General features: G+C 55.1%; 2 protein-coding genes across 8 annotated transcripts; one reads left to right on the top strand and one right to left on the bottom strand.

The window, feature by feature from the left end:
• Nucleotides 1-466: 466 nt before the first annotated feature.
• Nucleotides 467-25,224, bottom strand: LOC102103986 (actin-binding protein WASF3-like). 7 transcript variants are annotated; one of them, XM_088062655.1, is made up of 11 exons: nucleotides 25,112-25,192; nucleotides 17,884-18,081; nucleotides 15,079-15,231; nucleotides 13,498-13,632; nucleotides 13,246-13,399; nucleotides 12,873-12,990; nucleotides 12,496-12,671; nucleotides 11,844-12,104; nucleotides 10,287-10,663; nucleotides 9,380-9,581; nucleotides 467-5,012 (listed from the first exon to the last, which is right to left on the bottom strand). In XM_088062655.1, the coding sequence occupies exons 3-10, from the start codon at nucleotides 15,209-15,211 to the stop codon at nucleotides 9,424-9,426; spliced, it is 1,512 nt and encodes a 503-aa protein (XP_087918781.1). In that variant the 5' UTR covers nucleotides 15,212-15,231; nucleotides 17,884-18,081; nucleotides 25,112-25,192; the 3' UTR covers nucleotides 467-5,012; nucleotides 9,380-9,423. The 7 variants fall into 7 exon arrangements, with proteins under 7 accessions (XP_087918781.1, XP_087918782.1, XP_087918777.1 ...); XM_088062656.1 differs by having other exon boundaries at nucleotides 467-663; XM_088062651.1 differs by having other exon boundaries at nucleotides 467-9,581.
• Nucleotides 25,225-32,985: 7,761 nt separating this feature from the next.
• SLC16A2 (solute carrier family 16 member 2) lies at nucleotides 32,986-68,655 on the top strand. Its single transcript, XM_005527394.3, has 6 exons — nucleotides 32,986-33,349; nucleotides 59,509-59,653; nucleotides 63,451-63,913; nucleotides 64,320-64,463; nucleotides 64,955-65,183; nucleotides 66,435-68,655. The coding sequence occupies exons 1-6, from the start codon at nucleotides 32,986-32,988 to the stop codon at nucleotides 66,653-66,655; spliced, it is 1,566 nt and encodes a 521-aa protein (XP_005527451.3). The 3' UTR covers nucleotides 66,656-68,655.
• Nucleotides 68,656-68,924: the final 269 nt, after the last annotated feature.

Here is a 68,924-nt window from a genome sequence, read left to right as displayed (position 1 = left end):
ATATTATATTCACTTACATGTATAACATTTGTATATGTAGAATGTTATATTTATTTCTGCTTTCCCTCGCTGGGGGTCTGTGTTTCCCCTGGGATCAGGAGGAGCTGGATGAGGACAAGAACTGCTGGAGACAGGGAGGGGTTGGGAAGGAGCTGCTCCTGCTGCTCGGAGCCTCCATGCACAGACAGAGCTTTCCCTGATAACCCAGGCAGTCAGGGATTAAATACCCTGGGAAATTAATTGATCTTTGAGGGTTTGATTCTCCAAATGAAGGCTTTTAGAGAGATCACAGCTTTCTTCTGCTCCTTCTGTGCCCCAGCCTCTAACAGAGGAGGGAGCATCACAGGGCTGATTAACTCACAGCAAAGGACAAGCCGACAAAAAGCCAAACCCCGATCTACCGTAACCTCTTAAAATCTTTATTAATTTTTTTATTAATCCCTTCTTCTTTTTTTTTTTTTTTTTTTTTTTTTTCTTTTAAATTCAATTAGCACATGCATAAAGTGTCAACAGTTTGGGGTTAAGATGACATTTCTTGAACAAATGTAGTTACAAGCGGTGCCTCGGATCGATCCGGGTTTCCTCTCTACCCTGTACAGGAGGAAGCTCGAGGTCATCCCTGCCTTTTCCATCCTCGTGTCACCACAGGCAGAACCCACAACACTGGGGAGAAATACACTTGTTCACACGTAGCAACTGGGTAGGGGAGATAGATACGGGCAGCAACATCTACTCACCTACTGACTAAGTGCACATGGCTAAAGACCCCACCAGACAGCGAACGTCTCCTTCCTTGGTAATCGTGGGAATCTCCTTCCTTGATAATCATGGGAGCCTGGCATGGCCTGGAATGGGTGGCCCTCCCTTGGGAAGGTGCCTGGCTCCCACCAGCTCCTTCTACCAGCAAATTTAAGGAGATGGAGTCATTCTTCTGCTGTGATCGAAAAAGGAGCCTTTTGCAGGAGCGTTGGGGTGTTCCTGTCCCCTCTGTGCCACCCCTGCCTGCAGAGCTGGGGCCAAGCTCCACAAAGAGCAGCCCAAGCCCTGCTCCGGGCTCTGGGTGTGATCACTCGGTGCCAAAAGGGGAGAAAATTGCTTTTAAAACACCCATGTGGAGCTGGATGCTCTGGTTTGGGAGGATTGGTGCCCCCCTGCTCCAGGAGGTCTCCCGAGCTCAGAGTTTGGGTTTGGGGGGGGTCTGAGGTGCCTTGATCCACAGGGCACAGGGGATGATCCTCACCTGCCTGCAATTCCCTCCAAAATAACTCCCCTACAGCACCTGGCCTCACCCAGAGGTGTCAGTGCTCCTGCTGGCTGGAAAGAGGATGGAAAACTGGAAGGAGATGGCTCCTGCCCTGCTGCAGCAGCTGGCATTGTCCCAGCAGCAGCAGGAGGAGGAGGAGGAGGAAGGCTCTCCTGAATGCTTGCCCCATGGCAGCAGCACGTGCATGTCCCACAGCCAAGTGGTGACAGGGTTTGTGTCCTCCCCACACCTCCCACATCCTCTGGGAACTGCTCCCGTGCCTCTGGAGCAGCTTTCCTTGGGCTGGCCAGGACTGGAGTGAAAACTGCTCCCCGAGCCACTCCTGTGGAAGGAGGGATCCCAGAGGATCCCCTGGGATCTGGGCAGCTCCAGGTTTGGGGTCTGGGCAGCTCCAGGTTTGCAGCCCAGGTGAGCTCTGCCCGTTCCCAGCACAGCAACACCACCCACCCCAGGAGGCTCCCTGGCCGTGCCAGAGGGAGCTCCAGGAAAGGCACTTTGTGTCATAAGGAGCTGCCCTGGCCCCGTGGTGCTCCCAGCAGGAATTCTGGATCCAAGCCCTCCGTGTGGCAGGGCACAGCTGAAAGCAGAGGGGAGGAAGGTGCCAGCACAGCTCAGCATCACCCCAAACTCACACCCCGCTTCAGATCCCCCCAACCTGTCAGGCAGCCCCAAAACCAAGGGAGTCCATTAAGGTGAGGAGCCACCAACCCCAAAAGGTCCTGAAAACACATTTTGAATAAAAGGTTTTTTTAAAATTGGTGGGGATTTGAGCAGGTTGGGTGGGACTCAGGGTGAGCTGGTCTCATGGAAAGTGTCCCTGCCCGTGGCAGGGGGTGGAAACCAGACTGGGATCCAAACAATTCTGGGCTTCCATGATCTGCTTTCTTTACCTGATCTGCTCTGACCCGAGACAAAAATCACCAGAAAGAGCAGCCCTGCTTGTGGAGAACTGGCCAGAACTGCAGACAGAGCCAAAACATCCCAGAGGAAAATGAAATTTGGAGGGGGAGCAGCGCGGGGGGAGCTGATGCTCGTGGCTGTGATTTTTGGAGAGCTGGCAGGGCTCTGCTCCTGCTGCCAGCAGGAAATCACCAGCTCCCCACGGGCATCACAGGATTGTCCCTCACCTCAAGTCCTCTTCCTTTTTAACACAGGAATTCTGTGGTTTTTCCATGGCGAGAAGTGATTTTCCACGGAGTCAGCGATGCCAGCTGAGGCATCAGGATTGCACCAGCACCAGAAAGGGGTGGAAATCGATGGGATTTGAAACCCTTGAGCTGGGGAGGGACCCCCAGGGATAAAAACACCTCCTACAGTGGCAGGAGACCCTCTCCTTGCTGCATTGAGGGGGGTGTGATTATTGCTTTTCCTTAAACCCAGCTTTCCTGGGATTTTTGGAAGTGGTTCTGGTGGCACCTGCTTCGTTCTGTTGCTGATTGACTGGGAAGTGCTGCTGTGTCTGACCTTCCCTGGAGGTCTGAGGGAAGGAAAGGGAACAGTTTATCCTTCTGGAAATCACGTGTGAGTTGTTTGTTTGCTTTTTAGTTTTGTGGGTGTTTTTTTTAATTTTTTTTTGTTGTTGTTTGTTTATTTTTAGATTTTTTTTTTAAATTTTATTTTTAGATTTCTCAGCTGAGCTACCCCAAATCAAAGGGTAAATTTTTAAATTGTTCACCTTAATGGCTTACTCACTACAGTCTGTGGATCATGAATGGTCCAGAGGAGCTGCTGCCTTTTAAATATTGAAATAGAGCAGAAACAGCTGCAAGTTCACATCCTTCCCTCTCAGGTGCTTATTAGCACTTTTTGAAAGTGCTTATTAGCACTTTTTATCTTTATTTTATTGGAGGGTCAACACCAAAACCAAGGGGGAGCAGAAGCAGCTGCCCTGGCTGCTGGGGGATGTAACCCACCAGGACAAGGAGAGGATGAGGGAGAATTAGAAACGTGCCAGAAATGCCCTGTGGGCACCTCCACCACTCCCTGCCTCCACACAAGGTCACCAGCTTCTCTCTGGCTCCTCAAAGCCTCCTCAGAGCCTCTGTGACCTGAATTTCTCCATCCTCACCTCCAGAAAGCTTTCCCTGAGGCCTGACTCAGCTCCCTCCTGCCACAGCTCAACCCCACGGTGAGCTGGAGAACAGATTTATTCCCCTCACTGCCCTTTGTGGCTTTACACAGGGTTTGACCTGAGTGAGTTTCCCCTGTGCAGGGTGATGTGAACCTAAAATGCTGAGCTGATTTCTTCCTGCCTCACTTTCTCCTCTCAGAACCCTTCACCTTATACAGAACCCAGAGCTGGAATTACCACTGAGCTGAAAATCCCCCCCGGGGCCAGCCCTGTCCCCTGGCATCACCAGAGTGGGAAAAGGCTCCTTTCACACCCACCTGGGCTCACAACCACCAGCAGGATGCTGTTTAATGCTGTTCCTGGGAAGAGTGAGAGGCACCTGTGGGAAGATCCCTGCTGGGAGATGCCCAGGGGAGGGTGAAGCACGGCCTCAGGCTCCTGGCAGTCTGTGATTCAGACACCAATTTGGGTGATTTCACATCAACTCTGCCTTCTGGGGACCTTTTTTCCACTCAGCTCTTGCCTGGGGCTCTCCCTCAGCAGGAGCCCAGCCTTGGTGACACCAGCAGCACCAGGTGACATCTCCTGGGGACATCCCACCCTGCCTGTGGGCACAGCTCTGAGGGCTTTGGGGGCAAACAGCTCCTCCCTGAAGTTCTTAACTGTGGGGTTAGGTTTGTTTTTTGGGTTTTTTTCCCCCTCCACCAGCAAAATACAGGCACATTTTTTCACCCAGAGAAGGTGGAGCTTGGGAGAGTGAGCCTAGAAAACCTGGGGCTTGTCCAAGAAAAATCAGATTCACGCACACGAAAACAAACACCCCCTTTGATTCTCAGAAAGACTGAACTACTTCAAAGCCTAGCTTTGGGTTCTCAGTGTCTGCAGGTGTTTTCCAGAGGCTGTCACACGGGTTGGTGGCAGCCCTGAGGGTCACCAGGTGGCCCCAGTGATGCTCCCAGGACCATTCCCACCCCATTTGTGTCATCCCAGAGAGCACAGCTGTGTTGGGGCTGGGGAAGGGCACCCCTGGGGGCACAGGGAGCTGCTCAGGGACAAACCCAGCCTGGCTTGGCTCTCCTGGACTTGGCTCAGGCACTTCAGCGTGGGGGATGGAGGGGCAGGAGAGCCCCAGCGCTGTCACCAGCGGGGGGACGTGGTGGTGGTGCTGCTCAGGGGGCACCTAAGGAAGGGACAACAGTCCCCATTTGAGGGGAAATTTATGGGTGAGTGAGCATTTGAGGCTTCTAAAGTGCAGTGCAGGTTACATGGTCTTTGCTGTAGACTGTAAACTCCTCAGGACAGACTCCTTGCCCTTTTATTTTATTTTATTTTATTTCTTTTTTTATCTGTAAAGTGACATTCCAGCTGTGGAAACCTTACCCCTAAATAGCTACTACTACAGGAAAACACGGGGATCTCGGTGAAAGGAACAGCCTGGGCTCCCCTTGCCAGCATCCCACGGTGGGGAGTGCTTCCCATGGCCATCCCTGCTCCATCCACAAGGAATTGGCACGGAATTCCTGCCAGCTGGGGACCTCTGGGATGCACCCTCCGAAATGCCACCTCCAGTGCTACAGCCTGCCTCCCTCCAAGCAAAACTTCCACTTGTCATTAAAGCTGAGGTGTTAATTCGGGCTCAGGGGAGTCTGCAAAGCTTCTGTTGGGGCTGTTGGGTGTCTGGAAAGGGAGAGAGAGGTGGAAAAGTGGCTGGGAGGAAATCTGAGGGCTCTTCTGTGGAAAGAGCTCTCTGAAGAAGCCAAGCTCAGCCTAAAGTTTGTCACAGGAGTAAAACCTTCCCGAGATGAAACAGCTGCAAAAGCAGGAGCTCTCGTGGGGTGGGATGATTGCTCCTCTCTAAGTCTCTTCCCCAGGTGGGAAATTAGAAATGAGAACATTCCCAATGCATTCTTCCTTCAGGACACTTTTAGAGCCACCAGCAGCTCCAGCCAGCTGCAGTGGCCACCCTGAGTCAGGGGGACACGGAGAGCAGTGCCAGCAGTGCACTCTGCAGGGCTCCCACCAACCTCCAGAAACCTGAGCAGGACCAGCCTCACACCCCCTGCAGCACCACAGGTGCACTGTGGTCCCTCAAAAGTCCCTTCCCAGATCAACCTGGGATGTCCAAGAGGTTCCTGATGGTCCTCAAGGATGGCAGCCTTCCATTAATATCTCCAAGCAGAACCAAAATGGCTCAGAATTTACTGTTCCACTGCCTCCAGCCCATTTGCATGGACATGGGATATTTGATATTTCCCCCACCCCCTGTTGACAGCCATATTTATTATTTTCAATCTATGCCCATAAATTGGCAAGTAGAGGGAAGCAGAAGGAAAAAGGAACTCTCAGGAGATCAGTTGGACTCATTAAATGTTTGGCACTCTGTGATTATCCTTTGGCAATGAAATGCCACTGCTATATTTCAGCAGGGAACACGATACCTTAATGTGCAGGAGAATCTCCTCAGCCCAATTCTGGTACTCTTGAGAGGGGGGGAAATTCAATCATCTGTGACCTGGATTGCATTTTTTAATGTCTGCCAAGCTAGATAAAATATTTAAATATTCACTTTTATATCAGCCCACATGAGGATTTGAGCATTTCAGGTTGTGTAACACAGCATGGCCTACTTTGGGGAGAACGTCCAGAAATAGGCACAAATGTACAAAATTCTGAGTGTGCAGCATGTGGGGCAGACAGACAGTGTTAATTAGAGTGGCACAATCCCAGCAGCACCAGCCCAGAGCAGACAAGGAATTGGTGCCACTTCTGTCGGATTTCAAAGGTCACCTGAGCAAAAAACAGGTGAATCTGCCTCAAAAAAAGGTGGTCAAGAGTGGCTGAGTCCCTCAGGTGAAGGCACTGAGGATGGGATTGGGGCTCTCAGTGCCACCATGTGGCATTAATGCTCCAGCTTGGAGATCCTGGAGGTCTTTTCCCACTGGAATGACTCCTGGGGCTTGCCTGCCTCGTGGCGCTGTTGGGAGGGGTGGGGAGATGGGTTTTTGTTGGGAGGGGTGGGGAGAGCCATGGTCAGAGCAGAAATGGGTGTCCAAACCCACCCTGAGGTTCCTTCTCCACCAGCTCCCCCAGACACCTCTCTGGGATGAGGGTGGGGGATCCCACCACTGCTACCAAGACGGCTTTAGGGTTTCCACAGGGGTTCTGGTCCCTGGAAGAGGGGGATGCTGGTGTTCCTAGCAGGGCTGGGAGGTTCCTGGTGCTGCTGGCTGGCTTGGAGCTGAGAATGTGAGCTGGGTTTGTGTTGTCAGGGGATTTCCTCCAGCAGAACAGGAGGGGTGAGGATGTTCTGGGATGGCTGGGATGCCCCATGGGGATGCAGTGTGAGAACATAAAGATGTGAGGAAATGGGGGTGAGCCTTTCCTGCCCCCACAGCTGTGCAGATGTGGCCTGAGTGACCTAAATGACCTTTAGGGTCCCTTCCAACCTTCCTATGATCACAATGGCCCCAATCCTGGCAGCTGCCAGTCCCAGCACAGGAGCTGTGAGGGGACAGGGCAGTGGGAGGCCCCAGGGACAGCCCTGACCTGCCACACACCCTGCCCCAGTTACCACGGTCCCATGTGACACACACAGAGCAACTGCTGCATGACAAGAAGGGACCTGATCTTTTAGGGGCACTGGGCTCCTCTCCAGCTCCCACCAGGACTGGCTCAGCCCTGCAGAACTGGGACAGGGGCAGAGCCATGGGATCAGCCAGTCCTGTGTGTCCCTGAGCCCTTTCCTGGGGCCCGTGGGACTCCTCAGCTCCTCTGGGTCCCCACAGTGGCTCTGCAGCCCCTCGACCTCTGCAACAGATAAGAGCAGCTCCACCAGCCCCTGCTCTTTTCCCTCTCTCACAAAGGGCTGTTGCTCTCCCTAAATTACCCAAATAAAGCAAATTTCCCTTCACTTACAGTTTTGTGATTGTATCTATGTCAATAATGTTCCACCAGGAGCATCACCTCAAATACTGCCCTGAATTTTTACACTGCATCCTTCTGAACCTGCTCCAGGCCAAACCCCAGCTGCCTTCCCAAGGAAAGCAGGTCCTGGGCATTGCAGGGGCTCTCTGTAAAAAGCTCTTGCAGCTGTTTCCCTGAATCTCAGAGCGTCAACCTCAGAATCAAGAGCTCCCAGTGAGCACCAGGAATTTCCTGGCCGCCTGTAGGGCACGGTGTCTCCCTGCCTCCTCTGCTCACTCCTGCTCCTTGTGTTTTGCAGATGAGTTATTCCACGTATCCTGTTGCTCTGCTGCTTCTTGCCTTGCCCTCTCCCACATCCCAAATCCATTCTGCACTCCTGCTCAAGCTCACTTGGCACCACAGCCCCCAGCCCGGGTGTGGAGGTGTGCAAGGTGTCACATCCAAGGGACAAGAGAGCATTTTTGTGCCACTCGAGAGAAGGGAGAGCTCCTGGGGGCGTTTCCCAGCAGCTGGGCAGAGGATTCACCACATCTGGCCATGAGGGGTTTGTCACTGGGGGCAGATGAGCAGAAGTTTGGCACAACACCAACATCTCCCAGGAAATCAGCAACCTGGTCTAGTGGAAGGTGTCCCTGCCCTTGGCAGGGGGTTGGAATGAGGTGGTTTTTAAGGTCCCTTTTATCCCAAACCATTCTAGGATTCTGTGGAATTTAAGGATCAGCATTTGGCTCCCAGCCATATCCTCCCACCTCTATTAGAGGTCTGGCTGCTTCTCCATCATCAAAATCCTGCTGAAGTAGCCATCACCCACAGGGCTACTGGGAGAGGCAGGGAACTGGGCACAGAGCTTTCCCCATTCAGGGACTCGTGGAATAGGGGGACACAAGAGGGGGGTCTGGGGACATCACACTGGCCAATCCACAGCTGGTCCCAGCCCATTTTCCACAGGTGGGAAACCTCTCCCAGCTCTCTGCAGGTTTCCACACCTGCCTGTGATATTTCCAGTATTTCCCACCCCTTCTGCTCTGCCTTCCTCTGTGCCTCCTCCCTTTGTAGCTCTGTGAAAAGTCTGCCACGGATCACGCTCTGTTTTGGTGGGAAAACAGGGATTTTCAGTGCTGAAATAGGGGCCTGCTCACCCAGCTCCTCCATCAGCGTCCAAATGTGGGACAGGGGACGGAGCAGGATCGGGAAGGGGGAATCGGTGCCTGGGTCTGAGCTGATCTCAGCTGTACAGGCACAGCTTGTGGGGCTGCAAAGTGCAAGTTGAGAGTTTACCTGAAAGCAGCAGATTGTCTGATTCACTTTTTCCCAAATAACACTGAAACGGTGTCACGCTAAGGCCAAGGAGAGCTGGGCTTGGGGAAGCTCCCTGGACACCTCTACTCCTTTTCTGGAAAAGGCAGGACAAGCCTGGATGAGGCTGTGTCTCCCTGCCAGCCACACCAGCCTTGCCTTCCTGGAAAACCAGCTCTGAGCGTGGATACAGGGAAGGTCACCAAGGTCACCTCGGGCTGCTCACACAACCTGCTCTAGGGGAAGGTGTCCCAGCTCTAGCTGGACTAAATGGGCTTTAAAGGAGCCTTCCAACCCAAAGCATTCCATGATTTTCCAGGGAGGAACCACACAGTGGTGTAACTGTACGAAACGTGGTGTAGGGAGGGAGGCTCCTGCCCACACGCAGCTTTTGGAGCTGCCTGACCCCAAAACCACCACCACCAGCAGCAGAGTGTCCCCAAGGCCACACAGCCAGCCCTGCGCTCCCGTGGTGGCACCAGCTGTGCAAACAAGGCTTCTTCTCCAGGAGCTTCTCGTTAGCACAATTAACATTAAGCTGAAAAAAGCACTGCTGCCTCTGGGGCTCCCTTCTCTCGCAAAGCACACTCAGGGCCACTCTCCAGTCTTGCTCCAGGTGTAAACCTGGAGTAATCCTATTAACCTGCCTTCAGAGAATTTTGGAAGTCATTAACTATGAAGGTGCCGCTAATTTCTGGTCTCACTGCCTCCGAGGTGTATCCTACCAGTGCTGCTGCTGCTGCTGCCCGAAGGGTTTTGGACATAGTGTAAAAGCAAAGCTCCTGCCCGAGCGGGGCGACGTTGGGGAAGGTGCCTATACACACCTGGAACGGAGCCGGGAGCTCCGAGCCAGCCCAGCCCGGGGCCCTCAGTCCGACCACTCGTTATCGTCCAGCTCGGAGTCGTCATCGGACTCGCTGTACTCCACCGCGATCCGGCGCGACAGGATGGTCGCCACGTCATTGCCCACGGGCTCTTTTTTGGCCTCTTGCTCCCACTGCTCCTGGACTTTCCGGAGTTGGATTCCTGAGGGAAAGGGGGGAAGGCTTTAGGGGGAGTGCAGCCGATGTGGAGCACTCCCCCCAGTTATGAAGTACTGGCTGAGAGAAGGGGGCTGCTGCTCTGGTGGTTACAAGGTTGTGTGGGATAATAGGATAGGATTGGTGGGATGAGAGGAAATGGCTGTAAACTGAGAGAAAATAGGCTCAGATTGGATGTCAGGAAGAAACTGTTCCCTGGGAGGGGAAGCTGTGAAGCTGTGGCTGCCCCTGGATCCCTGGAAGCGTCCAAGGCCAGGGTAGACGAGGCTTGGAGCAGCCTGGGATAGTGGGAAGTGTTCCTGCTCATGGCAGGGCATGGAATGGGGTGAGCTTTATGTTCCCTTCCCACCCAAACCATTCTAGGATTTTATGAATACGTATGATTACAAAGCTGCATCATAGAATAAAGCTCCTCCTCTGCTTCCACTCAGCCTGAAGATATTGAACCTTCCAGAAGGTTAAATCTACCATTTGACCTGGAGATTTACAGGAAATTTACACGAGACACCCTGGAGCACATCAACCACTACAGCCCAGCAGGAAGCCCGAGAGCTGCCAGCAATCCGCGGGGCTTCACTCCACCTCCAACCACGCATCCCCCACCTCTACCCTGCATTTCATCCCCCCTCAGCCAGCACCGGGCCCACCCTGCCCTCGGTGCCCCCCGAATTGGCTCTGTCCCGGCTCTCACCCCTGCGGATGGCTGCCAGCAGGTCGCTGCGGGCGTCGCTCATGGGCATCAGCGGCACCTGCGGTTTGCGGGGCTCGGCTGCGGGCGGTGATGCGGAGTGCGCCGGGGAGGAGGACACGGCCGGCGGCCCGGGCGGAGGGGGCGGAGGGGCCACCGGGGGTCCCATGGGGCCGCTCTGCGGTGGGGACGCCGAGTAAGGGCCGGGGGGAGCGGGGGGCGGTGAAGGGGCGTAGGACGGGGCTGCGGCCGAGCCGGGGGCCAGCGCTGGGGGAGCCGAGATGGGGCTGTCGAAGGCGGTCTGTGCCGATGGGATGACGGGCGGCGGCGGCGGCGGGGCGGGCGGCACGAAGTACTCGGCCATGGGCACCGGCTGCGGGCTGCAACGGGGGGCAGAGGGGTCAGTGCCACGACAGTCACACACGGAGGGATGGGGCTGAGCTAGAACGGAGCCACAGGGATCATCCAGTCCGTCTCTGGGCCCTGCACGGCGCCATCCCTGCACCCTGCGCATCCCTGAGAGCTTCGTCCAAACGCTCCTGGAGCTTTGGTGCTGTCACACCGGCCCAGTGCCCCACGAGCCTCTGAGGGAAGAATCTTTTCCTGATATCCAACCTAAAGCTCCTCTGACACAGCTTCAGGCCATTCCCTCGGGTCCTGTCACTGGTATCACAAAGAAGAGATCAGCATCTGCCCCTCTGCTTCCCCCAAGAACTTGTGGACTGCAGTGATGTCTCCCCTCAGTCTCCTCTTCTCCAGCTGAACACTTCAAATGCCCTTAACCACTTCTCACACGGCTTCTCCTCAAAGCCTTTCGCCATCTTCACGGCCTCCTTTGGACACTCTCTAATGTCTTCTCTATATTGTGGTGCCCAGAACTGCCCCAAACATTTGAGGTGAGGCTGCCCCAGAGCGGGACAATCTACTGCCTTGCCTGGCTGGTACTGCTGGGCCTGATGCCCTCAGGCACACCTGGCCCTCCTGGCTGCCAGGGCACTGCTGACTGAAGGATGGCACCCATCACCCATCCCAGCACCCAGCACCCATCACCCATCCCAGAACTTATCACCCATCCCAGAATCCATCATCCATTCCAGCACCAATCCCATCACCCAGCACCCATCCCAGCTTCCATCACCCACCCCATCACCCATCCCATCACCCATCACCCATCCCAGCTTCCATCACCCATCCCATCACTCATCCCAGCACCCAACTGGCTCCACTCCCGCTTGATTTGCTCTGAACCCCAATAAAAGCTCTGTCCCAAGGTCAGAACAGTGGTGGAGGTCTTTGCTGGTGGGGTGGGCTACGGGCCACGCAGTGGTGCAAAGCAGGAAACACCCCAGGGGAAAACCCTCCATCCACCCTGCGCCTTTATCTGGGATGACGTTACCCCAAAAGCGCCCCTGATTTGGCCTTGAGTCCCACCAGCACTTTTGGACCATGAGAGCTGCAGAGGAGAGTTCTCCCTGCTCCACCAGCCCAGAAATGGGGGGGACTCACACCCCCACCACCAAGCCTCCCTTCCCTGGGACAGCGAGCAGGCTGAAGCTTTACCCGTAATCCTTGACTAGGTGGGGTCTGGGCCCGTTGAGGACGGCCTCGGGGGGCGGCGGCGCGTGGGGCTGCTGCAGGCGGGTCAGGCTGTTCTGCCGGCTGCCCGTGGCTGGCCGGAACACGTGCTCCGGGGGGTTGGTGGCCGCCAGCACCCCCTCCTTGTGCTCCACTGGGGCCAGGTGGGCCGCCGGGGCCAGCAGCTGCGCGGGGTGGTTGGGGCTGGCCGGGTACGAGTGGTCGGCAGCGTCCGACGCGTAGGATCTGCGGCACAGGAAAAGCCGGCTGTTGGACTCCTGAGGGGGCTCCGAAGGGTGTGGGGTTGGGAGGGTTTTGGGGTTGAGACAAGACAAGGCCACGAAAATATCGATGTGCAAGACAGCAGAGTGAGAGCAGAGGGGACGAGGACACAACAGAGCTGAGCCGCTCTCTTCCCTGAGCTACAAAACGGAAAGCGCTCCGGTTTTATCCCAATGCCAAGGCTCCTCCTGAGGTCCAGGATGACACCCTGGGGACACCAGCTGTCCGTGAAGTTACCACATGTCTGTGGCTGAGCACCCCGACCCTGCTGTGGGCAACACGACCCCGCGACGACGGAGAGGAAGAGCAAAGCAAAGGAGAGGCGTGAGCTGAAGGTGTAGGAGGTAGAACCTGCCTATTATCTGGGGACAGTGATCCTTCCGATGACGCCATGTGATAGGGGGATGGTGAGAACCTGTTATCCGGCCGGAACTCTTTATCATACGCCATCATGTTCCACTCCAGGCGCCGGTTGCGGGCTTTCCTCACTTTCTTCACCTCCCGGGTGGAGTCCTCCACCAGCCGCTGCTCCTGCAGGAACACAAAGTCACGGCTCCACCTCCAGCCTGGCTCCTCCGGGCCAGGAGTAGTCCCTGGGGAGCATCACCCAGCCCTGGGAGATGCACCCGATGCAGGGGAGGGGAGCACAAAGGATGCAGCAGGAGGTGGCCATCCCCAGGTCCCGAGCACCCCCAGCTCCAGCCCCCTGGTCCCCCACCTGCCCCCACCCACCTTCTGCCTGCGCTTCTCCTTCCTCTTGTCTTCTGTCGCCTGCAGCATCTTCTCCTTCCATAAGTTGAAGAAGTAGGAGGGGTCGGTGTAGAATTTGAGGCCGTCCTTCTTGTCATCCCTGGGGGTTGGGAAGGGGGGAGAGAGGGTTACCAGCCCCAGGAGAAGACCCCCTGTTCCCCTTCCCAAGGGCTTTGCTACGATCATGACCACGAGCTCTTGCCCCACCACAAACACATCCAACACCACCTGCAGGGTGTGGACACGCATTCCAAGCATCCAACAGCTGGAAATATCCAGCTGCAAATGGGGGACACATTTGATCCTTCTCATGGGAAGGACCCCTGGGAGCCCCGGGAAGCGCAGTGCCCCGTACCTGTAGGGCGTGAGGATGTTGAGCGGCGGGGGTTTGTCGCAGCGCTGGTACATCTCCATCACCGGGTTGGGGATGGAGTTGCGGGACACGACCTGCTGGTTCTGCACCGTGGAGCTCTTGAAGGCTTTCCTCATGTTGATGTCCTGCAGCGAAACTGGGGGGCACAGGAAGGACGAGGAGTGTGAGGGCGGCCTCAGCCCGCCGAGCAATCCCGAGAGCACGTCGGGACCCCACCCCAAAGCAGCCCCTCACCTTCCTCCACGGTGGAGTCCAGCTGCGTCACCTTGATGACCAGCAGGTCCACCCTCTCCTGCAGTGAGTTCATCCGCATGTAGAAGCTGTTGGCTTCGTTGAACAACTCTCCAAAGATGTCCTCGGCGTGCCTGCCTGGCAGGGGACAACGCAGGGGTCACCACGGCACGTGGCTCACCCAGCTCAGCTCATCCCCTGGACCACCCCACCTCCCCATGGGCTGCTCTCCCCACGAGCTCAGCCTCATCCTCTCCCAAAGGGGAGCCCAAATGATCACCCCTTTCCAGTGAGAGCAGCGCCCACAGGGACACAGAACATTCCCGGTGCCCCAAAGAGCCCTTGGATCCATCAGGATAGATCAACCCAAAAAAGTGACCATCACACAGCCTGGCCTGGGGAAATCCAGCCCAGGTAGAAAGCCAAGAGCAGGGCAGTGAGGACAGTGCCACAGCAGGGGGAATCTGCAATTTGTTTTATCAGTTCTTTTCCTGCATCTCTCATCTCTCATCCCTACAACAGCTCATTTATTTAGGGTTATTTATTAAGGATTAATTAGCTTTTTATTAGGGTTATTCCTATCATGGAGCTGAGCAAGGTGTCTGGCAGAGCATTGCTGATACCCGTAAGCTACAGCACCCATCCCATCCCATCCCATCCCATCCCATCCCATCCCATCCCATCCCATCCCATCCCATCCCATCCCATCCCATCCCATCCCATCCCATCCCCCCAGATCCTCAGGGTTTCCTCCAATCCCACCTCTTAAACAGTTCCCAAGATCAGGGAACTTTTGAAACCTCCTCAGAGCATTCACCAGCTTGGTCTTATTTCCCTTCCCATTTTCCCCTGAACTAGGAGGCCTGAGCAGACATTGGTGCTGCTCATGGGAGCCACTGCACTTCCAGCAGCTCCCAGAATCCCAGGTTTCTTTTTCTGGGAGTATTTTAGAGCAGAATCTACTTCTGGAGGTGTGCAAAAGACCCTGAGTAGCTTCTCTCTCTATTTTCAGTGGATATTCAGCATGAAATAGGTTGCCCCTGTTAAACCTTCACACTGCTGTGTGCAGTGCTCTCATCTGCCCCTTTTCTGAAGATCAGACCCAGGGCAGGAGGACAGCTGAGGATTGAGACCTTTGATAGAGACCTCTTTTCCTCAAAAAGCTCTAACTTGAAAAAGAATAGCTTGGAGTATTTTAAACCTTCACCTGACCTTTCTATTTCTGGCCAAGTGGAGAAGCAACAGGCTCCCGAAGGCTTTCTGTCCCCCACTGCACAGACCAGCTGTGGGAGGAAAAAGGGTCTCAAAACGCCACCAAGTCCCCATTTTGAACTTGGCCCTGAGCATCCTCTTATTCTCAACAAGCTGGATAATCCCCAGTGGATCAGGAGCGGCTGCAGCCCACAGGGCTCTCACACAACCCCTGTTTCTGTGTGTTTGGGACTGGTGGGAGTGACTGTGGCATCCCAGTGCCGTCCCAGTGCCATCCCAGTGCCATCCCAGTGCCGTCCCAGTGCCATCCCAGTGCCGTCCCAGTGCCATCCCAGTGCCGTCCCACCCCAGGGCTGCTGTGCCATGACTTACTGAGGCTGCCCAGCTGTTTGATGATGGCAGCCAGCGTGCTGTTGGTGACACACTCCAGCTCACTCGTCACCCCATCGGGAAGGGCCCCCCGGCACAGGTGCCGGGGCTCGATGTTCCTCTTCACCAGCGGCATGGCGAGCCCTCACGCCTCTCCTGGGAAAAGGACAAAGGAAAAATGGAAACACACAACTTTCACCATTTCCCTGTTTCCCCCACACTCCCCATTTCCTGCCCAGGAATGTTCTGCCTACCCACGCTGGGGTATGGCAGCTGCAGCAGGACTTTTCCAAGCAGGGGATGCTCTGGGAGTGCAAATTTTGGGGTGCTGGGGGGCACAGGGATGCCAGGGTGGAGGTGGGGGCTTTGTCCCTACCTTTGTGCCACCGTGTCCTGTCCCACTCACTTCCCAGGGCTGTGCTCAAATCAAACTCCCGTGTGCTGCAGCCCTTCAGCTGGCCCCGAAAAGCCTCATCCAGCCCAAACAGAAGCAAGGAAGCGCTTGTAATGCCATTATTTCCAGCTCACTGCAGGCTCTCCAGGGTTTGATTTGTGCACACACTACACTGAGACAAGCTGCCAGCTCATCCCAGCTCCCTGCACGGCCCCCACAGCATCCCTGGCTGTCCCCACAGCTCCTGTGTGTGCCCTACAGCATCTCTGGATGTCCCCCCAGCATTTCTGGGTGTCCCCATAGCTCCTGTGTGCTCCCACAGCATCTCTGGGTGACCCCACAGCATTTCTGGGTGTCCCCATAGCTCCTGTGTGTGTCCCCACTGCATCTTTGGATGCCCCCACAGCATTTCTGGGTGACCCCCAGCATCCCCGGGTACCCCCATAGCTCCTGTGTGTGCCCTACAACACCTTTGAGTGCCCCTCCCCAGCACTTTTGGGTGTCTCCCCAGCATTTTTGGGTGTCCCCTGCTCCACTGTCCCGCCCCCGAAGTGGGGATGGTTCATTTCCTACAGGGTTTGAGGAGATGTGGGGAGATACCCACACCCAAAACCTCATCCCCACTGAGGGCACCCCCGGGATGCAGGGAAGGATGAAGGATGTCCCCATGGGGTGTGGGGTGCTGGGGACAGGGCACCCCGCTGATGCAAAGGGGGAATGGTGGGAAACAGGCTGGGAAAAGGGGCGGAAAAGGAGAATTTCTTATCCAGGGTGGTGCCTCCTGGGGCTGGGACACGGCTCAGCCCAGCTCCCAAAGCAAAGACAAGCTGATGGCTGGGCTGGTAAGGACCAGAGAGCACCAGCAGCGTTCCCAGAGAGCAGAATCCCCCCGAGCACTCCCCGCCCGCCCCAAATTCCAACAGAACTTTGGCAGCGAAGGAAAAGCAGCTCCCATTGATGGCCGAGGTCGGAGCCAGCAATCTGCAGAGCTCACATTTCTTGGCCCCGGCAGCGTCAGACGGAACAGTTTCCCATTGATAGCACCCGGCCAGTGCTCCCAGCAGCAGCAGCAGCCGCTCCTCCGCTGTTTTCAAATGCAAATTCAAGCTCCCTCCTCCATGGAGGAGCCCGAAGCCTTTTCCTGAGGTTTGTGGGGTGGGGTGCAGTGGGAAGGACCCCGCTCCTGGACCCTCCGCAGGCTTTGTGAGATGCTCGGGGCTCAGAGCATCATCCTCCAGCGCCTCCCACAGCCACAGCTGATGGATGCGGTGGTGTCCCCGCCTCCCAAAATTCAAGATTTGTGCCGGCTGTTTGTTCCTGTGTGCCAGCGTTTGCAGGGGAGGCTCTGGATGTCTGCTCTGGCCATTCCAACCCCCCTTTTCTGGGCACCCCCGAGCTCTCCAGGCTGGGTAAAGCTTCACCCCGAGCTGGTTTTAGGTGTCACCCCAAAATCTGCTCTCCGAGGCTGAGCCCTGGCACGTCGCAGGGCTGCAGGGACTGGAGGGCACAGGGCACAGCCCTTAATGAGCTGCCTGGGGCCAGCAATTAGAAACAGGGAACAAAGAGCCATTCTCAGCATCCTTTGGGGCCACAGCCACGGGCACCCGGGATTTTTTGGCCCTGCACAGGGGGAATTTGGGCCACCTGAGCCCACAGCTCCCACGGAGATCCTGGGGCAGGATGAAGGAAAGAAAAAGGGATTTTTGGTTTGAAACTTCCCAGCAGGGACAGATTGGAAGAGAGGCAGAAAGCGGGCGAGGAGTGTGACGGCAGCATTTGAGATTGTGCCATGGGAGAGCATCCCTGGAGGAGGAAAATCCCTTTAATCTCACCCCAAAGAGGCTGGACAAGACTCAGAGCTTGCAGCAGAATAAACCAAGGAGGAGCTGGGTGCATTTTTATGCCTGTAAAGGTAATTTTGACCAAACCACAGAAGTTGCTTTCCAACCCCCCCCCCCCTCAATTAATGGAGCACAGTGATCAGGACCCCCAGACAGCCTCATCCCCTGACAAGTGCTCTCTCAACCTGCCACACCAACAGCACCAAACCTCTGACTTCTGCCTTGAAATCCCAACTTCTCAACTAAAACCTGTCATCTCTAGGCCTGTCCTGACTCGTGGGAGCACAGTTCTCCGGGTGGGGATGGGCTAAATGTGACTCCAGAGAGGCCAGCTCCATTTCTATCCTCACTGGCACATCCTGCTCACACCCACCAAGAGGCTGCACACAAATCCTGAGCACTGAAGGGGATGCTGAGCTGTGCCCAGCGCTGCTCCTGCTCTTGCTGGTACTTCAAGGCTTCCAGGGGGTGATTTTGGGTGGTAAAATCTTTTCCTCAGACCGTCAGGAAAAGGCTCCCAAGGGCAGGGATGGTCTGGGTGCAGGCTCTAGGATCATTTAGATGGACTAAAACCTGTGGGATTTCGCTGTGTCCTGAGTGGAAGCCAGGAGCCCTCAGCAGGAGGTGGTGTCAGAATGCAGGAGGTGGAAAATGGGAGCCACAAACTCAGCAGGAATTTCTTGGAGGGTGAAGGCAGGAGAAATGGGAGCAGCTGGTTCAGGTTTCAGGCACACTGTGGGGATTGTCCCACCACTCAGCTTTTCCCTGTAACTGGAAAGAGACAATAGCTTTAAATCTCATACTGGGAAATGCCACAGGTGAGGGGAGACACTCATCCCCTTCCCACCTGCTTCCCAAAGCCAGTGGTGGAGCTTGGAAAGGAATCCCATCCAGCTGAGGTGACCAGGCAGGGGAGGACATGAGGCAGAAAGGAGCTGTTTATTGTGCCCTAAGACGCTGATTTCCCCCAGGGACCAAACTGCCAGCAGCATCCCAAATCCAGAGGTGCTGGCAGCACTGAGGAGCAGCCCCTACTTGCCCAGAGCAGGGATTCTGGGCAATAAGGGCAGCCTCAATCCCTGCAGACCAGGCTGGGGGTGCGATCTGCAGCTGCTGGCCCACAGGTGACCCCTTCAGCTGGCTCCTTCCAGATGTTATCCCTCACCTCAGCAGCCACCAGCATCTGGCAGTTTAGATCCTTGGGGTCCATGGGGGCAGAAAAGCAGCTCTGGTTTTGTGACAGGGTCCAAAAAAAGGAGTTTTGTGTCCAGCCATTGCTCCTTACATCCTTTGCAACAACTTTTCACCCCTTCCCTGCCCCCAGACCCGCTCTCTCCCACTGGGCTGTGATTTACAACCCTGTGGGAAGATCCAAAATGCCCTGAAGGAGCAGGTGTGCTCTGGGGTGGTGAGCACAGATTTCTCAGGTGCTGGTTAATCCCTGTGACAGATTTTTTGGGTTGGTCAGTGCCCAACACCCGCAGCCCTGCTTGGTGTCACACGAGGGAGAAGTGTCCTAGGGTTAGTGTCCATCACCAGCTGTGAGCCGAGGCACCTCCAATATTTCTGATGGAATTGGGTGGTGCATGGAGCAGCAGGAATGAGGGAAAGCTCCTTCACTCTGTGTCAGCCAGCCAGGAAAAACCCCGAGCTTGGATTTGGGGACAATGTGGGTGTGTGGTGAAGCAAATGCCTCAAGACTGGGAGTTAAGGTCAGCCCTGCACTAAGCTCAGCTCTAGGCCAAGCTTTGGGGCTCTCTCTTTGCTCAGCCCTTGCAATCGAAGCTCTTTCCCAATTTGGGCTTCCCAGGGTCCTTCTGAGCCCTGAGGAGCAGACACTGCCAGGAACTGGAGGCTTTTGCAAGGCTGCAAATCTTTGGTTGGATGCCAGGAGCCAAAGTAGTGAAAAAAACAAGAGATATGTTGAAAAATCTCTTAATCTTGAACAAAAAAAGTTTGTAAGTGAATACTAAACAAACAAGAAGTGCCAAATCTCGTGGTGGCTGCTCAGGACCCCGTTTTGGTGCAGAACCCTTGGAATGGAGAGGTGAGGAAGGTCAGGAGGGAGGCACAAAGCAGTCCTGAAACAGTGAAAGGAGCAGCAGAACCCCTGAATCTGAAGTCAGGGAAAGCACAAGAGGCAGAGCTGACTCTCAGTGGGGCTTGTAGGTGCCTGAAGGAGCTCGTCCTGTGGAGTTTGGCAGGATGGATGTGGTACAGAAGAGGGCTGGGGAGGATCTGGGGGTGTGTGATGCTTCTGAGCAGACAGAAATAGGTGGTGGGTGTGAAAGCTGCAGGTTCTCGAGGTGGCAATTTGTGGAGCTCTGCCACAGCATGGGACGGTCCAAAGAGCAACAGGACAAACCAGCAGAGGACAGAGAGGCCACCAGCAGCCACCTCATGGCTCAGGTGACCCTAAACTGCTTTCCCACCAGCGTGGGCCACGGGGAGAGCAGAGCCTGGAGCCCACAGGGACCGAAGTTTCGTTGTCTCAGGAGAAATTCAGCCAGGAAAAACCGTGCAGGCAGCTCTTTGTGGTGCAGGGAAAAACCTGCCTGGGAGAGCTGGGCCAGATCTGCTGATTTACTTCCCACAAAATGGAGCGTGAGCTGCACCGCAAGGACTCGTTGCTCTCATTTACAAAATGCATCTGCCACCACTTCTTCATCTGCTGCCAGCCCAAAGGGCTGAGAACACCCCCAGCATGACAAATGTCACTGCTCCCTGGGAAGGTGATTGCTGCTCCAGAGCTGCTGTCCAAAGGTTCATTAAATATATTAAAACTGCCGGGTCCCAAGTGTTCCCCTCGCTCAGAATAAAGGAGAGGGCAGGGCTTCAGCGAGAGTAAATTCTCAGGTAAATCATTTCATTTGTGTCATTCTATTTGGGTGTGATTTTATTTATAAATGTTATCATTTTATTTGGGTGGCACTGAGGGCTGGTGGGCATGGGAGAAGCAATGCCACTGCCTGCCCCTTCCTTGAGACCTCTGCATCCCAAAGGAGCCCGGCTTTACAAACGCTCTGGGGCCATGGAAAGCATCCCAGCACCACCGAGAGGCAGCATCAGGTGGAAAAATGCCTCAGGGGCTGGAAATCCCAGGGTGTGGGATGGTGGTTTTGGCACCCAGGATATCAGGATCCCCAGGATACCATCAGGATCCCCAGGATATCAGGATCCCCAGGATACCATCAGGATCCCCAGGATACCATCAGGATCCCCAGGATATCAGGATCCCCAGGATATCCCCAGGGTACCATCAGGATCCCCAGGATATCAGGATCCCCAGGATATCCCCAGGATACCATCAGGATCCCCAGGATATCAGGATCCCCAGGATATCATATCAGGATCCCCAGGATACCATCAGGATCCCCAGGATATCAGGATCCCCAAGATATCATCAGGATCCCCAGGATACCATCAGGATCCCCAGGATACCATCAGGATCCCCAGGATATCAGGATCCCCAGGATATCCCCAGGATATCATCAGGATCCCCAGGATATCAGGATCCCCAGGATATCAGGATCCCCAGGATATCATCAGGATCCCCAGGATATCAGAATCCCCAGGATATCATCAGGATCCCCAGGATATCCCCAGGATACCATCAGGATCCCCAGGATATCATCAGGATCCCCAGGATACCATCAGGATCCCCAGGATATCATCAGGATCCCCAGGATATCATCAGGATCCCCAGGATACCATCAGGATCCCCAGGATATCATCAGGATCCCCAGGATATCAGGATCCCCAGGATACCATCAGGATCCCCAGGATATCAGGATCCCCAGGATATCAGGATCCACAGGATATCAGGATCCCCAGGATATCAGGATCCACAGGATATCAGGATCCCCAGGATATCAGCTCAGGGCTGTGAGCGGAGAGCTCTCAGCGCCGGGTTGGCACAGGGGGATTTTTTCAGGAACAGATTTGGGTGGAGCTGGGGAAGGGTCAGGCCCTCCTGCCAAAGCAGGGAGAGAGCTGGTCCCGTGCACAGCTCCAGGGCTGGAGCAGTGACCTGTGTCCCACCGGGAAGCGCTGCCCCCGCTCTCCTCCGGCCCATCTGCGGCTCCTCCTCTGCGAGCTCCGCCAAAGGCAACTGCCAGGAGGCTTCACAGCAAAGTGCAGCAACACAGCGTTAAATCATAGCTAAAAATATTCCTCAGGAGCTTTATTAGTAAATGCCACAGTTGGTGGTTTGGTTTGGGGGTTGGTTTGGTTTTTTTTCTTTTCCCCTCCCCTTTCTACTGTAAAATGTTTCAGCTCTAGGAACAGCGCTTGACTAAACTGTCCCTAAACCCCCACCAGCTCTGAGGGCTGGGCTCTGCAGCATCCTCAGGAGGATGCCAAAAAAGCCTCCTTACCCTGGGCTCAGCTCACAAACCTCATCCTGCTGTGAGTCTGGCTTAAAACAAACAGGCTCCTGGAGGGGTTTTATCTAAATGATGCCTCTTTTAGGGGAGGTGAGAGCAAATGCTGTAAATCACAGAATCACAGGAGGCTTTGGGGTTGGAAGGGATCTTTCAGATGATCTCGTTCCACCCCCTGCCATGGGCAGGGACACCTCCCACTATCCCAGGTTGCTCCAAGCCCCTCCAATTTGGCCCTAGACAGGGATTTGGGGGCAGCCACAGCTTCTCTGGGCAACCTGTGCCAGGGCCTCCCCACCCTCCCAGCCAAGAATTTCTTCCTAACTTTTGATCTAAATCTCTCCATTTTTGGTTCAAAACCATTCCCCATTGACCTATGACTATTTCCCCCTGTAAAAAGCCTTTCCTTTTGATAAATCCCCTTTAGGTACTGGAAGGGGCCCTTAGGTGTCTCCAGAGCCTTGTCCAGGCTGAACAACCCCATCTCTGGCCAGTGGATTTGCAGGCAGAAGCTTTCCTTGGGGTTTAGTTAACGTGGAGTTTGGGTTCTGTTGTTTGATTTCTCAGAAATGGGAGCCCTCAGTGTCACCTGGCACTGGTCATGGAGCTGAGGGCCACTTCTCCAGGTCCTTCCCATTCACCTTTTGGCTCTATCTCTGCTGTGGCTACAGATCAGAGCATCCGTATCCATGCAAAATCCATGCAAAAAGAGACATCCAACCCGATACCCTGATGCTGAAGGGAAAAAAGAGGGGGAAAGCTGTGGATGAAACCATGCATGACCCTCCTCCATCATCCCCTGGCTGCTCCATGCCCGGTTCCTGTGCGAGGAATGCCCAGGAGCAGCAGCACTGCCTTGATCTTCAGAGGAGTCATCAGGGGCTGTGGGAACGCAGCAGATCTCGGCTCTGTTTTGGCTGCAAAAGATCCCTGCTGGCCCAGGAATCATGTGTTGTTTTTAATGACTCTATCACCAAAGGAAAAATCTTCAATGACAGCTTTTTTTTTTTCCCCCCCTTTTGTGGCCAGCTCATTACCAGAAGGATCTCCCTCGCTCGCTGCCGGGTTGTGCGAGCAGGACGCCGCTGAACAAACCGGCCTTTTTCTCCCCAATATAGAAGGCGCTTTGATAAAGCGGGGAAACCCTCGGCCAGCAGCGAGGGGTTTTCTGGAAAGCCTCTGCTGCTGCCTTTGGGAACAGCCGCAGGACTGGCACCTCCAGCAGAGCTCTCCAAGCTGCTCCCTGCGGGGCTGGGCTTTGCCTGCTGCTCCCCAGCGCATCCCCGGGGGTTTTCCGTAGCAGGAGCCCTACAAAACTCCGGGTGGATGTGGGGAAGAAGGGGCAGATCCCAGCCTGGAGCTGGCTGCAGCCTCGCTGCTCAGAGACACGGGGAATTCAGCTCAGAGGGTGTCTTTTTTGGATGAGCAGCTCTGCAGGAAAAAAAAAGAAAAAAAAAAAAAAGCAAAAGAAAAGCGTTCTTGCTTTTCTTTTTTTATTTCTTAACACTTCTGGCTCGAGGGCTGTTGTTCGTAACTTGTCAAGATCTTGGCATCAGCGGCTGATTTGTCATCCGCCATAAAATGGAGGATGAGCATCTTTGGTTCAGAACTGGGCCAAGGGAGATGACAGCTCAAAGCAAAATATGCTTCATCTCCAGTTTTCTCCGTGGGCTTCAGCTCCCGGGAGAAGGAGCGGACATTTGGGGTCTGAGTTGCATCACAGCGTTGTGGGTAAGAGCCCTTCTCCTGCTCTGCGTTTGCGACAGCACAGCCCGGTGCACTTTAACCCTCTGCCTGCCAGAGCAGGCTGTGCTGGGCTGATGCTGCCATCTCACCGAGCGCTGCAACCTGTCACCCTGAGAGCTACCGAGACACTCAAATACCACCGAAATACCATTTTTAAAAGCAAAACGATACCAGCAATCTCTTTAAAACCCAGGCAACGAGCCGCAGCGTGAGGGGTGTGCCTTGGCACGCTGAAGTTTGGAAGATGAATTATTAATGCTGCCGTTCCCGAGCTGCCCGCACATCCCGGGGATGCGCTCCCCTCCTCCGGCTCTTTCCGGCAGCGTGTCCGGCCCTTGGCTCCGCTGTGCCGGCCACACAGAGCCACAAACTCCGCTAAAAAGCATCTCAACCCGCAGGTATTCCATCGCGCTGACAGCACCCTCAGGCAGCAAGAACTCGAGTTTGAAGCCATAAAATTCAAGCTCCCTGCAAGTAGCTGAATCACTCAGCGTGGAGGCCCAGGCTCGGCACCTTGGAGGGGCTCTGGGCCCACCTGCTCTGCCCTTTGGGGTGCCCCGGGATTGGGGGGTCACCAAGGGGGCTCTGAACCCTCCCAAATCCCTGGGATGGCACCAGGATGGGGACGGGGGGGTGGCATTCAGGAGAGGTGACACCAGGCTGTGCCCTGCTCAGCGCTGTCCCCTCCGCATCCCCAGCCTCACACCGGCCTGCAGAGCCCCCCGGATCCCCCCCAGATTCCCGAGTCAGGGGGTGATGAGCCCTGCCCTGCGCTGGCTGTGGGTGCACAGGCAACCGTGGGCCCAGCTTATCCCCCACAGTGATGTAAAGATGAAGGATCCTCCCTCCCCAGGATGGCAAGTGAAGCCCCCCGCCCCCAGCCCGCCCCCGTGCAAGGGTGCAGAGCAGCCAGGCCCCCCTCCCTCTCCATGCAGGAATGCCGAGTGACAGCACACACCCCCATCCCCAGCGCAGGGGTGCAGAAAGCCCCGGAGCACCGCGGTGCGAATGTGCCAAGCGTTGCCGGGATCCCTCCCTCCCCCCGGCCATGAGAACGTGCAGAGCAGCCTGACCCCCTCCCCTCCAGGCAAAACCTGGAGGATTGCCCCCCAACCCCCGGCCACCAACAGCTGCGAAGTGGAGGGACACCCCCCCCCAGGCAAGGAAGCAGCTTGGACAGCCCCTTCCCAGAGCAAGGATGCGAAGGGATGGAGGACAGCCCCCCCGCCCCCGTGCACGGATGCAAAGCTGGGGGGGGGATGCAGCAAAACGGGGATGCAGAGCGGCCCTGCCCCCCCCCTCCAAGGATGCGAAGGGACGGAAGACCCCCCCAGAAAGGATGCAAAGGGATGGAGGATCCCCCTGAAAGGATGTAAAGGGATGCAGAACCCCCTCCCCCGCAAGGAGCACCCCCCACACCCCTCGGCAGAAAGATGTAAAGCAGCAGAGGATCACCCACCCCCCACGCCAGGGTGCAGAGCGGTGGGGGATCCCCTCCACGCAGCGATCCCTCCCCCCCCCCCCCCCAAAAAAAAAGGCTGAAAAGGTATGGGCAGCTAAAAAAGCTGCAAAAAAAGCAGCAAAGCCCCCAGTGCCCCGCGAAGGGATGTCCCCCCGCCATGCGCGCTCACACCTGGGGGGACAGGGTCATTCCCGCATCCCCCTGCGCTCACCTCCGCCGGCTTGGGGGGACCCGGGGTGTGTCTCGGCGGGGCCGTGCGGGGCCGTGCGGGGCTGTGCGGGGCCGTGCGGGGCTGCGGCCGCCGCCGCCGCTGCCCGCAGCCCGCGCCCCGCTCCGCCGGCGCTGCCCGCTCCGCTCCGCAGTGCGCGCACGGCGCATGTGCCCCCGCACCGCCCCCGCCCCGCTCCGCCCCGAGCGGCACCGGCACCCCGGAGCCGCCCTTACAACTTCGGGTAAATCCCTGGGCACCCCCTCCCTCCAGAGGCTTCCCGGCCTCTCGCCCTGAGCTGCGGGTTGGGAGAGCGCGGCTGGAGATGCCGGCGCGGTCGGGAGGGGAAGAGATGCTCCGCGGAGAGGGAGAGGTTTGGGTGTCGTCTTCTCCAGGTGTGGCGTTGCCACCATCTTCTTCACGCTTCTCCTGCGCCGTATGGAGTCCCTGGGTGTCTCCCCGTGGATCAGATCCAGGCCAAGGTCTTGGTCTGGGGTGTTGATGAAGCGCCCGGTGTGTCACTGTCACCAGCTGCTGCTGCCCGAGGCTTTGGGGTCCTCTCCCTGGCCGTGTCACAGAGATGCTCCAAGGGCTGCTCTGGGGGCAGGCTGGGAGAACTGGGGGTGTTCACCTGCAGAAGGGAAGGATCCAGGGACACCTCAGAACCCTTTCCAGCTCCTAAAGGGGCTCCAAAAAAGATGGTGACAAAGTTTTTAGCAGGACCTGTTGTTATAGTACAGTAAGTTATGGTTTTAAGATAAAAGATTTAAACCAGATATGAGGAAATTTTTTATAATGCGGGTTGTGAGACCCTGGCACAGGGTGCCCAGAGAAGCTGTGGTTGGCCCTGGATCCCTGGAAGTGTCCAAGATCAGGATGGATGGGGCTTGGAGCAGCCTGGGATAGTGGAAAGTGTCCCTGCCTATGGCACACTATAAAGTGCCCTCCAGCCTAAACCATGCCACGATTCCGTGCCCCGGTGCCAGCATTGGACCATGTTGAGTGCAAACATTTGCAGGAGCCTTGTCTCTCCTGGGAGTCCTGGAATGCCAGCCGGGGGGGTCGGGCTCTGCTCCCAGGGAACAGGAACAGGAGGAGAGGGAACGGCCTCAGGCTGCGCCAGGGGAGGTTTAGATTGGATTTTAAGTAAAATTTCTTCCCTTTAGGGGCTGTCCAGCCCTGGCACAGCTGCCCAGGGCAGCGATGGAGTCGCCATCCCTGGGGGGATTTAAAGGATGAGTAGATGGCACTCGGGGACAAGCGTTAATATTGGGTTTGGCAGTGCTGTGGGAACGACTGGACAGGATGAAGGCTTTTCCACCCTAAAGAATTCCCCGATTCCATGATTCCCCGAGTGCTGTAAATGCAGCCGCTACTAGAGGGCAGCGTGAGCCAGGAGAGACAGGTGGTTTGAGCTGTGGGGAGCTGGGATGTGGGAAACGTGTTCGCTTCCCCTCGCACTGAGGCGTGTGGGGGAAGAAAGAACTTCAGCAGCACGAGGGATAATCTGTGACACGGTTTGAGGTTTGGAGGGAGATGACTCACGCTTTGATTTCCTTACGGAGCGCTCCAGGGCGGGATTAAGCCGTGTTTGTCAGGAAGGAGCCGCATCCAGCAGCAGGGAAAGCTCCTCATTCCCAGCACATCGGGCTGCTGCTCCCGCAGCCCCCGGGGCACTCGTGAGGAAGAGGAAACCGGCATGGACGAAGGGGGAGGGCACCCCAAAAGGGACAGCTTCCATCTCCTGAGCGCTCCCTAGGCTGGACCTAAGGGTCTGTGTCCCAGCCCAGAGCCCAGCTCTTTTGCCCGGAGGAGCTCGGGCAGCCCTGCCGGTGTCCCCAGGGACCTTCCTCGAGCAGCCAGCACAGCCGGAGCTCAGCCTGCACATTTCAGATTCATCCTGGACTGCCTTGGCCAACTGTCCTGTCCCTGTGCTGGTGCTACCAGGGGTGTTCTCATCTCAAAAAATGAAGTGAAAGTTCTCCGTGACCCAAACAGAGCCAGAAGTGCAGCCGGTGACAGCACCGGGAGGGGATTTGGAGGACCCATGTTTGGATGGGAGGGCTGAGCTCTGCTGTGCCCCAGGACAGAGCTGCCCCCTCCTGCCTGCAGCCCTCGGTGCCCCCAGGAGCAGCTCAGCACATCCCAAACCCTCAAACTGCCAGGAGCAAACCCAAAGGGTGTCACAACTGCCCCTGGAGCCCCCCAGAACATCTCCTGTGTTCCTCACACACACCTGAGCTCGGGGGGCACAAGCAGCATGCCCGGGGTGCCCACACAGCTTGGTGGGGTGAGGGAAGGCTGCAGACAGCAGCACCCACAGATCTGAGCACCTTCAGCACCCTCAGCCCAGGGTCAGCCTCAGCCCAGGCTCTGTGGGGTTGTACCTGAGTTTTTTCTGGGGGTCAGACCAGCAGTGTCCTCTGCTCGAGCTCAGGGGCACAAACCAGCTCCAAGGCTCCAGTGTCTGGGCTGGCTTTGTCCTGGGCTGTGGGACAGGAGCCTGCAGAACTCCCAGAAATGTTCCAGACTTGCCATGAGCTTTGTGCCATGCTGGAGCTGGGCAGTGCCTTCACCCTCCCAAGTGAGGAGCTGATGGGGAATTCACCCTTTCCCAATGGGAATTCATTCTGTCACTGGATAAACTATGCAAATGCCAGTTAATAACAGTAAATTAATGAACCATAGGCAAAACTTATCCTGGGGGCACATCTACAAACCTTTTGCCAGAGTGATTCCCTGAACCCCTTGGGGGTTTGAGCAGCTTAAGGTCAATGATGGCTCCCACATCCATGGACAAACTGGTACAGCAGGGCCCAGGGGAGCACCAGGCCCCAAACCCCAACATCCGTCGTCCATCCATCCATCCATCATCTATCCATCCATCCATCCATCCATCCATCATCCATCATCCATCATCCATCCATCATCCATCCATCCATCATCCATCCATCCATCCATCCATCCATCCATCATCCATCCATCATCCATCATCCATCCATCATCCATCCATCCATCCATCCATCCATCCATCCATCCATCCATCATCCATCCATCCATCCATCCATCCATCCATCATCCATCCATCATCCATCCATCCATCCATCCATCCATCCATCCATCCATCCATCCATCATCCATCCATCCATCCATCCATCCATCCATCCATCCATCATCCATCCATCCATCCATCATCCATCCATCATCCATCCATCCATCCATCATCCATCCATCATCCATCCATCATCCATCCATCATCCATCCATCCATCCATCATCCATCCATCATCCATCCATCATCCATCCATCATCCATCCATCATCCATCCATCCATCCATCATCCATCATCCATCCATCATCCATCCATCCATCATCCATCCATCATCCATCATCCATCCATCATCCATCATCCATCCATCATCCATCCATCCATCCATCATCCATCCATCATCCATCCATCATCCATCCATCCATCCATCCATCCATCCATCATCCATCATCCATCCATCATCCATCCATCCATCATCCATCCATCCATCCATCCATCCATCCATCATCCATCCATCCATCCATCCATCCATCCATCATCCATCCATCCATCATCCATCCATCATCCATCCATCCATCATCCATCCATCCATCCATCCATCCATCATCCATCCATCCATCCATCCATCCATCATCCATCCATCCATCATCCATCCATCATCCATCCATCATCCATCCATCCATCCAACATCCATCCATCATCCATCCATCCATCATCCATCCATCCATCCATCCATCCATCCATCATCCATCCATCCATCCATCCATCCATCCATCCATCCATCCATCATCCATCCATCATCCATCCATCATCCATCCATCCATCATCCATCCATCCATCCATCCATCCATCCATCCATCCATCCATCATCCATCCATCCATCATCCATCCATCATCCATCCATCCATCCATCCATCCATCCATCCATCATCCATCCATCATCCATCCATCCCAAGCACCTCAGCAAACCAAAGGCTCTGGAGAGGGATGCCAGGAGGCCCCCAGAGCTCTTTATTTTGGGTTCTGGACCCCCAGCTGGCACAGGAGGAGGTGACGGGTGCCGCGCCACTGCTGCACGCGCTTGCCTCCCGCGCGGGCTGCTGCGAGGGCTGAGGTAATCCCGGGTAATTCCTGACTTCCATGGAAATGCCTCCGGGCCGTGATGATTATCGCTGTAATTAGCCTCTCTGATTTTTCTTGGTGTTCTATAAAATATTAATTTACAGCTGGATCCTTGCCTCCTTTGTGTGCCGGCTCGAGCTGTTCCCATCAGCAGAGCATCTCTGGCACCTCGCGCCGAGGTCCTGTGGGGTTACGCGGCGGAGCTGGGGCGGCCGCTGGCGGCTGCCTCGTGGTTGGGGCTGGTGGGGCTGGGCAGGAACTTCCACTTCCCCACAGGAACGTGCCCTTGGAGCTCCTATTTCAAAGGAAATGCGGAAAACCGGTGAGGCACGCTCAGAAAATGCCTTCCCCACCTCTGCAGCTGGATGGTTGAAGGTGAGCAGGCAGCTGTGTGGCTCCAGAAGCCTTTTCATACAACACAGATCCACCCTGATTTGCTCAACTGCATGAAAAACCAGGCAGGGCAGCAGTGTCTGAGCAGCAGCATGTTCCCCACCCAGCCTGGAGCCACTGGAGAGGACACGGTGCTGTGATTTCCAAATCTGTCAAAAAGAAGCCAAATGTGGGGTTTGGTGGGACGTGGCGCCCTCAAATCCCACTGCTCACAACAGCACTTTTAAGTTGCCTCATTTCTCAGCCAAGCTAAGTAGAATCAACTTTAATCTTGCTAAAAAGGTGGAAAATGCGACCTCTGATATTTTTGGTCCCAGACACTGGGAAGGCCAGGCAGAGGAAGGATGTTGCAGCGTGCTGGTCCTCTCTCTGCCTTCTCCCTGGGGCAAACCTTGGGCTCCACACGCTGCATTCCAGCATCCCCGCCACCGAGTGAGTTCTGCCACGTCCCTAAGGCTGCCCCTGAGATACCTTTTTTCCTCTGGGACGGTGTCTCTGCCAGGCCAGATGTAGCAGCTTGTCTTAACTACAACTCCAGTCTAAAGAAAGGAGCATTGTTAACGACAGGAAGGGGTTGTGCCCAGCATGTGAATGTCCCTGCCGGGAGCTGTTTGCCACTAGAGATGTTTTCCCAGAGCTTTTAGCCCTGCAGCAGGTGCTGTCCTCAGTGAGGTTTTGTCCTCAGGACTGCCCTGCACGTCCCTAAAACCAAGCCAGGTTGCAAAGCCGCTGGGAATTTGTATTCTCCGAGGCTGCGTCCTCCCGCAACACTTCCCAGGGTGTTTGCACAGATCTTTCCATTCCTCCTCCGCTTCTGCACAACCAGGCACACGCTGAGCAGGAGCCAATCCCTTTGGCAGAGGCTCTGGCACCACGGTTTGAAGCCAAGCACACGCTGCTGACAGCCACCCTTTGCCCGGGTGGCCGGGGGCTCGTCAGCTGCCACGAGAGGTGCTCCCTGCCAGCTCTCCAGGGATGCCAGATGTGGATCTGGAGAGCCTGGAGGTGCTGCTGCCATCCCTCACCAAGCTGGCAGGCTCAGGGCTTTGAGGAAAACCATGTGGCACACGCAGAAGGGAGTTTTAGCATGGAGTTCAAGCGGGGAAGAGCAGCTTTATCTGGTTTTCCTCGGTGTTTCTTTCATCTTGTGGTTATGAAGCAGCAGAGCCTCTGGGTGGGATGCTCCATGTTCTTACAGCAGGCAGAGCTGTTCCTGCCTGGGTTTCCCAGAGCTTCCCAAGCTGCATCTCCCTCCTCGATGAAACCTCCATCCTCTGACCAAGCCCAGATTTTTAACCCCCACTTTTTCAGCCCCTTCTGTGATTTTACTCCCCAGTCTCACTGATCCAGTCCAGCCCAGGGATGCCTGAGCCAAAAAATGCTCTGTCCAGGCACCATGCAGCCAACATCCAGGAGAGATGCTGCTCCCTGGGTTTTGTGTCTGGCTCAAGGTCCAAGGAATATTAACCTCCCGTTTCCCACTCTGTGAGAGCTTTCTGTAGCTCCAGAGGGAAGAAGCCTCCATAACATGGTGTTTTCTACTGCAAAGGGCTCTCCCACCTCTCTCTCTGCTATTTTTAACCCAGTCTTGCTTTGCTGCTGTGGAGAATTAACATTTTGGGGGGCAGCTTCCCTGTGCACCACCCGGGGTACCCCTGGCCCCTTCTCTTTCGGCTTGCAGGGGCTTAACAAAATAAAACCAGCAGGCCGGGAACCTCATCCGTCTTTCTGGTGATGTGGATATTAAAATTTAGCTGCTCGTTGTGTCGGCAGAGGGCAGTGGAAGATGCTTCCAAACCTCCCAAGCCTCCCCCGGCCGCGCTGTGGAGATGGGGATCCGGGGAGGAGACTCCACCAGAGAGGAAGGGAAATAAAAATGCAGTTCCTCCAGCAGCGAGGCTGACCCGAGCGCGGCGTTCCCGCCGGGCACCCCACCGGGCTGCGGGATTTGGGCTCATCCATCGGCGCGGAGCCCGGCAGGGAAGGCGAGGGGAGGAGACCGCGCTCCCCATCGGCGCATCCCTCCAGCTCGGGTCTCGCCATCGCTCACAGAGGCTGCTCAGATCCAGGCAGAGCCGCTGCTCCTCATCCTCTGCCTGGGAGGAAGCGGATGGCGATGGAGCTGGCAGTGATTTGCCGGCGGGAAGGCCGAGGAGAGGTTTTCCTGGCTGCAGCCGTGTCCCGAAGGGGTTCTCCGAGCCCAGCGAGCCCTCAGCACGTAAACAAAAGTCTTCCCAAGCCGCAGCCCGTGGCCGGGTACTGCTCTCCGGCTGCGGGAGAGGCAGGGAGATGGTGCGGCCCTGCCACCGCCTCCCCGGCGGCTCCGCTCCCTGCCCTGTAATTAATATCCCTGGAGGTAAAGAAAGAGCAGCGGGAGGTTGGGATGTATTATTTTACTCTGATAGGAATCTGACACTGACACAGCCATTAGGGGAAAGAAAGAATAATAACTCAGACTTGGCATATATGAAAGCATAAATACCTTCAGCGTGTGAAAAGACAGGCTTTAATATATCGGTGGGTTTGTAATTACTTATTGAAAGAAGAGAAAAAGCAGAGCTCGCTGCAAAACAAGGCAGAGGCGAGAGAACAGCTCCCAGGACCATTTGGTTTGGGTGGCCGCGGCTATCCCGCCCGGAGAAGGCAGCGTGGGGTGCCCCGCGGCCCCGGTGACAGCCGCGCTGCCGGGGTGATGCTGGCGGCTTCCCCGAGCGAGAAGCCGGGCTGGCCTCACACAAACGCTCTCCAAACTTTCCGGGGTAGGGCACGCCAAAAATCCCACCGGGATGCCCGGCGTGGAAAGAAACGCATCCCCTGGCCGGCTGCTCGCCACCTGCTCGGGCGGCTCCGGGGGCTTCGTTGCGGGGCGAAGGGGTGGGGCAGCATCCCCCGGCGGGCTGCCCCGCAGCGGGGGCGCCTTGCGGGGCCGGGGGGTTGCGGCGGCCCCCCCGTGGCTCCCCCGTGGCTCCCCCATCGCTCCCCGCCGCCCCCCGCGCCCCGCCGGGCCCCGCGGGGGCGGCGGTGGGGGGGGCCCGCCCCGGGCCGGGCCCGCTGCAGGATGCGGCGGCGGGGGCGGCGCGGAGGCTCGGCGGGCGATGCGGGACCGCGGCCGGGGTCGGGGCCGCCTTTGAGCCCCGCGGGGGGACGGGAGGGGGGCGCGGGGGGGCGGGCGCCCCCCGCCGCAGGTAGGGACGCGGGGGCCGAGCGGCGCGATGGAGGAGGAGGAGGAGGATGGAGGCGGCGGAGGGGAGGCGGGGAGTGAGGCTGCGGCAGGAGGGGGCGGGCGGGGGGGCCGGCCGGGGGGGGCGGCGGGCATGTGGGGCCGGCTGCGGGGCAGTCGGGCGGCGGGCGGGGGCCGGAGCGCGGCCGCGATGGCGCAACGCGACGAGAAGGTGCCGGCGGCGGCGGCGGGCGAGAGCGAACCCGGGGCCGGGGCTGGGGCCGGGGCCGGGGCGGGAGCCGGGGCCGGGGCTGGGGCCGCGGCCGAGCAGGGACAGAGCGGGGTCGCCGCGCCCTTCCAGCCCCCCGAGGGCGGCTTCGGCTGGGTGGTGGTCTTCGCCGCCGCCTGGTGCAACGGCTCCATCTTCGGCATCCACAACTCCTTCGGGATCCTCTACATGATGCTGCAGAGCGACCTGGGCGAGGGGGAGAAGGACCCGGCGCTAGAGTTTAAAACAGGTACGGGCTCCGCGACCCCTTTCCCCGGGCCGGGCAGGGCGTGCGGGGGGTGCCCGAGCGGAGCGGGGATGCCCGAGCGGAACGGGAAAGGTGCGGCGGCGCGGCCGGTGCTGCCTCCCGGAGCTGGAAGCTCCTTCTCGGCTGTGTTGAACCTCGATTGCTCCCTGCCCCCCTCTATCCTCGTAGCCGTGGCTATATTTATCTCCGACAGCATCATGTGTTTCTAAGCTCCGATGTACTCAATTAAAAGTAATTCGGCTGAAAAACACGCCCTTAGCTTGTCCTGCCGGTGTGTCTCGGGGTAAAGCAGAGCAGCGCTGGTGAATCAGCTGCTGGGTGTGAGCCACCCCTTCTAGTTTTCTTTATTATTGTTCTATTTTATGGGTTTTCAAGCTTTCTATCTGGCTGCCTCGTTGGCCGGGGGTGGCTGCAGGAGAGCATCCCTCCGAGCTGTGTCCATTCAGTGGGACAGCCGGCACCGGGCCGGGCTGGCAGCGCCGCCTGCGCTGTCACTGCGAGGGCGGCGCGGGGTCTCCAGCGCTTCGCATCCCTGAAAAGCAAGATCCATGGACTGTGTGTTTTGGCAGGAGCGACGGGCCCGGCCGGGATGCAGACTGGGTAGGGTTAACGTGGAGAAAAGGGATGTTTCTTGCTGCCAAGACCCTGCTGTAGAAGTGGACTTGGCAGAGGGACACCAGCCTGCTGGCGTGGTGGTCCCGGCTGGAGACCGGTGTTGGGAGGCCCAGCCTCATCCCAGGTCCTGCTGTGCCCCCTGGAAGATCACACCCATCATCCCTGGCATGGACACGCGTGGCCCACCTCGCTCTCATCTGCCAGCTGGAGATTTGATGCTGAAGGAACCTGCTTGTGGTGCTGCCCTGACTCCGGACGGGACGTGGGCAGCAGCCAGGAGTGTGCTGGGGAGGGATGAGTGCCGGGGCTGTGTAAGGACCTTAAAGCCTTGTTTTGGGGACCAGCGCTGCCCGCGCTCCCTCCCTCAGCTGGCGCACGGCCGGCGAGCGCGGCGGGGAGCGCGCCAGGATGAAATTCATTACGGGATCCACCACATCTACAAACCCAAATTAACTCCGTGGTACTCTTACCAGGGAAACGATGCGACCGTGTAATTACGGGTACTGACGGAGTGCCACGACGAGCTGCGGACGTGTGGCCAGTTGTAATTAGGGTGATTGATGGGCTGGGAGTGTGTGTGCGCTGTGTGTGCGCGCGTGTGATGCCCAGGAAGCTCATAGTGTAGCTCTCTGTTTCCTGCTGCCTGTGATTGTATCTAGAAAGCCTAAGGCAGGGCTCTAAAGGTAGAAGCGGTAACAAAAGAAATTAAACACTGCAAGTTCTGGTGGTTTAAAGGCTCTGCGCCCAAGACAGAGGTTGTAGGAGTCAGCATCTGCCTCTTGCTCCTGCCATCTATTTATTTAAGGCTATGACCGCACAGAGGCCTCGAAAAAGAAAAGGCGTGTGGGTGTGCGAGGCGAACCCAGGCTGGGTAATTAAATCGCCTGGGTGACTAATATATGCATTTTGGTCTGGGTGCTTAATGAAGAGGCCGTTAATAACCGAGCCGTGGCTCCCGGGTTGCGGTGCCGAGGCTCCGGCGGCGGTGACGGAGCCCATCTGCGGCACCTCGGGTGCTGCAGCTGCACTGGCAGGGGCTGAGGGCAGCGGGGTGCAGCCCAGGGCCCCCCTCCAGCCTTTCTTCCCTCGCTCCCACCCCTCCCCGCTCAGCATTGCATAATTTCCCCGCGGCGCTCGTTTGCGTGCAAACATAATCAGGAAAATATCGTAGCTCCTTTCCAAGCGCTAAGTGATACGGCCTTCCTGAAAAGACCGGTGCTGTCTGTTTGTCCTCCCATGTCACCCTGAGCCCTCCAGCTGCAGGCAACAGCTGGAGCCCAGGGAGCCCCTCATCCCTCCAGCAGGTTGGGAGGATGAGGATCCGCTCCCCGCTCCGACAGCGGCATCCAGCATGGCTGTGGGCATGGCTCAGCCTTTTGTGTCTGCTCTTGAACCTCCTCCAGGTCTCAGGGAGGTGGGTTTGTACCAAAGAAGGGGTTTGGAGGCAAAATGGGGAGTAATGCTGTCAGCTGGTCAGGCATCCCTTTAAAAATAGGGTTCTGTTTATGCTAAAGCGGGTGCTAGTCGGCACTAAACAATAGCCGCTCCGGCTATAATTATCGAGGTTTATTTCTTGTTTGCATTGGTCACGTTTTCTTGCGTTTGATCTTGAGAAACGCAGGATCCGTGGAGTTCAGGTCTGGGGTCAGGCTTTGAAAACAAACCCTGTGGCAGCAATGCATCGAATGCATAGGCTCCTCTCTTTAAAGAAATATACTGTGCTGCCTATGTCAACAAGCACGGCGGGCTGGGGCTGCGACCACCGCGTGCCCCTTCCCCGCGGGACGCCAGCGCCGGGGCCTTTACGAGGCTCACTCTGTGCTTTGGGTTTGTTTTCTTGCAGGGGGAGTGGAGGAATGCTGAGACCGGAATAAAAACATAAAAAATAATATACATGTGAATGCTCGGCCAGGAAAAAAACAAATAAAAAAAAAATCCGGCTTTGTTGGAGAGGTGTTGAGTGATGTTTGAGGGTGTTTGCTGGGAGATGAGTGGTGACGTTTCCCTCTGGTTGTACGAGGCTCATTCCTGTGCTGAGGGATCGGTGGTGATCCCACAGTGAGGGCTGACACTGAGCCAAGGGCCAGATGATCCATCCCAGCTCCAAAAGCCCTTTTGAGTGGCAGCACGGCCCTGGTGAGCATTAACTGGCCGTGAATTTTCTTACATCAGTGTCTGCTCTGCCTCTGCTTGGATGCTGCCCCAACCTTGGGAGAGGGGACCACAAAGTGGCCTTGTCCCTGCCCAGGACTGTGCCCTCCCTCAGCCAAGGAGCCACCCAAGGGTCCCAGAGGGTGCTCCAGCTACCTGGGCAGAGCCAGGAGGGTGACATTTCTTGTTCCTCCAAACACATCCTTTGTGCTGTACCTGAGGTCTGGAAAGCCCTGGTGGGACAACCTGCAGAGGCACACAGATTTTGTTGTTTTTTTTTTTTTAAAAAAAAAGTCTATTTATCTTTTTCTTCTCCCCTCCTCCGCTTTGTGTCAATATCCCAGGTATAGATTAACTCTCTTCGCTTAATATTTAATGTTTTGGTGCCTGGAAATGGAATTGAAAGCATTCAGAGAGGTGGCCTGAGGAGCTGGTCTGGTTTGGCTGCAGCTCCTCTGAGTGCATCCCTGTGTCCATCAGCATCCTCTGATCTGTGTGCAAGAATTTGGGGAACAGTTTCCCCGCTTTAGTCCAGCTCCAGACAGGGAGCAGAGGCTGCTGGAGCTCCCTGTGCTTAGGGAAGCTGGAATGGTGCATGGACCACAGTCCTTGACTGACCAGATCCCGAGGCCAAGGCAGGGCTGATTTATTCCTGAATTCCCATCTGTTTGGCTGGGGAATTTCTTTGTGCTGATTTCACATCCTTAGGACAAGTGAGCACAGGTGGAAAAGGCTAATTTTACTCCAGCCTTGTAATGCAAGCTTGGTGAGAAAGAGCAAGGGTTTATTTTTTTTTTGAGAAAATAAAACATTTCAGTGCTAACAGTCAGATGGAAGAGGGGGAGGAGAAGCCCTGGACACAGGAGGAGCCTCTGTGCTGAAGAAGATTCCGTGGGTGGGTGAGAGTGGCTGGAGCTTTAGGAGCTGGGAAGAGAAATCCCAAAGTGAGGGTAAATAACAGAGTGCTTTGGGTTGGAAGAGACCTTAAAAATCACCCCATTCTACCCTCTGCCATGGGCAGGGACACCTCTCACTATCCCAGGCTGCTCCAAGCCCCAACCTGGCCTTGGACATTTCCAGGGATCCAGGGGCAGCCACAGCTTCTCTGGGCACGCTGTGCCAGCCCTCCCCACCCTCCCAGGGAGCAATTCCTTCCCAGTATCCCACCCAGCCCTGCCCTCTGGCAGTGGGAGCCATTCCTTGTGTCCTGTCCCTGTCCAGCTCTCCCGGAGATCCTTTAGAGGAGGGAGAGAATCTCCTCCCTCAACCTGTCGGCCACATTGCTTTTATTGCAAGAGGTAATCCCTGGAAACAATCCCAACTAAATTGGAATGATGGGATCATCATCCAGTGCCGGTGCTTGGGAAGCTCCCACGTCCTGAAGGTGACATTGTGGTTGTCCCCTTCTTAAAGCCTTAAATCTGCAGGATTTGGAGCTTTTAGTAATTACCAGGGTGCTGTGCTGGCCCCGTTCCTCGGCTTTTTGGCCAAGGGTGCTGTGGACCTCAGAATTCCGGGGACCTTTCCCATGTCCATCCGGGCTCCCAACCCTCCTCTGACCCCACGGAGGGAGGCACTGACATGAACAATATTTACATAGCCCAGATGGGGATGTAAATCCAGCAAAAAAAAGAGATAAAAAAGACATTTTTATTACCTTGCCCTGCTAGCTGGGGAGTACAAAAGACACCAGGGAGCTCTCCCAGATTTCCTGGGGGTTTCCCATGGTGGGATGCCAGTGTGCCAGCACCAGGCTCTGCCCCAGCTCAGCTGCCTCTGTTTTGGGAGTTTGTGACTACAGGGAAGCAGGGGGTAGTTTTGAGGAACTGGGGTTTTGCCTGAGCTGATTGCAAGGTGCCGTGTGATATAAAGCAGCCTGAAAAGCAAACAAAGCCCAGTCATGTTGTTAAACCTGGTTCTTGGGGCTGTCGGGAGCGATTAAGGTTATTAGGAGGCCGGAGTGCTGTTTCTAAGGGAGGTTCTTGTTTTTCAAGACTGCAGGGGCCCTCTCAGCCAGCACATTTGCCATTTTAGTGGTTTTTAATTTACTTTTAAGTGTCCTCCACCAGCCAGCCAAGAAGGTGTAAGGTTGTATTTCCTGGTGGCCATTGTCCTTGAGTGGTGGTAGCTCCTGTGGCCCATGAAGAAGTGGAACACGGAGTTGTGCTTGGAGTTTTTTGGTCCTTTTAGTTGCAACTAAATGAAAGAAACCGCCTTCACTTTGTGGGGTTTGGATCGTAGGTTAAATTTTGAAGGTGCTGAGTTGCAGCTCCATCACTGAGACTGGGCTGGGGGCAGGAGGAGGATGAGGAGGGATTGGAGGGTGAAGGGGTCAGTGCTGCAGATCACCAGGCTGGGATGGATGTGGTGGCAGGAGGTGACAATGGGGTGTGATGCAGAGCAAGGCAAAAGAACCATTCCATTTCCTGTTCTGGGGAGAAACCCACAAGTGCGACAAATCACCCTTTAATTTCCTTAAAACCCCTCAGCAGTTGGAAGCCACCCATCAGCTGGGATGGGTCTCATCCAACACCTTAAAATAGACCCAACCCATCAGGCTGGGCCAAGCCCCGTAGCCGGGAGGCGCCGCTGACCTCGCTGGCAGTGCCCAGGGGGTGGCTGTGCATAGCTCACGTGGGCGTTGTCACCTGCCCCTGTCCCTGGGACAGCTCCTCTGGCTCTCTCCCTCCTAATCCAGAGTCTCCAGACACGTCTGTTGACAGGGATTATCCCATTTTTGAGGCAGCACCATCAATCACCCCATCCCACCCCTATCAGTCTTCCAAATAATCTGGTGGTGTGATGGAGACCATCAGGACTGGTGGATGTAGAGACGAATTCCCAGTAGGGCAGTTTGGAGAAGGAGGAATTACCTGGGTTTCCACCTCCCAGGGCTGATTTTTGTACCCCATGGTGTGCACGGGGGAAATTCCCGGGGTGGAAGGGAGCCAGCCCCGCTCCTGCCGTGCTGACGGGGAAGCGATCCTGGAGGGACGGTAGCACTGCTGCCATGCCTGGCAGGATTTGGCACCACCTGGATACGAGCCCAGAGCAGCCTTTTGCTGTTTGATCCCAGTCACCCACCGGGACCTCAGCCAGAGTGGCACATGCCAGCAGCAGGGGGACAGCGTGGCCGGGTGAGGTGACACGCGGCTGTTGGGGACATCGGCGGCGTTTGGGTTGATGCCACAGGCGCTTCCAGAGCTGTGCTCCCTTGCTGGAAACAAATGAGGCCCCACCCTGGCTCCATAATCACAGAATAGGTTGGAAAAAGCCTCCAAGATCACCCAGTCAAACCATATTGGGGTTCTTCCCACTGTTGGCTGCTGTCCGGGTGCCATACCGAATTTTCTGGCACGTCACGAAATACCTGAGTCTCTCCCACTCACTTTCTTTGGAATGATCACCCTCCAGGAGTTTCTTATGAGTGGGTCAGAGCATGGAGAAGGATGCCAGAATTTCCCAGCTGAGACAGAGGCCATGCACCCACATCTTGCAGCCGGTGTTTTCCCCGAGGAATCAATTCTCCCCGGATCTCCGCAACCTCGCGCAATCTCTGCGCGTTCCTTGGCATCACCACAGCAATGGGCAGCACGAGGACTGGACACCACTCCAGCACGTGTGTAAATACGCTGCTGCACCCATCACAGCAGGGATTTGTCGTCTTTTCCCTCCCTCTTCCTCGAAGGGTTGATTATTCCCTATTGCCAGGGAAGGAGATGCTGCCCTTTGGCGCTCAGCCGTGCCCGCCGCGGGCACCGGAGCTCTCGGTTCTCCGCGGGCCCTTTTGGCACATCCACCCCGAGACAGTTGGGGCGGTTGCAAAACCCACATGACGTGTGCTGGGAATTGCTGCAACACGCTCGCGAGGCGCGAGCCATTCCAGCCTCTCCCCGGCACCTCGCACAACAGGTCCTGCCAGCTCCGGGGCCGGCGCTGCCCGCACGCCCTGCCCGCGGCTCCGGCCGCCGCTCCGGCCTCCCTCGGATACACCCCACGGGCAGGGTGGCACGGCGCTGCATTCCATCCGCACCTTTGCAGGGTTTTCATCCCCCCAGCCCTCGTCCTTTTAGTTGTAGATCCCTAAAGAATTTACCTGATGCGCGAGCTTGCCCCGAGTCGCCAGCACGACGATGTGCATGACAATTGTTTGGGTACAAAAGCAAATCCTTGGAGAGCTGGAGCGGGGTGAAACACGGGGGAAAACCCTCGGGAAGAGCTGCTGGGTCACGGCCCTGTGCCCGTGGTGAGTTGTTTTGCTGGAACTCATCCTGGGCATCCTTGGCAGCTGTGCCATGACATTGTAATGCCGTGCCGTGCCACGCTGGCCTCTGGGCAAGGAGCAGCCCAGCGTGCTCTGAGCAACCTCCCGGCCTCATGTGGGATCAGGATGGCAGCCCCAGCACCCCTCTGCATGCCCCAGGGGAGCTCCAGCTGGGGGATACCCCGTGCCTCCATCCCCGCAGGGCGCAGGCAGAGGAGCGTTGCAGCACACGGCTGCAGCGTGCAGCGTGTCCCAGCGCCAGGTGGAGAAGGTTTTTTGGGGTCAGTGCTGCCAGTGCTCCCAATTTTGGGAGAATCTGGTCTGCAAAACCTCACGCTGGAGGAGATGAGCTCACCAAACCCTCCTCCTTTGCATCTTTGGGATGGTTTTGGCTCCGGGTTTGGATTTAGCGGCTCACAATGGGTTTTGCTTGCTCTGCCAAGGCTGGGTTGGACGGGGCTTTGAGGAAGCTGGTCCAGCGAAGGTGTCCCTGCCCATGGCAGTGGGGTTGGACCTGGTTCTTTCAACCTAAACCATTCCATGATTCCCTGCAGCCCAACTGCCTCTCCCGGGGCGGGCAGCCCCGCGTGCTCTGCAGCGGCTCAGGCGCTTGGTGCATGGGCTGACTTGTTGGGGTTCGCCCCAGGCAAACACTGGGGCCCTTCTCAGGGAGGAGAAACAACCCTACCACAGCGCCTGGGGCCAAGGAACCTGCTCTGAGCACCCACCCACCACCCCGGCCTGGCGACCAGCTGAGCTGGGGACCCCAGAGCACCTGGCCACCCTGCCCAGTGGCATCCCCAGAGGGCTTTTTCTTGGTCATCTCACATCAGGCACCAAAGCAAAGCTTTTGTTTCAAAATCTTGGCCTTGATCTGTCTGCCCGCAGATCCCGTGCGTAAAAGGGAGGCCAAATCCTTCCCTCCTGGGGGATGTGGGTGCTTGCCAGGGAGCTGGAGGGGGTTTTTTGCACAAAACCTGTGCAAAGCAGGGGGAGCTCAGTGAATAAACCTGGAGCCCACCGAGGTGGGAATCACACCCAATGGCAGCTCCTTCAGTGAGGATTGTGCCTCCCAAGCTTCGTCTGATTCAAGTCCGATGGAAAAGTATCATCTGTGATTAAAGATTGACTGTAATTACATAATGGGTATGCACCAGATGATGCCCAGACAAGCTCCCTCCTGGGATTTCCCAACTTTTGGAGTGTTTGCAATCATCCTAAAGAGCTTCCTCCTACCAAGAAGCAGGGGGTGGTAATTATTGATTTTACAGCAGCACCAGCACGAGGCTCACCGGCAGCACCGTGGTCACCAGAGCCGGGCTGTGGCCACCCTGCCTGCCCTGATAGCTCTGGGGCATGGTCAGGCACAAGAGATGCATCCCCCCAGCCTTGCAATGGCAATAAAAAGTACAATAAAATAAAGGAGAACAAAAAAACAAGGGAGTAAAGCTGCTTTTTGGCTCTCCTGGCAAAGCCAGCAGAGCGGCTGCCGCCGTGTGCTTACGCCGTGGCGGGTGACGAAAAGGCAACGTCAGGATGTTCTTGATGGTGGGCCAGATCTTAATCCATGCATTTTAGAGAAACCCAGTTTGTTTCTTAAGATTTGTGGGAGTGGGGACAACTGGGGGTGTGGGGAGCTTGTCTGGGATTAAACCTGCCTGAGAGCCAAGCACGCCAAGCTTGCAAGTCCGGGGAGAGCTTAATTAAAGTCAACGGAGAAGCGTTTCCAAGAAAATAATACAGGGTTTTTAAACGGGATATTTTTGTTCTGGGCCCAGAATGCCTCCTTTCCCCGCTTCGGTGTCATCTTTAATAAAACAAAATGAGATCTCCAAGAAAAACAAATTGGAGCTCTTAAAAGGCGCTGTGGAGATAAAAATCAGTAACAGTGTTGCTGGTAACACCTTGGGTTATTAAAAGGGAAAGAATGCTAACGATGCAAATCGCATTGGCCTTTCTTGTGGTTGCTCCCCGGCGGGAGCCTGTGTGCCCTGCCAGGGGGGCACGGGCACGGTGCCCCTCGCCCTGGGGCTGCAGGGGCACAAAAGCTTTGCCCTTCACTGGCCAGGGGGACTGGGGCATGTTCGGGAGATGCTGACACAGGGAGGATTTTGGAGTTTTCTCTCCCCAGGTTCTGGTGGCAGCTCCTGGGGTCAGGAGCGGTGTTGAGGTCAAATAGCAAAAAAGCTTGGAAACATGGCGAGGATCAGGTTTCAGGGTACACCAAACTTTAAACGAGCTGAAATCGGGGCTGGTGCTGTTGGGAAGATGCCGCAGGCCATGAGAGCTCCTTTAGAGGCGATGAACATGTGACTGGAAACAGCAAGTTGGGCTTTTTACGGCCTGAGAGCAGCTGGGTGTGGCTTTGCTCCTCACGCCAAGGCATCAGGCTGGAAAACTGGGGTCACTTCCTCTAAATCCAGTGCCCCAGTCCCACTGGTACAGCTGGATCCCACTGCTCTCACAGTGCCCTGGCCCCTGGCAGGCCCTCCCGGCTGCCTGGCCTCGTGTTGCTCCCCAGGATGCTGGAGCAGGGATGTGGGAAGGGCTGGGGGAGTCGCTGGGGATGTGGGTTTGGTCCCTCCACCATCTGCTTCTGCCAGAGAGGACTCAGAGCTGCCCCTTTTATTCCGTGTGCTCCCATCCTGGCTAGGGCTGGCCATGTCCTGGCTGGGAGCTGGGGATCCAGTGGGACACAGGGGCGCTGCTGCTGGCCCAGGTTCGGAGGGAGGAAGCTGCTGTAGGGCCCTGTCAGTCCATCTGTCCACAAGGCAGCAGAATCCTTTCAGGCAGGGTGGATTTAAAATGCCCAGGGTGATGAATTCGAGGCCAGCTCCTGCTTTGCTGCTGTGCCCAGCTACATCAGATAAGGCAATTACAGTTTTATCACTTAATTGCAGAGCATAATAATAGGAGTGGTATCAGGATAGGCCGTTGCCAAGGGGGAATATCGGCCCGTGTTGGGTTCTTGCCTCTTTTTTTTCAATATAAACTCATTGAAGCCTCAGCCCTGCTGGGGGTTTGAGGTCTTGAGAGGCTCCCCTTGCCTGTTCCCCACCATTCCACTCCCCAGGGGGGAATTCAGCATTAAATAAAAGCTGTGCTGACTGTCCTGATGCCAGGGAAGTTTCTCCAGAGTCGGTGAGAACCCAGCCTGGGAGGGGAAGGGGTGAGGACTGACAGGGATGTTGTCAACAGTTTTGTGGACAGCTTTTCCCTTGCACCTTGGGAATGAGATTTCCACCCCTTGCAGGTTTTTCCTGTCCTGCTCAGGTGTGGGGTGCACACTCACGGCTGCACGAGGGCATGGGGCTGATTCTGGGGGTCTGGATGCCCTTGGGAGGGACAGCTGGGAATGAATCCTAAAGCCCTTTGCACCAGGCTTTCCCACTCTCGGTGTCACGTGAGGAATGCTCGATCACTGCGCTGGAACCCAGATGGGAAAATGAAAATTTTATATTTGGCAACTCCTTCGCAGCCTGCTGGGGCGGTGTGGGAGAGGTGAGAGACATTGGCTGTGATATCCAAGAGCTCTGCTTGTCTCTGGCTCACGTGGTCCCAGTTTTCCACTCTCCCTGTGGAACTGTCAAGGAGGCTGAGCACTCCCAGTGTCAGGATTTGGGGCATTTCCCCACCCAAACTGGCCTGGCTGGTGCTTTCCTGCCTTGAAAATGAGGATTTTCAAGACCCAAGGTGGGTTTCTCACCAAGAACTGAAGTTTTGCCTTGCTTGTCCTGATGTCTGCAGGGTCAGGTGATAAAAACTCAGGGCAGGGATGGTGTCACAGGCTTTTAACTGGGAGAGCTGAAACTCCCTTGGGATCTGCATTTTAGGAGAGGACCTTTATTAAAGGAGATTAATACAAAATCCAGTGTGTTGCCCAAAGCTAAGAAATCATGGCAGATTTTTTTTAAAGCTGTTAAACTCTGCCCTGCTTCAGTTCATCGACCAAAGCATGAACCAAGGAGCCTGGAGAGGAGGCACTTCAGGTCCTGGTCTGACCCCTGAGCCTGGCTGTTAACTCCTGCTGGCCCATCCTAATCTCCATCTGGAGATAAGATTAGCCCCAGTCTGGTTTTCAGAGCTCGTTTCCTTCCCTTGGGACAGCATCCTCCCAACCCCAGGGTTCCCAGCCCCACCATCTGCAGCCTCCCCCCGCCACAGTTTGTGTTCCACTGGCCTCATAAACAAAAATGACGCAAAAAAAAAACCCCGCAGAAAAGAGTTTTTACAGCAGGCAGAGTTTTCCTAGCTCACAAAGGCGGTTGTTTAGATTTTTATTGCCGGATGAAGAAGGATGAAGATAAAAAACAACCCTTAAAGCTGTTGGGGAGATGATGCAAGGCAGAGCAGCGTGGAAAGCGATGTCTCTGAGGGCTTTAATGTTTCCTGTGCTTCCGAATCAGGAATGAGCTATTGCAAAATGCCAGGCATTGCCGGGTGACTCCAGCCCCTGGCCACGCGTCGACACTTTCTGCAGCAGATAACTCCTGCTTTATGACCCGACTGCACCGGGCTAGAACTTCCCCTGAGCGCTGGAGTTTGGGAAGATGGTGAAGAAGCAAGGCAGCAGGATGTGGGGCTGGTGTGGAAGCAGCAGGCTGCTGGCCGGGTTCTCCATTAGTCAGGGTGACGAGTCGATCTCCTTTCCCATTTTCTTATGAATGAATCGGTTTTGGCTCGGCCCGATGGTCAGACTGGTTCAGCGAGAAGCAGCTGGTATCAGTCTCATTAGCAGAGGAGACAAAAAGCAGCCTCTCCCTGGCTCTGCAAACTCCCTGTGATCCCGACAGGCCCGCGGCTGCCAGGGCTGACAGCGGCACTGCCGGGGCTCAGCTCCTCCATCACCCCCTTCCCTCTGCACCTCTCCCAGCTCCTGGGCATGCTGAAGCTTCACAGGCACTTCAAAACAAGTGTGGATGTACACAGGGTCCTGCATCCCTTCTGCTCTCCAAGTGCATCAGTGATTTTAGGGGAAAATTCATTTTCAGGGGACAATTTCAGCTCCAGGTCACCCGTGGTTGCTGTGAGCAGCACAGCTCGGTTTTGTTTGCTGTTCTTCTCAGAGTCAGCCCTTGGCCAGTGGAAAATGCTTGGCATTTTGCCAGTGCTTCAGCTGGAGCTGTTGGGATTTGGGAATGTGGGGCAGGGGCAGCGGTGAGGTGTGGCTGCCTCTGCTCAGCCCTGTCGTGAGGATTTGCCGCGGTGTCACCGCTCTTCCCTTCCTTGTCGGCCCCCAGCACCCCTGTCCTGCTCTGCCCTGTCCATAATGCCACCCCACGAGTGTGCCAGCTCCCTTGGGAAGGGATTTCCCCGTGCTGGGGTCACTGCAGAGGCTGAGGAATGGTGAGGATGGTGCCTCAGGAGCAGCATCCCCGGTGCTGTCACAGAGCAGGGCGGGCTGGTGACCCCCAGCACATCCCCAAGGATCCGTGCCGGGCAGAGCAGAGGGGTTGGACCCACCCCACGCTTGGGGCTTTGCATTCCCTGGCCCCTCACGTCCTTCCATACCCCAAAATCCTGGCTGGCTTCACCTCCATGCTGCTGAATCCTCTCAGCACCTGCCTTTCCCTTTGCCCCTGAGCGTGGAGGGGTGAAGGGGGAGCTCAGGCAAGAAAACAAGACTGGGAACTGGGGGCTGTGTTCCCTACAGCAATCCCACCCTTGGCACCTGTAGGGCAGGACGAGTTTTGTAGGGGCAGGGGCAATTCTGTAGGGACAGGGTAGTTTTGATTCCCACCCCGTATTTCCACGGGGGGGAAGAGGAGGCTCCTTGGCCACAGAGATGGGGTGCAAGGCTTTTCACCCTGACTCACAGCACCAAACCTCCCCCAGTAACTGACAGAAGCCTTCATTAACCTGCCCTGTTGTTTATTCCCATTTCAAAGCCCTTGATGCAGCAAAAAGCGGAGGCATTTCTTCAGGAAAGCACATTAACGTTTCACCTGCCTTCAGAGCCCTTTGCTACTTGGAGTGCCCGGGGCTGTCCCCAGTTCCCCTCGCTCTCGTTAAACATTGTGTGGCTCCAAGGGAGCTCTGCCTGTGGCTCCAGCCCTCGGGGGCCTGGTTTTTAATTTATATGGAGATGTGAGTGTGTGCACCGATGGATTTATGGATGTGGATGGTGGATCCCCATCCGAGGGGCAGCAGCAGGGGCTGCAGGGATCCCGGCATGAGGATGGGAAGCAGGGGGCTCATCCTGCTGTGAACCTCAGCTGTGGCTCTTCTCCTCCTGCCTGCAGCACCAAAGGGCAGGGCTGGTCCTTCCCCGGAGCCACCCGGCGTCTGAAAATCTTTCAAATGAGAGCAGGTCAGCCAAAAGTGACAGCCCGTTGGCAAAGGGGTGTAACCTGCTTCTTGCTGGGCTCAAAAAAAAAAAATAAAAAAAAAAAAAAGCATTAGATTAAATATTGCTGGTTTTCACTTTCCTTTAGCGGTCAGATTTGTTTAATGACAGCCTTCTCTATTTTTCTGAGATACCCAGTTGTTTTCAAATGTGGTCTTTAATGTAAGGAAGCTCCAAGAGATTAAAATCACATTCTCTCGCCCTCTGGGTGTCTGGTTTAATGATGATACACAAGTGTTGTGTCATCTGGGGATCTTTTTCCTGGTCCATGGGCTCCAGGAGCACTATCCAAAGTCTCTGTCTGTGTTGCAGAACGGGGGCAAACTCCCCAGAGTTGGGGCAAGAAATAGTTTCCCGATGGCCATCAGGAGAAGAGCCCAGATGTTCCACCACGGAGCTCTTTTGTCCCACAGACACTGTGCCAGCCCAGGATGACTCTGTGCCTGCCCCAGGGCTCTGCTCAGCCTGCTTAAAAACAGCTTTTCTTCATTTATTTTGATTTTTAAAGATGTTCTCTCAGTGGAGGAGGCTCTCCAATGTGGCTAGTCATCACCTCGTGTCCCTCACGCCGTGGAAGGGCTGGGGACAATCTGGGGAAGATGCCGGTGTGGCAGGAGAGCTGAGGTGGAAGAGGCCATGGAGGGAGGTGTTACCTCCTTTGTGAGTGAACCTTGGGGGCAAAACAACTTAAAAGCCACCTGGCACAGCCTGGGGAGGGGCCTCCCCTCAGAAAGCAGCTGGAGCAGTCAGGATTTTCCCTTTCATATTTCCAGCCCCGTGCATCGTTGGGTATTGGGCAGACTTTGTCTTCGGGGAAATTTTGGGCTGTGTTGGGTGGAAGCAAATAAGTAACATAACTGAAATATTTTGGTAATGTTGGGGTGGGTGGCTCTGCCTGGGCCACAGGGGAGGAATCCCAGCCTTCCCCATTTCAGGGTTTTTGCTCCGGTGGGGCTGAGGATGAGGGTGCCACAGCACATTTTTCCTCTGGAGCTTGGAGGGCTCTGGGGGTGGCTGTGGGTGGGGGTGGCTCTGGAGATGGTGCTGCAGGGCAAGGCCAGCAGTGCCAGTGGAGAGTGTGGTTGGCACTGGTTAAAACTCAGGGATGTTTTCTTCCAACCTCGCTCACCCTGGGGCTGCCCCAGCCTTGGCTGGTCGGTGTTTGGGACCCCAAACCATCCATGCCCATCTCATAGGATAATAGAATCATGGAATATCCCAAGTTAGAAGGGACCCTTGAGGTTGATCCAGTCCAATCCCAGACCTGCACAGACACCCCAACATTCCCAGCCCACTCATCCCTAAATGCTCCTGGAGCTCCGGCAGCCTCGGGGCCGTGACCATTCCCTGAGAGCCTGGGCAGTGCCCCAGCACCCTCTTGGGGAAGAACCTTTTCCTGATATCCAACCTAAACCTCCCCTGACACAATTTCATGTCATCCCCATCCCCATCCACCACAGAGTGGGAAAGGATTGGGCTGACTGGGAGATGTGGAGGACAGGAGGGAGAACATGCAGTGCTGAAACCCAGGCTGGGGTTGTTCCTGAGAAGGGGACAGAAGGTGCCTCACTGCCTTCAGCTCCCTCAAAAGTTGCAAAAACCAAGGCAATTAACTGTGTTTTCTGTCCAGTGAGGGGCAGGTTGCAAAGTGGCGCTTGGGAATTTTGCAGCAGGGAAGGTGTTAATCGGGAGAAACACTTGGAGTTCAAGACAGGCCCTTGTTTAGGGGAAGGTACAGATATATATTAAACACCCTGTAGGGACTGAAAAGACAAAAATCCCTGTAGAGATTGAAAATTGAAAATTGAAAATTGAAAATTGAAAATTAAAAATTGAAATTGAAAATTGATGAGACACTTAGGGACATGGTTTAGTGATGGGCTTGGCAGTGCTGGGGTAACAGGAGGACTCAATGCTTTCAGAAAGCTTCTCCAACCTAAACGACTCCGTAATTCTACGATTCCAAGACTGGACATGCCCACCACCAGAGGGTTTGGAGGAAAGGCTGTGCAGAAATCTGCCAGGACTGGGAGAAGGCCACAGATGTCCTGCAGTGGCAATTATTTGTCTAAAAACCAGCGCCTGGGCGGGCGAGGAGCTCTGGCCAGGGCTCCTGGGTTTGGTGTTCAGTCTGCTGGGACTCTCCCCTTAATGCTCAGGGCTGGCAAAGGGCTGGAAGTATTTTTCTTTCTGAGTATCCCTTAATTAGCTGAAAGGGAAGGCTGTCAAGTACCCAGCTGAGAAGGAAAAATATCTTTGTAGCCTGTGACCAGCCCAACATTTCGCCTCCATTTATTTTCCCTGACTTCTTTGTTTTCCCCTTTGAAAAAAAAGTGTGTTTTTCTCTTTCCTTTCATTTAACTGCTATTTATTTGCTAGTAAGTGGAAGGAATTCAGCTGGGATCAGCCTGGCTCCTGCCAGGGACTGGAGTTGGAAAGTTTCCGTGGGGGAGATGTAAGAGCAGAGCAGGGGGGTTGTTTTCCACCCGCCGCCGGTCCTCACTCCGCGGGTCCCTGGGTCACGGCCAGCCAGGTTGCATGGGTTTAATTCTCTTTTTTTTTACTGGGATATGGACAAGTGCCCATGGGAGTTGTGGTGGGAGGAGCGTGGAGCTGGGCCGTGGTGTTTCTCCTTCTCCTCGCTGTTAATGGGAAACAGAAGATGGCTTGGGAGAAATTTGGCAAAGAGGGAAACTTTTCTGTCTCTTCCAGCTTGGAAAAAAGCATCCTTTCTCACCCCTGTCTCACGGCAGAGGGAGGAGGGTTCCCAAACACAGCCTGGGAGGGGGGCAGAAGAGGCAGAAAGTGCCCAGTGATTTCACAAGGATGGAGCAGCCTTGGGCCACCAGCTTTGTTTTGGGAGTGGAGCCCAACCTGCCTCCCTTTGGAGGCTGGGATCCATCCCATCTTCTCCCCAAGGCATCAAGGGCTGGATGCCCCAGGCGCTCTCAGCCTGAGGCAATGCTGGGGATTTTTGGGATCCTGTGTTAGGTGTGATGTCTCCATGTAGATGGAGATGCAGTGGTGGATCAGTGCTGGGCACTGGCTCCCGTAGGGATGCACTTGGATTCTGTGCCTGGCTGGGACATGAACCCCTGACCTTGGTGTGGAGAGCTCTGTTGGCTTTGCCCCTCATCCCGGCTTGTGAGCTGGTGCTGCTTCACTGTCTGCTACAAGCTGTGTTGGCCAGGAACCACAGCTCCATGTCCTGGTGGATCACAGGGCTGGCCAGGCTGCTCCAGCTGGGAACCACAGCTCCATGTCCTGGTGGATCACAGGGCTGGCCAGGCTGCTCCAGCTGGGAACCACAGCTCTGTCCTGGTGGATCACAGGGCTGGCCAGGCTGCTCCAGTCCTGGTGGATCACAGGGCTGGCTGAGCTGCTCCGGCTGGGAAAAGCCATTGCAGTGACTCACCTGGGGCAGCAGGCAGGGCAGGGGCTGCTCCCAGAGTCACACTCCAGCCCTTTAGGACTTTCAGGTGTGCCCCTAAGAGTGGCAGCTGGATTGCAGCCCGGGAAATGGTGGCTGCCTGATCACATATCCCAGCACTGCTGGCCCAGTCCTGGTGCTCATGTCCTGGCAGGTGCCTTCCTCCTTCCATCCCTCCATTCCCTCTTCCATCCCTCCTGCCCTGTTTGTGAGCAGATGAAGCACTGAGGTGAATTCCTGAGGCTCCACCACCCCGGTCCCTCAGCTGCACAGTCCTCCCAGTTGTCTGTGGCTACAGGAACTGGTTACCAGTACAAACCTGCCAGTTACCCACGGTGGGGTTCAGAGATGACACATTTTGGGGCTGGAGGAGCAGAAGGGGATCACAGCTCACTGCTGGGGACAGGGGATGGCTGTGGCGAGGTGTGAGTGCTGAGCTGTTCCCAGGCTTTGTGACCTTCCACCAGTGGCTGCAGGGGGTTAATCATAGTCAAAGCCCAGTGAAGTTTGGTCAGGTCATGGCTTTTCCAAAGGCTGAGAGCTTTGCATGTGCTGCAGCCTGTGTCTGGGGCCAGAGCTGACCCACAGTGTCCCACCAGAGTTAATCATTGCCACCAGCTTGGAACCTGCGTGGCTTCAGCAGTGGGAACTCTTTCCCCAAAAACAGGGTGAGGGGCCTGGAGGAAATCCCCAACCCACCAGGATGCATTGGGCTGGGGAGAGCAATGTCCCTTGACCTTGACCTCAAACCGAACTCTAACTCTGATCCAGACCCTAACCCAGACCCTAACTGCAATCCTGATTTGTGCCTGTCCCAGATCCCAAACCTGTGCTGTCCCTTTCATTTTATAATGTGGATATTGTGTTTATCATCCTATTGGAAATGGGAGAACCTGGAGCAGCCACTGGCAGCCACTCAGGACCCCCTGTTGGGCTCTCACTGCCATCTGCACCTGCAGCTGGACAGAGAGGAAGGATCTGATCTGCTTTGGCCACCCAGTCCCAGCTGGGAGGTCCTGGGGGCTGCTGCTCCAGCCTCCAGCTGCTGTGTTAGGAGACGTGGCCACTACTTCTGGGAGAGTGTAGATCCCAAATCACTCCACATGAAGCCCAGGAATCATGAGACTTGGATTCTGGCTTCCACTGGTGAGGGCAGGTTCTCCAAAACGGAGCTGGATGCTGTTGATGGGTTCCCCACAGCGCTTTTCCCATCCTCCCACTTCAGGGCTCCCATCCTTCAGTTGCATTGCAGGGGGAACCTTGAGGTGCATCACAGCTGAGAGGAAAAATATGTATTAAAGAAAGGGAAAGATGGACAAAATCAGGAGGGTCTGGTCTTGGCACCGTGTTTTTGGGAGAGCTCTGGGATCCAGGGGGCAGCCGGACCCTGGGCTGGTGCCGTGCTCACTGCTGGTGTCCTGATGCTGGAAGGAGGTTTTTATGTATATATATAAAAAAAAAATACTTTCTTCTCCCTGTGGGTGTGTTTTGAAAAGGGGCTTGGGAACAATGAGGATTAACAAGCAGATAGAGAATTAAATGCAGGGTTTGAGTCTTCAAATGTGTGCACATTTCAGAGCGCGTGTTTGTGCCAAGATAAACTCCGTCAGGAATAAACATCGTTTTACATGAAAGGCTAATTACAGATTGGTGCTCCGCGGGTGGGAGGAGGGAATTTTCACCAATTAAAATGGAACTTCTCTGGTTTTTGTAAAATTGCTGGATGAAAATGCAGCCAGGGGCTGGCGAGGCGTTTGACAGCACAGTCAAGGGGGGAGATGCTTGTCCCCAGGATTTGTTTTTTTCCCCCCTAGTGCTCAAGAGTCTTTGCCAGTTCATTTGGGCAGGAGCTGTGGGAGGGCACTGGTTTTGCCCAACAGCAGCTGAACGCCAAGAGAGCCCTGGGCTCTCACCCAGGGAGATGGGACATGGGCAAACATGGTCCAACCCAACATCCCTTGGACTCACGCAACATCAGGAGAGCTTGGAGTAACAAGATCCTCGGACTCCTCGGGTGTGTAGGTCATGGAAAGATGTCTGGATGGGACGTGGCCCACGTTGAGGAGCTGCAGCTCCTGTTTGTTGGGTAACTTTAGTGTGTGGTAGGTGAATCATCCCTCAAAAATTGCAAGCCAGAGGCGACACAGAGAAGAAAAACCTTCCTGGCCTGCGGAGCGGAGTGCTGGGAAGAAAACTCCCGCCTGGGCACATGGTGGGTTTCAGCTGCAGAGCACATGCTGCCTTGTTACTTTTGGATGGATTTCACAAGGATTTGCATTTCTGGACCAGCTCTGGAGCCTCTGAGGCTGAGGCTGTGGATGGGGAGGATGTGATGCAGCCCAGAAACCAGCTCTAACGCCATTTCACTCTAGCCAGGGTCGAGGTTTATGGGTTTGGAATGAAATGGATGAAAAATGTGTCTGAGACTGAGTTTCTCTGGGATGTTGAGCTCAGGAATTCCAGGCAAACACTCCGTGCCTGCTGCTTGCTGAGAAAAACCACAGATTTGTCTCCATCTCTACTTATTGTGGCCACAGGGCAGCTCATTTTGGGACTTTTCTCTCACATAAGCTAAGATCTGTCACTTAGTGGTTACAGGAGGTGGCCTGGGCATCATCTCTCAAAAGTCCCCTGCATCCTTGAGAGTGAGGGGAGGCAGAGAGACACAATGAGGAGGGGCGTGGTGGGGTTTTTAAAGCAAAGTGCATTCCCAGCCCGCTCTGCTCCAGTGCTCTGTGTTCCCAAACCAGTTCAAAACTGGTGTTTTAGAACTCCCCTATGACAAAGACTGGATTGACACCTGCTGGGTCTGATCTCTGGGAAGCTGTTGGCTTCTCCATGGTCATGGGACCATGGCACAATGACAGGAGTTTCCACTTCTACAACATTAACATATTTCCTTACCCTCTCCTAATACCACTATGAGCAGGGCATTGAAAGGGTCTTTAGCCAGACCTTGCGTTGAATAATTCCTCTGAATAATTCCATTTATTCCAATTTTCAGGCTGTTGTGGAATTGTTTTCAAAAGAGGGGGGGCTGGGGTGGGAGAAGTCAGCCAAACCTGATAAAGGACGACTTTGTTCTGAAGCTTTAGGGTATGGTACCAAGCAGGGCTTGCTATACAATTAATGAGTTTAGCTGGCTTTGAGCTGCACGTGATGCAAAGTGGCTGCTACCACAATGCCCTGCCACCACCAGCTCCCATCCAGAGAAACCTGGCTGCTCCACTTTGGTGCTCCCCAGCCTTGGTTTGGGGTTCTTCAGCATCAGTTTGGTGCTCCCCAGCCTTGGCTTGGGGTTCCTCAGCATCAGTTTGGTGCTCCCCAGCCTTGGTTTGGGGTTCTTCAGCATCAGTTTGGGGCTCCTCAGTTTGGGGCTCCAAAGCTTTGGTTTGGTGCTTCTCAGACTTGGTTTGGTGCTCCTCAGCATCACTTTGGTGCTCCCCAGCTTCAGGCTGGGACTTCTCAGCATCATTTTAGAACAGTTCAGCATCAGTTTGGTGTGCCCTGGTGTTGGTTTGGTGCTCCCCACTTTCAGTTTTCAGCTCCTCAATCTCAGCCTGGTGCTCCTCTGGTTCAGTTTGATGTTCCCCAGCTTCAGTTTGGGGCTTTGCAACTTTGGTTTGTGGCCTCATCTTCTGTTTGGTGCTCCCTGTCTTTGGTTTGTAGATCTCAGTTTGGTGGTCTCCAGGTTCAGTTTGGTGTTCCTCAGGTTTTGGTTGGGATTACCCAGCTTTGGTTTGGGGCTCCTCATCTTCAGTTTAGGGCTCCACAACTTCATTTTGGGCCATTTTGGTGCTCCTCAGCTTCAGTTTGGTGCTCTCCAGGTTCAGTTCTGCTCTTCAGCTTCAATTTGGGGTTCCCCAGCTTCAGTTTCAAACTCCTCAGCTCCGTTTTGCTGCTCTCCAGCTCAGTTTCCCATCCCACCGTGCATCGTGGTGGCTTCCTCAGCTCTGACTTTTGCATCTGCCTTTATTTAAGCGTTGACCATCCGTCCCTGGGACCGGCTCAGCCCGTGGGGGGTGTTGAGCACATGGGGCTTGGGAGCGTTTCAGGCTTCACTTTGAGAGCACAAGGGGATGACGCAAATGGCTCTTCAAGGGCACGAGATGAAACAGCTGCTTGGTTTTCATTCCAGATGTGCTGTGGGAGCCCTGCTGAGGGGGCACAGCTGCCTGCTCCTCCTCAGCCTCCTCCTGGGAAGGGCCACGGGGTTGTCTGGGCTCCCAGGCCACCGCAAAATCGAGCCAGGTAGGGCTGGGGAGAGCTGTGAAGGTGCGTGACGAGGTTTGTCACAGCCGCTGAGCTTCCCCGTGCCTTGAACGAGTCAAAAAGTGATTTATTTCTTGTGGGAGAGGTACAGGAGGTGAATTACCTTTGGCTACCTCATCTCTCCTCTGAGAAACGCCAGGTGCCAGGGGAAGGTGACCCTGTGCATCTCGTCCCTGTCCCCTCCAGCAGCCACCCTGTCCCAGCTGCGCGGCGCGAGCGGGAGAAGCCGCGGGAAGCGAGGGAAGACACTTCCTCCAGCGGCGGATCTGAGGTCACCTCCTGGCCCTTGATCCCTCCAGCCCGGGGTATTTGGGTCAGCGGGGAAGCACAGCTGAGAGCGACGTCCCTTCCTCCTCTCTCCCTGGAGATTCGGTTTTAAAGGAACAAATGGGTTTGGCTTCAAGCGCTGCAGTCTGATTTTTTAATGATGTTTTTTGGAACAATGAGCTAAATACCGGCGGGGCTTGGATCCACGTCTCTGATTTTCTTCCTTTCTCACCTTCCTGCTCCTACCTTGCTCTGCTCTCAGAAACCTTTTTCTGCTTAGGAAAATGCCAGGAACGGGGGACTTTGTCATCCTGCTGGATGGTCTGGTTGGAAAGAAAGCTGATCTGGTACCCAGGTGGGACCACCTGGACTGGCCCTGAGGGCCCTGCCCACCGTGAGCACACAGACATGGTGCTCACAGCCCTTAGGGACCCCTCAGCATCACCAGCCCCACTGCAGGGGGAGCTGAGCCCCCCAACCCCCATGTGCCTGTCCTCCTCTGCCACAGGGTCCCCTGGAGCTTTGTCACCCACTGGTAGGAGGAAGAGAAGGTGACCAAATCATTCCTGGTCCCTGCTCCACCATGGGGACAGTTGGGTGCTCTTGGGCTGGAGGACAAGTGGGCTGGTGGACAAATGGGTCACCTCCCCAGTTTTCACTCTGTCCCGAACCTAGGCTGAGTGGTGTTGGAGAGGATGGATCATCCTGGCCATGCTATTGCAACTGCTGGAAGTGTCCAAGGCCAGGGTAGATGGGACTTGGAGCAACCTGGGATAGTGGAAGGTGTCTCTGCCCATGGCAGGGGCTAGAACTGGATGATCTTTAAGGTCTCTTCCAATCCCAACCCTTCTGATTCTATGATTCTGTGATCTTTTACACCACTGAATCGCTGCTCCCCCTGGAGAACTTCAGTCACTGCCTTCCCTGTCCATGTTGAAGGCCACATTGCTTTGGATCAGCCAAGGGCCACCAGCTTGGCTGCATTTGCTATGTCAAGGTGGGAAGGAACAATTTGTGGACCTTTAGCTCAAGCTTTCCCCTTTGTGTCAGAGCTGCTGGTGGAATGTTCTCCTTGGTCAACCACTCTGCTCCAGCAAAGCAGCACCAGCCCCACACTGAACTTTTCCCCTACCCCAGAGCATCCCTAGGACCACCAGGAAGATGCCATCAGCTCTGGAGGTGGCTTGGGCTGGGGTGGCAGCTGGGGCTGGTGCTGTCTCCCAGCCCCCTGGAGCAGGGTGTATGTCCTGGGGGAGGTCCTGACTCCTCAGCCGCTGCTTCAATCCCTTCAGGAGGGGCTGTGGAGGGAGCAGGGTGGGATGGACATGTCTGGGCTCGAGGTAACTCTCAGTGCCAAGCAGAGGGACAACACACCTTGAGTCACCTCTAGTATCAGCAGCCCCCAAATCAGAAGTCACGTGCATCTCCCCTCACCGAAAGCAGAGTGCTTTCATACCTTTTTTTTCTTTTAAATATAAAAATATGGTTCCTGAAGCATTTTGTGTTTCTGTCAGGACATCTCTTGCGTGTCATCTGTCAAGTTGTTTCTGTTGATACACTCCTGTCACCAGCCAGGTCCCCCCATGGCACCCAGCTCCAAAACCAGCCCCTTCAGCTGGTGCTCCCAGGAGCTGGTTGGACTCACTGCACCCTGAAACGCAATCAAGTCTTAACCCGATCCCTGTCAAAGTTCTGGCAGCTCCTGAGCTCCTTCCAGCCCCATCCTCAGCTGGATTCTCTCCATAGCTTCTTTTAGGACCTGCTTGATAAGACTCCGTGCCTCATGTGGGGGCTTGTCTGTGTGTTTCCATATCTCGCCCAGCTTATCAGCCACAGAGGGTGGGAGGTGGGGCCAGGCTGGGAATTAACCATCCCATCCAAACCCTCTGGAAATCAGAAGCAAAAATCGCTCCCTTTTTTCTCATGTGGCTTTAAATCAAGAGGTAACTTCTCCAGCTCTGGAGAAGCTGTAGGAGGGGAAGGTGCTGAGCCCTGCCTGCTTTCCACTGGAGGAAAGGCTGCCTCTGCCCTTCACATCCAGCAAAGTCCAGGAGAAACTTCAACACCACAGACTGCCAAAAATAAACTTTTCTTTCCCTGGAGTTGATCCAAGGACCATGCCCAAAGGGGCAGGTTTTGGGGCTAGGCTTCACCTGAACTCCATTTCTTTCCCAACTTGTGCTTTCCTGCCGTGGCTTCCCCCCATCCTTGCTCCAACCCAGCTGAGTGGAGATCACTGGGGATAAAACAGGGGGGAGAACTGTGCACCCCACTCTCCGGGGGTGTTTTGGTGTGAATCATGCCGGGAACGGAGCCGGCACCGAGGCAGTTTTCTCCAGCCCCCAGATTTTGCCGAGGTTTCCTTCCAGCGCTGGAGCTCGCCCAGCCCTCCCGGCTTCCCGGGGCTTCGCTGGGAAGCGCTGGGAAGACAAAACCCCGCTCTGGAAGTGAGGCTATTGTTCTTACTAATTTTAACTGGATGTTCTTCCCCAAGCCTATTTTTATTCATTGCTTGTGGTAAGCCCTTTCTCTAAGGTAGAGCAATTTGCCACAGGACTTCTTTTTTTTTTTTTTTTTTGGTGTGTTTACCAATTTTAATTGAGAGATATCTCCTTTTTACAAACCCAGAGCTGGAGGAGCTTTTAAGCACCCGTTGCTGAGCCTCCTGCCCTGGGTTTGCTTTGATCTCTGCAGGTGAGTGTGCATTTTTGGGGCCAGAGATTGATCCTGCCTATTTGCATGTAAATCCCCGGGTTATTAAGATCCGAATCTGGCCCTTTAAATTTAATACTTCGCTTTATGCTTTTATTTCCTCATTTCTTAAAGCAATTTCCAAAAATAACAAACTTCAAACATGACGGGGCCATCTAACGTTTTACTGCCTTGGCTGGAGTAGAAGGAACATTTCTGGAAGTATATTATCCAATTTAACGAGCCTTTCCCATCCTGGCGTGGCTCCCACCCCTCACCCCCTCTCGGAGCTGTTTTGGACGGCTCTTTGGATCCGTGCCACCTAATCCTATTAGAGGGACTTTCGTTACACTGTGCCTTGTGTTTATAACCAAGAAAATCAGCTGGAGAGGGGGGTCCTCTCCCTCTCCCTTCCCTTCTCCCGTCTTTTTTTGCCTGGAGTTGAGATGAGAGCCCAGCCAGTCCCACGAGGTTCCTGTGCAGCCCTTGCTTTTGATTTTATTGCTCCACTCTGCATTTATTAAGGAAGATTTTGAAGTAAATTGGGTCCTTGTGAACTTATAATTAATTTGGAAGGGTCAGCTCTTCCCAGCCTGGGGAGGGCTTCTTTGTGTGGTCCTTTTGTGAAAAGCAGAAGTTGGAGAGGCTGTTCTATAGCTGGGATTTGCTTTTAATAGGGACCTGGCTATTTTTTGAAGATCTCACAGCTCAGAAAGGACCATGAGGGTGTTTTTATGCAGGGCTGTGATGAAAAGGTTTGCAGAGCCCTTGGCTTGGGTGAAAAAAAAAAATTTAAATAGCAACCCTGAAAAGAGGTAAAAAAAGGTAAAAGGACCACACGTCCTGGGGCTGTGCTTGGCAGCCCAGAGATGGCACCTGGAGCTTGGAGATGCTCCAGGAGGTGCCCCCACTTTGGTGCCAGGGCTGGGGGCTGCTTGTCCCTCTGTCCATCCTGCTCTGCCCCACACACCACCCAGGGGACCTCTTGCTTCTCCTTAGAGCTGTTAGAATTGAAATTATTTTCCTTACTACATTGCTTTTCTTGAAATCCTGTCTTTCCTCCCCAAAACAGTCACATAAACCATTAAAAGGAGGAGGTGGAGGGCAGGGAGAAGGTGGAAGACAGAGAGAAGATGGTGGACAAGAGGAAGTGGCCTCAAGTTGTGCCAGGAGAGGTTTAGGTTGGGTATTAGGAAAAATTTCTTCACTAAAAGGCTGGTCAAAGACTGGCACAGGCTGCTCAGGGCAGTGATGGAATCGTTTTCCCTGGAGGGAATTAAAAGCCGTGTGGATGTGGCACTTGGGAATATGGGTTAGTGCTGGGCTTGGCAGTGCCAGGGGAATGGTTGGACCTGAGGATCTTAAAAGGCTTTTCTAACCCTAATGATTCTATGATGGGATGAAAAAAAAACCCTGTGAATAATTAAAATTTCTGGAAAAAAAGACAGACAGACAGACAGACAGACAGACAGTGGTTTTCTCCAGAGTGGGCTGGAAGGAGACAGGGCATGATGGTCCCACTTGGGCATTGTCTGGTGAGGTCAGGGGTGGAATTTAGCCTGGGATAAACATGTGTCTCCATCAGCTCAGCTGCAAGGAGGAATCCTCACTGACCGTGGGGAGAGGGGAAGGTGAGGAGTGCTGGCTCTGGGGAATGAGGGAGGGCTGGGTGAGAGTGCTCCCTGGGAATGCAGGGCCGTAACTCAGGATAGGAAACTCTCCCTAGCCAAAGCTGGGAGAGGACTTGGAGATTTTGGCTGTGGAGATTCCTGATGGAAGTGGCATCAGTGGGGGATTTTCCCACCTGCAGCAAAAGTTGTTTGGAAAGAGCATTGAAACTTGGTGCCCTCCCTGGGACACAGTAACCCAGCAGAGAGGAATACAAGGAAAACCTGTCCGTGCTCCATCCGTGGTTCCACCGGGTCTCTGCGCCATTTATAAGTTGCACTGCTAATTAACAGCACTTAACACCGTTAATTAACTGTGTGATAGGGCTGCCTCTCTGCCAAGACACCTCCAAAGCTGCACTTGGTCCCTGGCTGATTCCCCACTGCCCCTGCTAGATGTCCCACCCTGACCATCACCTTTCTCCTCTCTCTCCCCAGCATGGGTCGGCTCCCTGGCCATGGGGATGATTTTTTTCTGCTCTCCCATCGTCAGCATCTTCACCGACCGGATCGGCTGCAGGACCACGGCGGCCATGGGAGCTACCATCGCCTTCATCGGGCTCCTCTCCAGCTCCTTCACCAAGTAAGGCTGTGGAGGGGACACCCACCTCCTTGGAGAGCTCCTCTTCCTCTCTGTCAACCCCCTGCCAACACACTGCTGCTGCCTTTGGGGGCAAAGCAGGAGGTTCCCCTCCACACAAGAGGTGTCCTGGCATCCCTACAGCTCCTCTGTTCCCAGCCTGGTCCCCTCCAAACTGAACCTTGTGTCCTTAGGTAAAAAGAGGGTGAATTTTACCCAAGTAAGGGGCGGTATTTTCTGGGATTTCAGCACTCAGGTCCCTCGTTTGATCTCTAAAACGGCAGGAGAAGTTGGTGTGCCTCTCCTGGTAGCTCCAGTTTTTCTCACAGAGAAAAACCCTGCTCCTTTGCAACCATTTTCACATTTGGTGCTGAAAGTAAATTAATTCTTGAAATAATATTTGGTGGATTATGCTTAAGAGGGAGTTTCTGTGCAGGGCAGACAGGGAGGGGAAGGCAGACAGGGTTTGGAGCTGTTTGTGGTGTTCCTGCCCTGGCTCGTGTGTCTGCGGCAGCACAGGGTCACTGCTGCTCCTGGTTTTCCATGCCTGATCCCATGCCATGAATTTCTGCTGGCAGGCACTGGCCAATGTGCATTTGGATGGCAGGTGTACCTTGTGTGTCTTTCCAGCCCAGAAATCGGGGTTGGCATTGTTGTGGGAGCAAAAAGAGGTCACATCTGGGGTAATTTATGTGACACTTATTAAACACAGTCTCAGAGGCTCCATGGAGACACCTCCAAAACAGCATTTGCCTCACTTTTTCTGAATAAAAACGTTGTTTGGGTTGGATTTCAGTTAAAATCAATATTGTTTTAATTAAAATGCTTCAAGGAGTGGGTTTTTAAAGCAAATACACACCAGTTTTCCAGAGGGCGACTTGCCCGCGCTGTGCTCCTCCTGACCAGTGAGACCCTTGTGCTCGTCCCAACCCTGTTTCCCTGGATCCCCAAGCCCTCACCTGTGGGATCCCCCCATCATGCTGGGAGTGGGGATCAGGTCTGATCAACATCAGGACCGTGGCCAGCTGCAGATGGGATTTTTGGGATGCTAAAACCATCTCGGGCAGCGGCGTGGAAGGAACGACCATCTGCATCTTCCTCTTCAGGTGCCACCCTTGGTGTTTCCAAAGGGTGCAGTGGCTCCTGAGGGAAGCTGTGCCCTGGCATGCAGATCACAGGAGCTTCCCATGTAATCCTGCTTTCCTTCTAATCAATGGAGCTTGGACTTTTCTCCCCCCTCTACTGGAAAATGTTTGTGCAAAGAAAAAGGGCTCGTGGGACCGCACCACTGCCAGGGCCTTGTTGTGTTGGGCTTCAAAAAAATAAATCCAACACTACAGGCAGAGAGGAATATAATTTCCAGGAGAGCTACAGGACTGAAATCCCCGTTTCCTGCCTCTCACTCTTGGACCACATTCCTCTGGCTGCCTTTTAAGGGAGAAAGGAGCCCCTCTGCAGCTGGACCACAGCGAGGGAAGCTGCGATGGCAGAGCCGAGCGGGGCCAGAGGAGGAGCAGGGAGGCTGTGGGATTTGGCAGCTCTCCATCCGGATGGTGAAGGCTACTCCTGAAATTCGGGCCTTGTGGCTCCAGCTCTCCCAGAACAATGGAGAAGCATTTTTTTTGGTCCCTCCTGCCAAGTCCCTCCGCCACAGCTGGAGATCAGTCCCCTGTGATAGAAGCACTGCTGCAAAGGGGTACAGCCTGGCTTTGGTGGGCTCAGGCAGAGCTGGATCAAGGTTCATCTCCCCCTTTATCTCCTGGTTTCTCTAAAATGGGTTTGTTTTGTCCAAATGGAGGAGCAGCAGTTCCCAGCACTGCTCCAAAAACCCTCTGAACCACCAAGCCTGTGTGGCAAGACCCCAGTGACCGGTTCAGTGCCTCTTGTCTCAAAATATTGGGAATTTTGTATGAAAACCACTAAAGAAACCAAATATGCTGAAAAGCAAAGCTCTGGGGAAGGCTGGATGGGTCAAGTGAGGCTTTTCTTCTCTGCTGCCTTGCTCTGAGGTGTGTCCTGCTCTCTTAACCAGCTCAAGCCATCAGAGACCTTTTGTGCTCTCAAGAAAAGAGAAATCCCAGTTAAGGCTTTAGCTGCCCTCCAGTTTAAGGGGGTTGGTTTAACATTAGGAACAGGAGATGATGGCCAGCTCAGCAGGGCTGTCTCCACATGTCCCCAATGCCCTCTCAGCCCTCCTCTGCACTAAGTGCTCCGTAGCAAGGGTTGGGTCCCTTTTCATCTGCTTCTCCTTCCCCTCCACAATTTCTGCCCAGTTACTCCTGCACAGAGGAATCCCCCAAACTTCTGCCAGCAAGGATGGACCAGGGCTGTTCCCACTGAGAGCTGGAAGCAAGAGGAAGCCGATGGAGGGAGGCCTCCTTGCCCCAGGAGAAACAATTATCCATTGGCAGCCTTACAATCCGAGGAGACGATGCCGCCCTTCCCACCGGACAGCAGCTGGCTGATTCCCAGTAAGCAGGCTGGGAAATCCTGGCTCCTTAAGAAGCATGGCTGAAAGGAGCCTCTGCTCATGCAGGGGTGTCTGAGCATCAGCAGGGAGCAGATGGGAACTGTGGTATTTGTCTCCACTTCTCCGACACGTCAGCTTAGCTGCGGCACCGGGGCTGCTGTGACCAGGCCAGGGCTGGTGCGTGGGAGGTCGAGCACGGCCAACAAGGACCAGCTGCTTGCCTGGCTCCCACAGAGGGGGCTTCTGATGTGGTTTTGTTCTGGAGTGGCTGGAAATTGCCTTTCATGACAGTCATTTGTCTCGGAGCCGTCGGGCACGGCGACCGTGCTCTGCTTTCTGCTTGGCAGGCTGGAGGGATGGGCGTGTAATGGAAGGAATGATGTGCTTGTAAAGGTTTTCCCAACTTCCAGCTGCTCTGGTGGATGTGGGCTGTTGTCTCCTCACTTGCTTTGGGAGCAGTGCTCCATTGCTCCAAAGGTTGGAGCACAGACCCTGCTTCTACAACACCCTGAACTTCCCAAAGGTTTTCCTCACAATATCCTCCCATGGCAGACCTTTGCAGCTGGATGTATGGCGAGGGTTAGGAAGAAAAAATCCTTCATCTGGAGAGAAACACAAGAGGTTGTTTGTGCTGCCTAAATCCAGGCTCCTTTGTCAGCTGCTTCTGTTGGGAAAATTGGGCTGGAAATTGGGAGGCAGCTCCTTCCAAGGGTTTTCAGGACTCTCCATCTGCTCTGCAGAGCAACCACTCCCTCCTCGAGTGCAGCCACCAATGTAAGGTACAAATGAGATCTATTAACTGTCTAATTTAAGCTCCCAGAGGAGCTTAAAGAAGAAGAACTTAATTAACCAGCCTGGAGCCTGGGCAGAAACACCACATTTCCTTCTTACGTGCCTAATAACCAGCAGGGCTGGTGCCTTCTGCTTCCAAACACCGGGTGCAGAATGTTTTCAATTAGTCCTTTCAGTGGAAAAATTAAAAGGATTTCTAGCTAAAAATATCCCACCGTCCTTACCTTAGGAAATCTTGTTTGCTGTAATTTAAAAACCACTGAAGTGAGGTCAGCTTCCCAAGGAGGCCAGGTTGGCTGCTGCCTTCTCCTGGTGGCAGAAAGCACTTCCCAGCTCCACTTCATTTTGCTGAAGATTTCGTGTGCCAGCTGTTAAGTGAGGATTATCCTCCCTTTGCCAAGGGAATAAGCTCCTTGAGGTCAGACTGTCTGTGCAGCACCTGCGGCATGTGAGACCCGGGCCTTTGCAGGGCCATGAGGGGGGAGGCTCCCTCACCTCTGCCTCACATCCCCTCTCCCGTGTGTTTTATCCCCACCAGGTCCCTGGAAGTCCGTTATTTCACCTATGGGATCCTCTTTGGCTGTGGCAGCTCCTTCGCCTTCCAGCCCTCGCTGGTCATCCTCGGGCACTACTTCAAGCGCCGCCTGGGCCTGGCCAACGGCATCGTGGCCGGGGGCAGCTGCCTCATCTCCGTGCCGCTCCCCTTCTTCCTGAAGATGGTTGGGGGTGCCATTGGGCTGGCACACACGTTCCAAGTACTCAGTGCCTTAATGCTCATCCAGATCTTCTTGTCCATGACCTACCGGCCCATCCTGACGCCTTCTTGTGACTCTCAGCATGACGGGCACGACAAGCTGGGCAGCCGGAGCATGAGGCAGCAGTGCTGGGCCCAGACCCGCAAGTATTTCAACCTGAGGGTTTTCCGGAGAAAGACCTATCGGATTTGGGCCTTTGGGATCGCTACTGCTGTCCTGGGATACCTCGTACCTTACATGAACCTGGTAAGAGCTGTGGCTGGGGCTGCAAGGGGAGGGAAGTCCCTTTGCCCAGAGGGAGGAGGAGGAGGAAGGTGGGGATGGGCAGCAGGGGCAGAGGCACCAAAAGCCTTGAAGCCAAGAACTGCTGCACATCCTGTAAACAGGAATAGTGATGGATATGGTTTTGCTCTGTCCCTCCTGTGCCAGGGTAGGCCAGGGTCACTTAGCAGAGCTCCTAAGGACCAGCACCAGTAGCAGGAGAGGAAGGGCCTGCTGGTTTTGGGGTGGGTGGAGGGTGCAGGTCAATGTGAGGGTCACACAACCACCCCAAACCCATGAGCCCTCTGCAGGAAATCTCATCCCTTCTGGGGAGACGAGAGGGATCAATGTACTGCAGCTTCACGTCCTTGTGTCCTTCCCTCCATCCTAGGTCAAATACGTGGAAAAGCGATTTCAGGAAACCAAGAAGGACTGGATCCTCCTGGTTTGCATCGGGGCCATGTCGGGGCTGGGGCGCTTGGTTTCGGGCCGCATTGGCGACTGCATTCCTGGGCTGAAGAAGATTTACCTGCAGGTACGGTGTGTCCAGCCCTCCACGGAGGTGCTGGCCAACCACAGCAGGGCAGGGATGTTTACTCTACATTGGTGTCCACACTCTGCTTAATAAGTGTCAATCACAAAGCCTTTACCAGCCACTGTCTGCTGTGAGGGAAGAAAATTTACTGCAGAAGTGTGTAAGAGGAGTTACACACTTGACCTGAGGGATTGGTGTCTGCTCAGCAATCAAACTCAGTGGTAGCAACTCTTCCCAAACTACCAACACCCTTTCACCTCCTTGTGGTTTTTGAAGAGCAAACTGCTGAAATCTAGCAGCTAATCCAGCAGCTAATCCTTCTTAACCCTTCTTAAAAGGTTGTTCTTAAGGGCCTCTCCTAGACAGGAGCAGTGGCTGGATGGCTTTGCTGGGTCCAGGGGAGGGAGCAGTGACATTGACCTGTTCGGTGTCATCTCCATCACCCTTCCTGCTGCCCATCCCCACTCTCATGCCCGCTTCCCTCTACCCAGGTCGCGTCCTTCATGCTGTTGGGTCTCCTGTGCATGATGATCCCCCAGTGCCGAGGCTTCGAGGGCGTCATTGTCATCTGCCTCTTCCTCGGCCTCTGCGACGGCTTCTTCACCACCATCATGGCCCCCATCGCCTTCGAGCTGGTGGGGCCCATGCAGGCGTCCCAGGCCATAGGGTACCTCATGGGGCTGATGGCCGTGCCCATGACCGCGGGCACGCCCATAGCAGGTTGGTGACTCCATGGGGCTGGACCGGGAGCCAGCAGTTGGGAGGGAGATGGTGGTGGCAGCTTTCGCCCTTGGTGGTGTTTTGGTGTGAGACCAGAAGTGCTGGCTGGAGTTTTCTGGTTTATCAGGTCATGTGGAGGTTGAGGAGTGGGGATGGCACCACTCCGTGCCACATCCCGTGGCATCTCAGGGCTGTTCTCAAGGCTGATGGAAGGTGATCGCTGGGGGAACAGTGAGCCAAGGTCACATTAAGTGATTTGTATTTGCAGCTGAGCTAAAAATTGGCAGATAATAATTTTCTAGAAGTCCTTTTAGATGGAACTGAAGTTGGAGATGGAGACACCTGAGCCTCCACAAGACCTGGGTCTGTGTTCCAGCACAGCAATAACCCCAACGTCCTTAACGGCGAGGGCTTTGCCAGAGCTGCCCCTGAGCAGCGGGACCTCTGCATCAGCAGCGCTAAGCCAAAGCTGGATAAGCACCTCCAATCTCTCTGCTGCCGGCAGCAAAGTTCACTTTAACGCCCTCGGGAAGGAGCATGGGGGTCACAGACCTCTCACTGGGGGGGTGCTGCACCAGGGGACCCCCTGAGTGGGGCTTGCTGGGTGAAGGGGCCCTTTGCATCAGCCAAATCCCCAGGGAAGTGTCCACACAGGAGACACCCAGAAGGATTTTCCAGCTCTGATCGATGGCCACGCGTTATTCCCCAAGGATGCCTGGCTGTATTGGAACTTGCCAGACAAATGCAGAACCTTGTTGGGTTTTAAAGGCTGGGCTATTGTTTGTAGCTGGCAGCGTGTATTTCACAGCTGGAGATAAAATATCCATGAGGGCAGGGCTTCCAGGTGGAGGCATTCAGCAGAGGAACGGCCCCTGCCCACTTTTCCCATTGCCTCCTGGCTGGCAAAGCCTCTGGGAAGAAGTGTTGGGTTTAACACGTCCCAGCTTGCCTTTGGGATTGTCTGGGATGTGGCCGATTGTGTCCTGTTCTGGTGAAACAGGAAGGATGGCTGAGGCTTTCCTTCTCCACTCCCTTGGTACACAGTGTTGGCTGAACACATCCTTTAATCCAGGGTGTAAAAATTCCAAGAAACGCAAACGGGAATAAAAAAAAGATTATTTTAAAAACCCAAATCTCCCCAAATCTGGTGGGTGACGCAAGCTGCACTTGAAGGAGGGAACAAAACAGGTCATTAGTCTAACGAGATCATTAGAGTGACGAGGCCCTAACTTCACCCCTCTTCTCTTCCAGGATACCTCAACGATTATTTTGGGAATTACGACGCGGCCTTTTACTTTGCCGGGGTGCCGCCCATCATTGGCGGCCTGGTGCTCTCCGTGGTGCCGCTGGTCCACCAGAGGATGCTGAAGAAGCAGCGCCTGGATTCTGGCAAAGACAAGATGCTGGTGTCGGAGGCGGTGGTGAACGGGGAGCTGCTGCCGGGCTGCCCAGCCTCCGAAGCGCACATGTGACGCCGCTGCCGGCTCTCCCCGGGACACCAGCAGCCTCTCCATAGCCCCAGCACAGGCCCTTTCCCAGACGGACCGGAATTCCCAGTGATTGCAGATGCACTATGTTTGTAAAGGAGAAAACACAAAAAGTTCTTCTAGTTAAAGGCTTTTAACTAGCAGAAATGCTCTTTTTTTTTTTTTTTTTTTTTTTTTATGGCACAGTTTTGATTTCAAAGCCACCTTTTTTTTTTAATTATTATTTTTTTTCCCCCCTCTAACCATTCTTCTAAGGAGAACTCTCACCAGGATTCAAACTTGATCGAGCTCCCGCTCCTCTCCCTGGTTTTCTATACGTCACGACAGAGGTTTACAGCAAATAAATGCCTTTTCCAAGCAGGCCACGGATGGAACTTGTTGAACCTTGCAGCTGTCCATCCTCCTCCTCCTCCTCCAGTGTCACTTGGGTGTCACATCCAAGTGAGACAGCCCCTTCCCCGTCCAGCACCTGGGGCTGTTTTGGAGCCAGAGATCCGAAGGAGGAAACGCTGCTTTAGTCTGATGCACAAACCAAATAAATGTCAGCGAGTCCCGCTTTCATCTTCTTCTTTCCTCCTTTCCCGCTGCTCTCCCACACCCCCAGGGAGCTGCAGCTGGGATGACAGGGAGCTGGGCTGGCTCCAGCCATCGGAGTCACGCAGGAGCACAACCTTCCTGCAAAATATGCCTTAAAAACGCGTGGATGAGACCAGCAGGTCCCTTGGCCACTTTCCACCTCCGTTTTCCCACCCAGCAATTAACGACTGGGCTTTTGAGCTGCGAAAGAGAGGGGCAGCTCCTTGCACAGCCCGCAGTGCCTGGCTCCGTGGGGCCAAATCCATGGGATCGCCACCAAAGTGGGCACCTTGGTGGCTTTGAGGCACGCAGGGCTGGGACAGAGCCCCTGTGTCATGGATCATGCTGGGACGTGGCTTCCCTGTTGGGGTCAGGGGCACCCACGTGTGTGGGGATGCTGCTGGCTCAGGGCACAGGGTGTCTCTGCTGTTTTTGGGGGCCAGTTGTGTATTATTCAGCAATAAGCATGAGTCAGTGTTGGTGGGGAATCCCACTTTTCCAAAGGGTTGGACAGTCCCAGTAGCATTTCACTCGTAGCCCGTGTGTTGTCACTGAGCTGGTGCAGGGTCAGTGCTGACCCAGGTGGAGAGGGAGAGAGTGCAAGGAAATCACAGAGCCAGTGGGTACCCACCACACTGAGGGGCAGCAGAGCTCAGCCTCGGGCAGGAATCCATCAGTGCCCACAGACAATTGTAGAAATTCAAATTGCCCAGAGAAGCTGTGACTGCCCCACCCCTGGAAGTGCTCCAGGCCAGGTTGGCCAGGGCTGGGAGCAACCTGGGATAGTGGAAGGTGTCCCTGCCCATGGCAAGGGGCTGGAATGAGTGAGCTTTAAGGTCCATTCCAACCCAAACCATTCCATGATTCTATGATCACCTCCAGGGATTGCTAATGAGCGTGGCTAATGAGTGAGAAGGGAAGTTCTCCTGCCCTGGTGGGTCCCTGTGTGAACAAGGACAGCTGGGACTGGGGTACCTTTTCTTGGGAGAGAGCAAGAAACAAAACTCACATTTATCCTGACTGCAAACCCATCCTTCATCAGATTTTCATTTTGTTCACGTGTTCACTAAAAAGCTGAGATGTCTGAAGAGGGATGTGTGGTGTGGGAATCATCCCTTGGTCTCGGGGCGAGTGTGGGGGTTTGTAACACCAGGACATGTCTTTGCTGTGGAAATTTGGGCTCAGTGGAGGCCCCACCCACGGGCAGCAGTGAGACTTTTGTACATAATAGGCTCAGGACCCTGCATGTCCCTCTGGCCCTGTTTTTAACCCCTGTTGGCTGATGCATTTGTAAGGTCTTGTGGTCTTGTGGCCCTTTCTGTCCCCGTACGAGCTGGAAAATTACCTGGTGTGTTGTGACGTGTCTGTTTATGATATAAAACGAGATGTCTACCTGTCTCTTTCTTGGATGTGCTTTTCCATGACTGTTCCTACCCTTCACGGCCTGCATCACGTCGTCTGCTTGGCTCTGCTGAGTTTTGGGAGCCACAGGAGGCAGATGAAGCTGCGGGAGGAGGCAGGGCTTGAGCCACAGAACCCCAGCTCCAGCTGGGATCTGCCAGACGGCCCAGGGCAGGCCGTTAATGTGGTGCTTTTTGGGTGGGAGCCTTGGCAGTGGGGCAGCTTCAAAGCCCTCTGACAGCTGAAGGGAATAAAAAAACTCCTCATTGCAACTCCT

The sequence above is a fragment of the Pseudopodoces humilis genome, chromosome 15 (genome assembly GCF_049639895.1).
Source record: "Pseudopodoces humilis isolate 2021_Gansu_Grassland_sample_001 chromosome 15, ASM4963989v1, whole genome shotgun sequence".
Classification (NCBI taxonomy): Eukaryota; Metazoa; Chordata; class Aves; order Passeriformes; family Paridae; genus Pseudopodoces; species Pseudopodoces humilis.
Note: the sequence above shows the minus strand (reverse complement) of the source record. Positions and strands in the feature narration are given on the sequence as shown.

What these genes read in the sequence shown, in the direction of transcription:
- LOC102103986 (XM_088062652.1), bottom strand. Translation starts at nt 15,211, where the DNA reads ATGCCGCTGGTGAAGAGGAACATCGAGCCCCGGCACCTGTGCCGGGGG. An exon ending in CACCTAGTCAAGGATTACGG is followed by an intron (nt 10,664 to 11,843) that starts GTAAAGCTTCAG and finishes CCCCCGTTGCAG; the next exon opens with CCCGCAGCCGGTGCCCATGG. An exon ending in GCTGGCAGCCATCCGCAGGG is followed by an intron (nt 9,582 to 10,286) that starts GTGAGAGCCGGG and finishes CCTTTCCCTCAG; the next exon opens with GAATCCAACTCCGGAAAGTC.
- SLC16A2 (XM_005527394.3), top strand. Translation starts at nt 32,986, where the DNA reads ATGTGGGGCCGGCTGCGGGGCAGTCGGGCGGCGGGCGGGGGCCGGAGC. An exon ending in TGAAGAAGATTTACCTGCAG is followed by an intron (nt 64,464 to 64,954) that starts GTACGGTGTGTC and finishes CCCTCTACCCAG; the next exon opens with GTCGCGTCCTTCATGCTGTT. An exon ending in CGCGGGCACGCCCATAGCAG is followed by an intron (nt 65,184 to 66,434) that starts GTTGGTGACTCC and finishes CTTCTCTTCCAG; the next exon opens with GATACCTCAACGATTATTTT.